The 71277-nt window shown below is 44.1% G+C and overlaps 5 protein-coding genes, 1 long non-coding RNA gene and 1 pseudogene across 7 annotated transcripts in view; 3 read left to right on the forward strand and 4 right to left on the reverse strand.

The window, feature by feature from the left end:
• Window positions 1-4816: 4816 nt before the first annotated feature.
• LOC117866859 (wall-associated receptor kinase 4) lies at window positions 4817-18847 on the reverse strand. Its single transcript, XM_034751150.2, has 5 exons — window positions 17358-18847; window positions 17012-17164; window positions 6750-7661; window positions 6401-6544; window positions 4817-6289 (listed from the first exon to the last, which is right to left on the reverse strand). The coding sequence occupies exons 1-5, from the start codon at window positions 18331-18333 to the stop codon at window positions 5079-5081; spliced, it is 3396 nt and encodes a 1131-aa protein (XP_034607041.1). The 5' UTR covers window positions 18334-18847; the 3' UTR covers window positions 4817-5078.
• Window positions 18848-22717: 3870 nt separating this feature from the next.
• Window positions 22718-29270, reverse strand: LOC117866950 (wall-associated receptor kinase 3). 2 transcript variants are annotated; one of them, XM_034751255.2, is made up of 4 exons: window positions 28100-29270; window positions 25320-25469; window positions 24339-25238; window positions 22718-24207 (listed from the first exon to the last, which is right to left on the reverse strand). In XM_034751255.2, exons 1-4 carry the CDS (start codon window positions 29223-29225, stop codon window positions 22871-22873), a joined length of 3513 nt encoding a protein of 1170 aa, XP_034607146.2. In that variant the 5' UTR covers window positions 29226-29270; the 3' UTR covers window positions 22718-22870. The 2 variants fall into 2 exon arrangements, with proteins under 2 accessions (XP_034607146.2, XP_034607147.2); XM_034751256.2 differs by having other exon boundaries at window positions 24339-25235; window positions 28100-29268.
• Window positions 29271-43107: 13837 nt separating this feature from the next.
• On the forward strand, window positions 43108-47840 carry LOC140220189 (uncharacterized; annotated as a pseudogene).
• Window positions 47841-55511: 7671 nt separating this feature from the next.
• On the reverse strand, window positions 55512-58089 carry LOC117833778 (putative wall-associated receptor kinase-like 16). Its single transcript, XM_034713380.2, has 3 exons — window positions 57355-58089; window positions 57045-57185; window positions 55512-56935 (listed from the first exon to the last, which is right to left on the reverse strand). Exons 1-3 carry the CDS (start codon window positions 57959-57961, stop codon window positions 55755-55757), a joined length of 1929 nt encoding a protein of 642 aa, XP_034569271.2. The 5' UTR covers window positions 57962-58089; the 3' UTR covers window positions 55512-55754.
• A 156-nt stretch (window positions 58090-58245) lies between these two features.
• Window positions 58246-60145, reverse strand: LOC140220190 (wall-associated receptor kinase 2-like). The gene is made up of 3 exons (XM_072290219.1): window positions 59071-60145; window positions 58392-58541; window positions 58246-58313 (listed from the first exon to the last, which is right to left on the reverse strand). Exons 1-3 carry the CDS (start codon window positions 60038-60040, stop codon window positions 58246-58248), a joined length of 1188 nt encoding a protein of 395 aa, XP_072146320.1. The 5' UTR covers window positions 60041-60145.
• Window positions 60146-63885: 3740 nt separating this feature from the next.
• LOC117833922 (uncharacterized) lies at window positions 63886-67358 on the forward strand. The gene is made up of 3 exons (XR_011898991.1): window positions 63886-65603; window positions 66303-66743; window positions 67124-67358. It is a non-coding gene; the product is annotated as an uncharacterized lncRNA (long non-coding RNA).
• Window positions 67359-69741: 2383 nt separating this feature from the next.
• LOC117833409 (DNA-directed RNA polymerases I, II, and III subunit RPABC5) overlaps window positions 69742-71277 on the forward strand; it is a 2941-nt gene continuing 1405 nt past the window's right edge. Inside the window, exons 1-2 of the mRNA XM_034712880.2 lie at window positions 69742-69899; window positions 70050-70108. Of these exons, the coding sequence (XP_034568771.1) occupies window positions 69864-69899; window positions 70050-70108 (95 nt within the window). The 5' untranslated portion in view covers window positions 69742-69863. The remainder of the gene's footprint in view (window positions 69900-70049; window positions 70109-71277) is intronic.

Raw genomic sequence — 71277 nt, forward strand, 5'->3', positions numbered from 1 at the left:
AGAAATCATGATCAATGGATATGCCAAACCTAATCCCTCGCATGTGTAATCACTCCTCTTGTCCTCCAATACCGATGAGCTCGTTCCTCTATTTTGTCCGGTACTCCGGTGAATCCTCCCATCCTCCCTTGTCCTTATCTCCACCTTGCCTCTCATACATGGTTACAAATTATGGCTTGTGGAAGCCAGATAGGAGCCATGGCTTAGAGCTTATTAAAACACATCGCACAACCCACCACGGCCTATCAAACAGGTCATTGCCCAATTGCATGCGCACAGTACATATCCTGGCCTCCTGCATGCACGGCAGCAGCAGCAAGCGAGAGGCAGCAACCGTGACCTACAGCCTGCAGGACGGTGGACTCCAGTAGCACGCAGGAGGGTACGGGGTAGGTAACGTGCGCTGCTATATCTTTTATTATTTTTGCAAAAAAAATTGTGACTTTATATATTCAAAATATCAAACTAATATACTCAACATTTCAAATATGAGATTCAACATTCTTTTAAACTAAGTTCAACATTTCAAATAAACTAGTTCAACATTTGATATGAAAAAGTTGAAGTAGCATGCTTAAAATGTTGGCATAGATCACTCAAATGTTGATTTTTTAAAAATAGAAAAATAAATTCATATTGGATCTCATTATGTTAACACAGTGGTCCAAACGGATTCAAAAATGAATATCCACCTTCGGCTGCTGTATGGTTGATATAGAGTTGCACGAATCTCCAACATTGGAAGTGAAGTAACAAAATAGCTATCGGAAGCTATACAGGATTGCCGGCTAAATTCACCTTGGGGTCACCGTCGCTTTCCTCCCACCAAGCCAGAAACGATGTTTGCTGGCAGGTGAAAGCGCACTGTGCTGGCGGGCCTAGCACCCACCAGCAACTTTGAGCCAGCATAGATATTTTCGAATAATAAATAAAGGGCCTGGCTGCCCGTCGCCGCCTGCCGCCCGCTGCTCCTGTCGCTCCCGTCGCCGCCCGCCGCTCCCGTCACCACCCGCTGCTCCCGGCTGACGCGCGCCACCGGGGCTGTGGGGGCCGTGCCGGCCACTGTGGCCCTGCGAGAGGCCGTGCGGTGCTGCGCCCCTAGGGAGGATGCCCGCCATCGGCTGAGGCACAGGTTTGTGGGGGCCCTGCACCGTGCCGTGCCGGTGAGGTGTTCGAGGAAGGAGGCCCGCCTCGTGGCTCATCGGCCGGCCGGCTGAGTCATGGGCCCCAGCCCGCGATGCGCCGGGGAGCTGGCCTTGCCACTCGCCGCGTTGTGCCGCACCGCTCGCCGGCCGACCGAAGCACGAGCCCACACCCGCCGTCCGCAGGTTCGGTGCACGGGTCTCCGTGGAGGAGAGGGAGAAGTGGAAGGAGAGAGAGGAGAGGAGTGGAAGGAGATAGAGGAGAAGAGATAGAGGTGAATGGGAGGAGATAAGATTTGAGAAGAGTGGGGCCCACCATAGGAGTCTCTTCCAAATTTTTGTGCGAGGCGAGCGGGGGTGGTGGCTGCACAGAGCCTCAGTGCTGGAGCGCCCACCAACGCAGTGCTTTCAAAAAATTTCAAAAGATTTAAATACTTGCCAAATGATTTTGAAATTATTTCAAACTTTTACACATGGGTATAAATGTTATTTAGTCAATTTAAAAATATTATTTTATAGATAACACCAAGGTAATAAATAGTGAATAGCGGGTTGGTAGTGGATTGACATCGAGGTAGCGGATTGCAGATAGCAGGCGATATTGCGGACGATAAGTTCCAATAGCGGCACCTAATAATCTCACATAATTTTAATTATATATATATCATGAATAATAAGTATAAATAGATATTTAATTGCATACAAACAACTGATGTCTCACATGCTTAAATTAAGAGTGTAAGACAGCAAAGGTCTATAAGGATTAGGAGGAGCTCGAGTCGAGTATGTGAATCGGCGGCACTGGTGAAGGGTGGCGGCACCAGCAAAGGGTGGTGGCGGTGTGTTCTGGATGGCGAGGCTGAATGGCCGATGGGGGTCCACTGGTGGGCTGGGCTATTAGGGTTTTTTTCCACGCTATTGCGGCCTGCTACCACCGCTATTGCGGCCCGCTATAGCGCAATTACGGTCTGCTATAGCGCAATTGCGGCCGCAAAGTTCCAAACTGCAACAGCCCGACTGCTACCTAGTAGCGATAGCGGCAATAGGCCGCTACCGCTATTGCGGCCGCTACCGCCGCTATTTAGTACTTTGGATAACACAAATGAGAATGAGTAGCTAGTTCACTTGTTACTATAGGTTGAAACACCTCATGAGTTATAGGGTGTTTCAACCCATACTGACAAGTAAACTAACTACTCATTATAATTTGTGTTATCTATAAAATAATATTTTTTAAATTCACTAAATAATATTTATGTGCATGTGTAAAAGTTTGAAACAATTTCGAAATCATTTGCCAAGTATTTAAAAATTTTGAATTTTCTTGAAAGCACTGCACTGGCAGGCTCTAATGCAACCCGCCAGCACAGTGGCTACTGTGCTGGTGGGCGCTCCCCGCCGGCTCGACGAAGCTTTGTGCTGGCGGGTGTCAAACACGTCCGCCAGCATGCTAATTTGTTTATACCAGCATAAATCGTTTCTAGCGTAGTGTCCCCCATCACTAACCTACTGCCTGTAGCTCTCCACACGTGGCTGCTGGCACCTCATTACCTCACCGCTTTTTCATCCACCCATAGCCATCGCCAGACCTCTCTATCTCTATAACCTCTAGAACCACATAGCGCTGAACCCAAAACCTTACTGACCTCTCAGGAGGCGTAGTGAAGGTGGCCATAGACAAATATGTCGTTAGTAGTCGTTAGACACATCAGGACACCTTCATATATGCACTCATCTCTAGATTTGACAACTGAACTTCAAATAGTTCAATTAACACCCTCAAACCAACATTGCTTTTATTTTGGCTGACTTGGTTTTCTCAAGTTGATCGCACAATTCGATTCCATCACCGCATATTTGACTGTAACTACCAGATGACAAAGTGAGATTGTCAATCTAAATAAAGAGAGAGGGGATGTAATTTTTTTTGGTTTCATGTTTTTCACAATTAGCAAATAATTTTATATTTGGGGTGACACCTCAGTAGGGACCTTTGATGTAAGAGTCACATAGAAATAATGATAGTTTTTGAATAAGGGGTGATTACTCCGACATTTCTGGTCGGATGTCTAAAGTAAACGCAAATATGTTATTCAAATTTTGAGGCTTAAGTTCCATTTCGTGTTTACTTAAATTATAGTTGATTTTACAATGCATTTCTTTCTTTTTCTCTCATTAACCAATACCTCTATTCTGGGGAAGTGGCTTTAAATGTGTAGATAGACTAGTTTCTTTCTTTTTTTCATTGTCCTTGCAATTGGTTAAAGAAAATTTAACTAGGTGTAAAAAAGTTAGTCAGCTTTGTTTTGTCAAAAAGGGCGACTGTCTTTTCCTATCATTAAAGAAATCGACTGAAACCCATGAGATATTTATCTACAATGCCAAGCAAACAGTTGGTTACAGAATTCAATTGAGATAAAAAAATTCCAATCAATTTTTGCTTAGCTGAATAAGAATGCTTGATTGAAAGGTTTTATATTAACATAAAGAACGAAAGTACCTAGGGTCCGCGCATTTTCTCCCTATTTGTCAAAAGAGTGAATGAGATGCCCCGGCATACTTTTCTACAAGAAAACAACATTCGCAACATTGGATGCCGTAAAAGAAATATCACGGGCCGTCGTTCAATCAATAAAACCAATAATTAAAAGCAAAGCGTTGTTATAACTAGAACATCCGTATCGAAATATTTATCGTCGTTGTTGACTTTTCCTTGTGATATTTGACTATTCGTCTTATTCAAAAAATTATGTAAGTTCCATTCGATTTTGTTCATGTCTTACTTCACCATAAAGGTATTATAAGCTTGACTTATCTTATCATGTATTTGTAATAAATTTTTGAATAAGATCAACGGTGAAACATATGAGGAAAAGTCAACAACGATAAATATTTTAATATGGAGGGATTACATGGTTGATTAAAAAAGAGAATACATTACAACGCACGTACAATGCGTATCTTGTACGTCTACGGTATGGACGTTGGTTTGGTTTGTAGGGCGGCAGCGTTAATGGAACAGCAACGAATGTATCGCCTGTAGGATCAAGTACAGAAGCCCGCAGAAGAGCACAATGCCGAAGATCGCCGCGACCACGAGCACCGCTCCTGTGATCACCCCGCACATGCACCACGCGGCGCGGTCGAAGCGTTGGAGCGCCACGGCGGCGGCGGCGGACGGTGGATCAGGCTGCGGCTGCCGCTCCCGTCCGAGCTCGACGTCCACGAACTCGCCCTCCTCGTGCAACCCCGGCGGCAGCGGCAGCACAGACCGCGGCGGCGCCCGGGCGTGGCCTGCCGGCTGGGGCATCTTGCCGAGGAGGGAAGATGAGACACAGACACAGGCACACAGCACCAACAAACTGATGATGGGTTGGTTACCCCTCCGTGCGAGTAAATGTGAGCGTGGTTGAGCTGCCTGCTGATGATTGAGGCGCGTGCTATAAAGGCGCCGGAGAGGGCTCCGATCCGCGAGTCCGACTAGGTCCACCAAATCGGAGTCGGAGACGACAGAATTGTCGCCAGCGCGGAGTCGATTACGAGACGGGATGCTCTGCATGCCTGGATGCTGTGAGGAGCTGTGCCTGGGACAGCGCGCGGCAGACATTCGTGTGTGCCCCTGTTTGTGCTCAGCCATGGGAGTGAGCAGGTGAAGGGAAGCAGGGAGAACCAGATTTCATAACGCAAACCTCACAAAGCAACACATGCCGCATGACGATCTGTTATTCTTGGCCCACATAGACAAAAGCAGATCTACAAACTCTGATCTGGTATGCATTTTTCTTTTGAGAGGGGTACAGCTGAATCATGCTAAACAAACAAAAGCAACAGTAGTAAGATACAGAGGATCCCGTTCGTATTATCATCACACATCAAGTTAATGCTCCAATCTCTTACGCTAATGTGTAGTAAGACTAAGACACAGACCACGCAGCGCTACCGAGGGTACCTTTCAGACATAATCATCTCCTGCTCCAAACTGTATCTTCTGCTTGATTCCTCAAATAATCTTTGGCCTTCTATAGTTGATGACGGACTGCTAATCATAACTCCATCATCCATGAAATCTGATGCTACCATATCATTGTTCTTATACATCTTGGAACCCCGAAGTCCCTCCAGCGTATGTTCCACCTGTCGCATTGTTGGCCTTTCCTCACCTCTTAGATTTATACACGATGCTGCAAGTGCGGCAACTTGTTCAACTTCCTCACCTCCCTCTTCTATGACCTGTGGATCTATTACTTGGACAAGGTTTCCCTTGGCAAATAGGTTGATAAAATGGGAAACAAGGCCGTCACCTTCACTGGTTAAATATGATGGTTTCTTCCTGGTGAGCAGCTCCACGAGAATCACACCAAAGCCAAAGACATCACTTTTCTCGGTGAGCCGGCCGGTGTAAAAGTACATAGGATCCAAGTATCCTATTGTTCCTTGAACCCTTGTTGTCAACCCTGTTTGCTCAACCGGAATATACCTTGAAGATCCAAAGTCCGACACCTTTGACGTTAATGTGTCGTCAAGAAGTATGTTATTGGACTTGATGTCTCTATGAATTATTGGGATTGAAACTGATGAGTGAAGATAGGCAAGAGAAGATGCTATTTCAGCTGCGATCCTCAACCTGTTCCCCCAAGACAATGACCTTGGTCCTTCAACATGGAGATGATGATGAAGGGTTCCATTGGAAATAAACTCGTAAACCAATAATGGGACCTCTGTCTCAAGGCAACATCCAAATAGTTTGACCACATTCTTATGGTTGATCTGAGAGAGGATTGCTACTTCATTTATGAACTCATCTATTTCTTTTTGGACTGTAATCTTTGATTTCTTGATGGCTACGACATGTAGGTCCGACAAGATTCCTTTGTAAACTATACCATGTCCTCCTCCACCAAGTTCACGAGCTTTGTCAAAGTTGTTTGTCGCCTTTGCAAGCTCGTCCACCGGTATGATCATCCTTTCTGCAATATCTGCATTTTGGGACACCAACTGTTGCAATAGCTGTCCACGATTTTGCTTGAAATACTTTTGTTTCAATTCTTTAATCCTGCGCTGTTTAATCTTACGGGTTGCTAATAATATACCCAGAACCAAAAGTAGGAGGGCTGGTCCACTAGCCACTGACAAACCAATGATTAAACCTGAAAATGTACATGCATATATACTATTATCATTTTCTAAAACTTCAGAATATATATAACAGTGGAAAAGCATAATCCAAACATATATAATGACGATCTAGTGGCTGTCACCTGTGGGGGACCTGACGCAGCCGCCACTTTTGAAGGGGTTGCCATGGGTTCCTCGTTCGCAGCGGCACTCAAAGCCCCCATGCAAGTTGTTGCAATCGCCAAAGCATGAATTGCGTATCGCCGTGATGTTGCACTCGTCTATATCTGTAACCAACCAGAATGAACAATAGCTAACAATTTAATCCCCCAAAATGATGAACAAATGTTGAGAAACGTGTTCTTCCATCCCATGACGAATAATGTGAAATGGAAGTAGTACATACTACATACTATATATATGTCCATATGTCATTACTCCAGTAGTAGCATGCATGCATGAGAGGAGTAGTTGACGAAATTCAGTAGTTACCTTGGCATCCGTCGGCGATGTAAGGGTTGCCGTGGTAGCCGGTGGAGCAGTAGCATGTAAAACCTCCATTCTCATGCCGGCAGATGCTGTGCTCGCTCTTGCAAAGGAGGCTGGCTACGCCCACGGGGCACTGCCCCGAGCTGTCAGCAGAAGGCGCTGAGATGCCTTGCTTAACCGCCCACCGTAGAACAAGTGGAGGTACCACCATATTCAGCTCCGGACTAGTGCTGTTTAAGATCCTGTACCAATGATCGGACGACAACCCCTCTTCTGAGATGAATGCGAATGCATAGTGAGGATCAAGAATATTCCCGGAGACATTTTCCTTGCTGGTGCTCAGGTCAAGACATTTGAACTCCAATTTCTTGGGCGTGCTGCCCGTGGAGATGGGCACACGGCAGAAGCCATCGTGGTTGTAGCAGTGGTCGCCGGCATGGATCCCAGCACCATGATCTCCGACTCGGACAGAGCTGCAGTTGGAGGTGCAGTCGGCGATGATACTGTCAGAAGTGTTGCTGCTGCTGCCGCCACCATTTCTGTACTCCCCGTGCATGGTGGCCCTCACGTCCACTCCGCTCTGGTAGAGGATGAACTCGTTTCTTGCCGACAGCATATAGGGCTCGCTGATAATGTCCTCCAGCTGCTTGCTAACCGACTCATTGTCACAGCTGTAGTAAGCGAAGAAGGTTTGCTGGGTGACGCGCACCGTAGAGTCACGTAACAAGATGTCGATGACCCGGAAGGCGTTGTTGCTATCGAGAAACAGCATCGGGGGGTTGTAGCTGGTGTTGCAGGTGAGGTTAAACCCCGGCCAGGAGCACTCAGGGCCGATGCCGAAGGGGTACGGCACGTGCACGCTGCCACAGGTGGTGCTGCAGTTGGGCCACCCTATCATCTGCTCCGCCATAGGTTCTGCAAATACAAACATAAAGTACAGCAGAAGAACAAGGTTAGCCTGCTAATATACTACTCCGTCAACTCGTACTTTTGTACAGACCAGTAATTTTAAACCAGTAATTTTAAGAAATATAAGCGGATTAGTAGATAAGTTTATGATTCACTACAAATAAAAATTATTTGTCTTTGTTCTTTTTTTATTTGTTCATATTCTAACACAACACTCCTATAGATACCTTCTAATAATTTCTCAATTGTGATAGACTTTTGTTACAATTTATACTGTATGATTTTCCATGGGTATCGTTAACTAGGGTTACCTTCGGGCCGGCATATGGCGCAGCAGAGGAGGGCCATTAAGCACCTCAACTTAAAAAGATGTGGCTCCGATCTCTATCTTGCTGGTCAAATTGGTTGAAGAAATCCTACACTACTTAGGATGGACCAAGGCTGGAATAAATACATACCGTGCAAGCCCTTCTAGATTTTACTTTGCTCGCATTGCTTTGTAGTCCGATTCAGATTACTTTTTATGTAACAACCGATTATGATTAGATCCTATCTAATTGTAACTCTAGGTCGTCAGCCTATATAAGGTGGCCAGGGGTGCCCCCCGAGGGTAACTCACCCCACCGCACGTTAACTCTCCGTATACCACACCAGCAATACAATCCACAAGAACACATGACGTAGGGTATTACTCTCTAGAGGTCCAAACCTGTGTAAACCTTGTGCCCCTATGTTACCATTCGAGTTCTTGGTCTTACGATCTCTCTCGCCTACAAATCTACTACCTAGGTAACCCCCTGGTGGACTGCCGGTCACTAAAACCGACAGTTGGCGTGCCAAGTAGGGGTGATCATGAGATCCTCCCTAGCGAGCTCAATGGCATCCCGTCCCAGTATCATCTTCCCCAAGAGCATGAAGGACTTCCTCGCCAATTCGAACCAGTTCTGCTTTGGGAGCATGCTAGTGGACTCCGACTCCTCCACCTCCATCGCTGACTCGGTGTCCGCCACCAGCTCGGCATCCGTCGGACCTGTATCGACGGAGCAAGGTCTTCACCCGAGGATCATCATGCCACTTGCTCAGCAGGTCGGCGATCTCTCTCTCAGAGTGGATCCCACGCATCAGCAACACCATTGCTGAGTGCATCAACCTCTCCGAGGTGGCACTACATCCTAGAAGGTCAGCGCAGGGCTCTCCCCATGCCCCTTTTGGCATCAAGAACTTGGCTGCCATGTTTTCCGCAAAACTCATGCAGTCTTTCTAGATCCAATCTAAAGACCCACCCGAACCCACCAAGTTTTCGAACTGTGGTGAACATCCAACACTTGCAGTGCTTCTACCGTTAGGACCTAAAATCTATGTACTCTCTTTACATTTTACATTGAATAAATAAAACCTCAAAGGTTTTTTGCGTACCTACTACCTTCTTGCTTTCTTAGCTGAGCTCTTAATCGTGCTGGGGGGCTGTCCGACCTGTTCGACAGACCACACCCTTACCTTTACGCTCGGGGGCTTCCCCCGCTACGTGCCGACCTTCAGGTCCCAACTTTTCTCCTACCCCTCTCAAGGTTGTGCGACTAACTTATGTGGATGGCGTCCTATAATGCAAAAGCTAGACAACCTTGCATTCACCCCTCTACAAGATCGAGATCCGCTCTTAGCAGAGTACTGGCTAGGCAAGGCTAGGCGCTTAGCAACCACATGCCTAGGCCATACAGTGTCCTATCAAACATACCAAGGGAGGGAAGGCATTTTGCCTTACAGAAGTTAATCAACAAGTCTTTTTGCCCCACAGCATAGATTGATACATTTTACAGTTTTTCATTATAGGTCTAATTCCTTAACTACGTCCTCCGCAGCTTGTTGATATTGCTCGGCTAGCTTCAGGAGGTTACTAGCATCAAAGTCCTTGGCAACGCCTGTTCCGACGCACTTCACAGCTAGCCGGGGAAGTGCATCTTCAGAAGCACCATGACATTCTTGGCACACTCCACGGCGGAATCCTTCATCAAGGCCTTCAGCCGACTTGGCACATTCTTTGACTCGGCCACAAACCAAGATAAGTCATATATTCATTTAAATATTTTATAGCTTTTGTATATCTCCACACGCCTCAATTCTCCTATGCCTTCATGACTTTCGCCGACCACCCTTGTCACACCTCCGACTGCTTATACAGCTTGGTCCATCTACTACACGGTCTGTCGGGGGTTGCGCCCTCTGAGTGCCCAGCGCACGCTCCTTGTTTTTCTGCACAGTTCCGACTGCTTTGCGGCTTGTCCATCTCTCTTAACAGTTGCTAAAGTACTTGGGTAGCACACGCTTCAATCCGTGAAACCTCAACTCATCTTGTGATACCCCATCTACAATCTCGAGATCCGCTCTCAGCAGACTGTTAGCTAAGCAAGGCTAGGTGCTTAAATGTAATAGGCTAACTACTCGAGGAAATTATATAGCCCATAAGAGTAGGACGCGCAAGGATATACTTTTATGCTCATAAAACTCTAAGTTATTCAATTATTAAATGCCCTACATTATGCTACATAATCTTTGTATTATCATTTTAAAGCTCCAAAACTACTCGGCGTGCCTCCCATTGTCTGGCTGACCTCTCTGGCTCGGGGCGGGAGGCAACTCGGCATGCTTCCTGTTGCCCGGCCGACCTCCCAGGCTCAGGGGCTAGGTGCTATAGAGCAGGACGCGCAAGGATATACTTTTACGCTGATAAAACTCTGTGTTATTCAATTATTAAATGCTCTACATTATGCTACATAATTTTTGTATTGTCCTTTTACTGCTCTGAAACTACTTATCGCGCCTCCCGTTGCCCGGCCGACCTCTTTGGCTCGGGACAGGAGGCGATTCGGCATGCCTCTTGTTGCCCGACCGACCTCTCTAGCTCGAGGCAGTAGGTGAGTTGGAGTGCTTCCACAGCTCGTCCGGCTCCCAGGCTCGGGGGCTGGGCACCACAAATGACTCAGCGTGCTTCCTGCCACCCGATCGATCTCCTAGGCTCGGGGGCTGGCAGCGGGAGGCGACTTAGAGTGCTTCCAAGGTTGGGGGCTGGGCGCCACAGACGACTCGGCGTGCCTCCGTGGCTCCGCCAGTCCTCGTGCTCGCGGGCTGGGCACCTCTTTCAGGTCGGCATGCCTCCTTGGCTCTGCCAGTCCTCGCACTCGGGGGATGGGCATCTACATCAAGTCGGCATGCCTCCACAGCTTCGTCGGTCCTCGCGCTCGGGGGCTGGGCGCCTATTGCAGGTCGGCCGGTCCTCATGCTCGAGGGCTGGGTGCTATATTTTGATCCCTTTTTATGACAGAAACAATATATCAAGTTCTTAACCACTTAATTGATTACTTTAATCGCTTAAATGCTCGGGGGCTACTCCATATGAAGTGCGTCTTGCGACACCCTGCATGTGCTTCCCTTCGATCTACAGGATGCCAGACATCCCAGAGCTCAGCAGTCGCATAACCATGCGTAATTTGGTCATACGCCTGTGGAAGCTTCAATTTTTGTTTCTTTTTCTGAGCAGCACGCAGCCTCTCCATTGCTATGACAACTCCACAACTTCAGTCAAGTACATTACAAGCTTCGTTGCGCATCCATTAGGCTTCTGTTCGACTCCACATTGCTCGGGGGCTTGAGGGATAAGAGTACCAACGGGTCCCCACCCATTAGGATACTGGCCAGCCTGACAAGTGGGCCCCACCTAATCATGGTGTGCGGGGCAAGGCATGAAGACACGTGGAGCACAAGCTCGGAGGCTGGGCGAGCAGATTCTGCCTGGATATCGCGAGATACTTGTTGTAGTTCAATTCAGATTGCTTTCTATGTAACAACCGACTAGAATTAGATCCTATCCAATTGTAACCCTAGGTCGTCAGTGTTGGAGGTATGCCCTAGAGGCAATCATAGAGATGATGATATTCCATTTGTATCCATGATTTCTATATTGTGTTCATTGAATATCCATTAAAGGCTACTTGAATTGATTTGCAATTATGTGAATTGTATGTGAAACTCTTTACTTGTATGGTTATTCTAAAGTTGTCCCTAGTCGGAGTTCATGTGAGGACACACATGAATATTAGACTAGCACATGTATTAGTTGATGACTATGTTTCACAAGTCATGGACATGGAGATGTTGAACTAATAATGTGGACACATGTGGAGACATGTGCTAGGACTGACCCAACACGAGAAGTAGTTCTCTCTTTAAACAACATATACGCTTTGTCCTTAGACCTGAGATTTTCGCATGTATTCTAGATGTGGATCGACCTACTTAGGGGCTATCAAACGCTACGCCGTAACTGGGTAGTTATAAAGGTAGCTTTCGGGTTTGTCAAGAAGCATGCTATGAGACATGGTCAATCAAGATGGGATTTTCCCCTCTCTGATTGAGAGTGATATCTCTGGGCCCCTCGAGTGATCGGATCCGAAAATGCATGGCCATGCTACGTACGGTTAAGAGTTAACCTACAAAGGGATTCCGAATCACAGGATCGAGAAAGAGCGGTCGGCTTGAAGCTAGACCAAATATCGTGAGGCAAAGGGAATAACATGTATATTATGTTGTGATAGTTCGTCTGATATGATCTTCGTGTGCGTATAGGAGTTGGCACGTCTTGCTAGAGGCCGCTACCGACTATTGGGCCGAGTAGGAGTACTCGGGCCATGTCTATACGTATCCGAACCCATAGGGTCACACACTTCAGGGGCTGCAAGCCCAATTCGGATCTGATCCGAGTTGGATTAGGTTTAGAAGTACTAATGGGCCTCGGACCCAGAGGCCCGTCAGGAACCTCTATAAATAGAGGGGTGGGGGCGCCCTAGGGACACACCTTTTTGGCGAAACACACCTGCCGCGCCTCCCACGCCCTCGCCTGTTGCAACTCGCGGATCTAGCAGTCCAGCTTGTGACGCTTCCTCCCTGCACATGTGGATACCTTGGAGGTGTTGCGCCTGCAGCACTTGGACGAGCCGCCGACGAGCTGCGGACGAGCCACGACGAGCTGCCGACGAGCCACGACGAGCCACCGACGAGCCACGGCACGAGGGCGATCTTGCTGCACGTGGACGAGTTGCTGAGGAGCTGCTGGACGTTGAAGTGATCGACTACGTACGACTACGTTGATCATCTTCACTGCATCGACGCAAATCTACATCTTCCGCACCAGTAGTGCGTCGAGTGGTAATCCCGTGATCCTTATACGGCAGTTCTTCCTGGTTTTACGCGGTAGAAATTTTGATTTGAGCTAGTGTAGCCTACCTCGTATCCCTGCAATGGTATCAGAGCTGTAGCTGCTTTGTTTTGGATTCGGGATGTGTGCATATGGAGATATACGAGTTTTCAGTTTGATCTATGTCCTGGTTTCGTGCTCTTGCTGCAATGGTAGTGTAACGACATACTCCTACCGGTCGGTTTCCGCCATCGGAGTTAAGTGATACACGTAATTCTTGTTGCAGTGAGCGAAGATCAATATGATTGGTTGAATCGAAATCCAGGGTCATACGCCAGGCGCATTAGATGTGCAATAGTAGATGGGATCTACTACCGGGGTCAAGATTTTTGCCGTATGCGTATGCTTCGGTAAATCAGCCGTAACTTTTCGGTACGATCTCGGATCGGGGCGAATTTTATATGAAAATTGATCTACAAAAAAAGTTACACATAAAATTCAACCACTTCGCCATTTTCAGCAAAATTAGATTTCCCAAATTCGGCTTGGAAGATGGAGTTTCGGGCATCCGAAGTTTGGAACGTTAGGACGCTTAACTTTGTTTTGCAGGATGTATGTACCTTGTGATCAGTATGGCCCTTTATGTATATGATGCATGTGTGTAACTCATTCGTACCTGCGTGTCGCGCGTACGGCAACACGGCCAGAGCCATATGTGGTGTCACTTTATTGTATTTAATGGTCTGCGTACCAATCTGTGATGATCCAAGCAACTATGTAATCTTCATTACTAGCTTCTTTACTAGCTATTAGGCGTAATAGCATGTTGTAGTTCTTGGAGGACTCATCACCAGGAGGATGACGCACATGGAACATGGAGATGGAGATCACCATGGTGAACAGGTTCTATGGAGATGGAGATCACCATATGAAAATGAGCCATACTGTGTCACAACTGTATGAATGCTATTCTGTTTATGTTTTACTTTCTGCATGCTGTGATGTTAGAAGTAGAACGATCCCTCACAAAAGTTTAAGTTAGTATGCCCTCCCAACTAAAACTTGCACTGTCCCATGTCTTGTACAATTAGTGGTGGGTCTATGAAATTGGGTACCACTAGTTTTCCTTGACTAGACAGGTTTGTGTCGGACACTTACGCGCATAAGGGTTGGTTTGCTTAACAAGGTTATCTTAACGGTTAAGGACCTTGGGGCATAAAGGTTGGGCGACGAGACATAGAGATGTCACCCAACAACAGGAGTCATATGTGATATGATTAGCAAAAGTTGCTTACCGATCTACCTTGTTTGCTAGCGGTGATGCTAAAGCTCACTAGTAGACTTGTTAGTTTTGGATCCTGAATCACTAAGTTTCAATAGAGGGATATTGATTTTAGTGGGAGTAGATTCTGTTAAAATAGTTTAATGTGATTTTCTCTATCATGGATACGTTTGTCTTAGTATATTTTGCATTACTTTTGTTGTAGATTAAATGTCACCTAGCAACACCACCACATCGTTTGCTTTGCGTTCGGTCCTTGAGAAGGACAAGTTGAATGGAACAAATTACTCGGATTGGATCCGTAACCTGAGAATTGTTCTCAGGGCTGAGAAAAAGAAAGATGTTCTAGACAACCCACTACCAGAAGAACCTGCTGAACATGCACCCGCTGCTGCTAAGAATGCTTACAAGAAAGCATGTGATGCTAACCTCAAAGTAAGCTGCCTTATGCTTGCTTGCATGGAACCCGAGCTACAGATGCAGGAACCTCTATAAATAGAGGGGTGGGGGCGCCCTAGGGACACACCTTTTTGGCGAAACACACCTGCCGCGCCTCCCACGCCCTCGCCTGTTGCAACTTGCGGATCTAGCAGTCCAGCTTGCGACGCTTCCTCCCTGCACATGTGGATACCTTGGAGGTGTTGCGCCTGCAGCACTTGGACGAGCCGCCGACGAGCTGCGGACGAGCCACGACGAGCTGCCGACGAGCCACGACGAGCCGACGACGAGCCGCAGCACGAGGGCGATCTTGCTGCACGTGGACGAGTTGCTGAGGAGCTGCTGGACGTTGAAGTGATCGACTACGTACGACTACGTTGATCATCTTCACTGCATCAACGCAAATCTACATCTTCCGCACCAGTAGTGCGTCGAGTGGTAATCCCGTGATCCTTATACGGCAGTTCTTCCCAGTTTTACACGGTAGAAATTTTGATTTGCGCTAGTGTAGCCTACCTCGTATCCCAACAGTCATCCTATATCAGGTGGCCAGGGGCACCCCCCTCCCCCGAGGGTAACTCACCCCACCGTACATTAACTCTTCGCATATCATACCAGCAATACAATCTACCAGAACACAGGATATAGGGTATTACTCTCCGACGACCCAAACCTGTCTAAACCTTGCGCCCCTGTGTTACCATTTGAGTTCTTAGTCTTACGATCTCCCTCGCCTACAAATCTACCACATGGTAACCCCCTGGTAAACTGTCGGTCACTAAATCTGACAATGAGTTATTGGAAATCATAAAGAACATGCTTCCCGAGGGGAATGAATTGCCGAGCTCAATGTAAGAAGCTAAAAAAGTTGTTTGCCCTCTGGGATTGGAGGTACAAAAGATACGTGCATGCTGTCGTAATGACTGTATCCTCTATTGCGATGTGGAATACGAGAAATTAAAGGCTTGCCCTGTGTGCGATGCGCTGTGTTAAAAGATCAAACGAGATGACCCCGATGATGTTGAGGGGCAGCCCAGCAAGAAGAAAGTTTTTGTGAAGGTAATGTGGTATTTTTCTGTAGTACCACACTTGAAGCGTTTGTTCAAAAATAAGGCGCATGCAAAGTTGATGTGTTGACACAAAGAAGAACGTAAGCAAGATGAAATAATGAGACCACACTGATGGGTCCTAGTGGAGAACAATTGGTAGAGAATTTTCAAAGTTTGAAAAGGATGTAAGGAACATAAGATTTGGTTTAAGTACGGATGGATTCAATCCATTCAGCGAGTTTAGTAGTGGTCATAGCACTTGTCCTGTGACTTTATATATGTTCAACCTTTTGTCCTGTCTGTGTATGAAGCGGAAGTTCATTATGATGCCGGTAATTATTCAAGCCCCCCTGACCCCAACCGGTACTAAAGGCTCCCCTTTAGTACCGGTTATTTAGTAAGTACTAAAAATCCCCATTTAGTATCAACATAGCAGTACCGGCTGAACAACCAATACTAAAGGGGTTTGGGACCCATAGTAAACGTGGATTCCCCTGTAGTGCCTGTGTAACCCCTTGTGCGCTTATTGTCATTGGCAGATCCTGCTGTCGATTCAATCCCCTAGTCCGGGATCGAGCACCCTTGCTAGACGAGGTTACCAATCGCCGACACATAGCTTTCACATTTGCTGTCGGCTCCATGTATATTTGACATGTTTTGGCTAAAAGCTTTTCTTAAGCTATGTCTTTAAAATGGAAGTCAATATGCATGCCTAGTGATAAACGACATGTAAATATAAATACCTTTTATTAATAATTGTAAAGGGGTGTTTTAGATTTGGGATTACTTTACGACATTCTTAATAGTGTCCTAGGCAAGTAATTTAGGTGAAGAATTTGGGATTACCTTATAATATTTGTGGTAATTTATATATAGATTTATGGTAATTTATATATAGATTTAGGGTTTTCTTTATATTGTTTTCATAATAGCACACACATGGGTAATATAAATACAGATTTAGGAGCACCTTTAGACCATTTTTGTGATATTGAAGGTGGGCAATTATTTAAAAAACAAAATAGATCCATTGCTTCTCATTGTTAATATTGATTAGAGTGATGTTCCGCGTGTCTTATTTAAAAAATTCTAGAATTTCCACGTGGAGGCTTATTACTCCCTTCATTCAAAACTTGTCTAATTTTGATCATGTTTATACGAGAAATATAATAACATCTACAATACCAAGTAAATGCACTATAAATTTAGATATTTCTTGGTGGATTTGATCAGACCTAAAATTGATCAAAGTCAGAGAATTTTGAGTTACGATGAATAAATTGAACTATAATTTGGAATTGTAAGGAATACTTAATTACTACTACTCTTCAGCAAGAATTGATCAGAGAGCTGCGCGTCCAAGAAGTGCGACCGCAGAAAGTTAGAGAAGTGTACTGACCTGTAGTGAAGTTATAATGGACACAGCCACCTTTGATGAGAGGGTTGCCAATAGTTCCTGGCGGGCACAAACACTGGTATGATCCGATCGTGTTGAAGCACTCGCCGAAGCACTCAGCAATCATTTCACTTGGGAGCTTGCACTCATTGATGTCTAGAGCCAATACATGCATGGTGGAAGTAAATATGATAAGCACATTGAGAAATTAGTATAGCACTCACTCTGTCCATGCCAAATTAAATGATGACTTAATATTGAGAGCTTGACTTCCCTAGCTAAAAACAGGCACGCCTAGTGCTTTTCTACTTCCAATCTGTATCAATCTAGTTAAGGGTTAGTAACTAACCTTGGCACCCTCCCTCGAGGTAAGGGTTACCGTCGTAACCAGGGTCGCAGTGGCACACGTAGCCTGCTATCTTGGCCGAACAAGAGGTGTGTTCGCTCTTGCAGAGCATGCGGCGCACGTCCTCGGAGCAGTTGTCGTGCTTCGGCGCGTCCCCCACGGTCATCTCCCACTCGAGGAGAAGAGGAGCCTCCACGAACTCGTGCACATAGGGGAGCCCATTGTCGTCGACCCACCCCTCCTCGGCGACGAGCACGCTCACCACACCCTCCAGCTCCATGTTGTGGTCCATCCCACTGTTGAACCACTTAGCCTCCACTACTCCATCGGGCCGGCTTCTACGAAACAGGGGCTTCTTGCAGCAGGTGAAGTCGCCCGAGGCACTGCTGCAGCGCTTCACCTCCTTGCCCGTAGACAGTCCCGTGAACATGCTGACGCCGCCAATGTCGTCGACCTTGGGGCAGAAGGTGGCGCAGCCGCTGATGGTTTTAGGGTTCTCTGCCCCGGCGATATGCGCGAAGAGCGTCGCCATGACGTTGCACCCGGAGACGACGAGCTCGTTCCTATCCGAGAGCAGGTAGCCGTGCTCCCTGAAGGCGCGGCCGAACGAGGCGTTGAAGCCGCCGGGGGGGAAGTCGTCGGTTGTGTTGATAATGAGGTCTTTGCTGATGACTCGCACGGTGCCGTTCCGCAGGGAGATATCGGTGACCCGCAGGGTGCCGTCGCCAAGGAGCAGCCGCGCGGGGCCGTGGCGCGTGTCGCAGGTGAGGTTGAAGCCCGGCCTGTAGCAGCCGGAGGGCCCGATGCCGAAGGGGTACGGCACGCGCACGCTGCCGCAGGTTGTGTCGCAGCCGGGCAGCCCTATCGGTGCCCCTTGCGGCCAGGTGGTTGCTGCTGCAGCCGGGAGCTGCAACGCCATCACCAACAGCGCCGTAGCCGCTGCTGGTAATAGCACAGCTGCAGAGGTTGGCGACATCATGGGCGTGTGTACTTAGGCACTTAGCTACTCCTACTGCAGCAAGGCACACACTCCTGATGAGCTGCGACTCTCCGGCTAACTAGCTGCTCCCATTGTGCTACAGTTAGTCAAGTGTGCGATCGAGCACACGAAGGACATGGATATGTATATGGATGGATTCGCTAGGTACCTGCGCATTCCGGCCGGGACATTGGCAAACTCGTGTTCCGATGACAGATCTCACCTACCACGCGCATGCCCGCACTTTGGCATGTAATAACTTGAGATTAGTTGATCTGCTGGTCACGAGAAGCGCACTTTGGCTAAACAAATCGGGTGTCCAACTCAGCGATCTGCGCATCCTCTACCTTTACATGCCTGCTTGACAGTATGGTTTATTGGCTGGGCGTGGCGCGTGCAGTGATTCCTTCACCATTCACCGCCTCCTCGGCCATTGTCCGTCTAAGCCCAGATGTTACTAGAGAGTAGGGGCCACCAAAACCCTTCTCCACTAACTTCCCCTGTCTAATCTTTGCATTCACTACTAGGGTAAAATTCCTTGTTGACCTCTCTGTTCAGATATGTCCACAACGCCTGCAATCTCTTCAATTTCAGGCATGTAACCTACAGGAGGCACCAAAAACAATACAATGAGAAATAGGACCGTAGGAGCATGCATGTGAAGGATGTGATCAAAGAGGAGGACATTGCCGGATGCTTCGTGGCAACTGCAACCAACACAATTCACCAAACACGCGCAAAAATTAAGTATGTACATACATGTATGTGCAGGTAAGCAGGTTAGAGCCGTATCCTTAACTTAATGGAAAGATACCGTGTGTGCTTTTTATATGTTTGATGGTTAGATTGATTAGCAAGCATCCTTTGTATATTTTCCTTTATTTAAGGATTAGCATCCTGGCTTTCCAAAAAGTAGGGAGTGCAGTGTAGGCAGACTGTCGCAGCGAGTGCTTCCCTTTGTTAAGTCAATCAATCAACCATATGTAATCAATCAACGGATGACTATTGGAGCTTTGTGTTAATAGGCACGTCCTGTATAAACAGAGTGGCCGATTAGGTCATGTCTTTTGTTGTCTCCGTTCTTTTTGATAGGGTTATTTTTAAATCTGAAAAATTCTTTTTTGATGGTCTTATTTCAATCCAACTATCCATCCATTTAATAGGTATTTCGAGCTTGACGCATGACCCTTCATTCTTCCACCCGAGACTGGTTGTGTGGGTAAGCCTGAGCCTTTATGAATTGCTTGTTTACGAGGAATAGCTAATGACATAATTACATAGATGATAAGCAGAATTATCTTTCCTTGGTTATTGTGCCAATATGAAATAGGACTATCAAAAGAGAATGGAGGGAGTAGTCAAGAAATTAATGATCCATATCCCAACAAAAAAGAGCCAGCATATATACATGCTTCACTCCATGGAGCACACCACCGGCATATTATTTGAAAGAAAAGAAAAATGTCAACATCAATATAAGTCACCCACCTAGACTAATTTACCAAAACTATAAGTAGTGCAAGCAGCTTGTTCCGCGTAGTTCACTGTTCACAATCACACCCTCGTTTTGTTTGCTCAATTAGTTTACATATGTTACGCAGGCCCTGTTTGGATACACCCTCCTAAATATTAGCAGTTCACTTTTAGGACACCTTTAGGACTTGTGCATCCAAACATGGGTCCTAAAAGTGCACTCCTAAACTTTAGGAGGGCCATTTTCATTAGGAGGGCGAGGGATCCTAATGGATCCTATTTCTCCTAAAAGTGGTCCCCAAGTCCCCCTTTACCCCTATTGCCCTCGCATGCATTAATGACGTGAACAGTGCAGGGTAGTTTAGAGGAGTACTTGAGGGGTAAAAATGATATTTTCCCTCTAGGGTCCTAAAGATTAATAGTCCATCCAAACAACCCTGTACTAAACTTTAGGACTAGCAATTTGAGGGTCCTAAACTTTAGTACACTATTAAACTTTAGGAGTTTGTATCCTGTTTGAATCTACCAAACATCATAAGCATGCCGAAAAGTAGCGAAAGCACACTAGAGCCCCATTTGGATACACAATGCTAAACTTTAGCACTCCATTTGAGGGTGCTAAAGTTTAGCACTTGGGATTGTTTGGATACAATGCTAAAGTTTAGCATCTTGGTGAGAAATGACTACATTGCCTTCATTTATGACTGGCTTGGGGAAAAATGGAGAGGAGAGAGAGGGGGCAACTAGGAAAAAAGTGGGCTTGGGGACCACTTTTAACACCAGTAAAGAAAACAAGGGTGCTAAACTTTAGCACTCACCTTTTAGCACCCCTGTTTGGGAGTTCAAATGCTAAAAGTGTGCTAAAAGTGAGGTGCTAAAGTTTAGCACCCCTTTCCAAACACCCCCTAAGAGGAACTAGATTTAAAAAGCTTAACCATGATAAGAATTTACTTTATCTTGTACAAATAATAATCTTGTACTGGCCGAGGACATCAGAATAAAACTGAAGTAAATAAAACAAATCGGGATCTACATTATTCCAACATCACCAATTCACCAAAGCAAATAAGAAAACGAATGAAAACTGATTCGTCAAATTGGCAATTGTGCGAATTTCAGATCGTATCTCTCACTCCATCCGATCCATACTCAGTCCTACTAGTTCACACGCTCTTCCCTGGCGCAAATCGCCGGCCATGGCACTTGCACCTCCGTGGCTCCGTCGCTCCATGCGACCGTGCGCGGTGCACCCGGCCGCTCGCCACCGGTTGTATCGGCGACGGCGCAACGCGCGCCGGCACCCCATGCGCTAGGTGCTAGGGTATTACTTCGCCTTAGCCTCTATCAGCGTGGGCTGTTTAGAATTGATGATGGAGGTAGGAGTAAAAATTAAACATTTGGAAAGTAGGAACAACCCTACTAAAAAATGTAAATAGCTTTGTTTAGAGCGCATTGCTAGAGCTGCTCTACAAGCGTTAACGTGAAGAACGTGACCAAAGAGGAACAAATTGCGGGTACTTCGTGGCTACTGAAACCAACGCAACTCACCAAAAAAACGTGCAAAAAAACTAGTATATATGTGCTGTGGACAACACCTGGAGGTTATACGATCCACGCATATGTTGGAGCCGCGCAACATTAACTTTTTGGAAAGATACCGTGTGCGCTTACTATATGTTTGCCCATTAGCCTGCCTTTTTTTTGAAAAATTATTCTATAGTATTTAAGTGCTCAAATGACAGTGAAAATCCAAATTCTATCTCTAGAATTATTCTAAGTTGAATACTGCCATTTGAGCACCATGAATACCATCAATTGGATCATCTATTATTTGGATACTTAAATACTATAGAATAATCCTAGATATTATGGCTTGGTCATATCAATACCATAATTTGGATCTTACTATGGTTTGGTTTGTATTCTTGGGACCTATAAAATCTACAAGGCAAATACTTGACAAACCAGTCCCAATGACTACATTGCATTGTCACTCAATCACCAAAATCACAAACTATAGCCTTCTCTCCATGTTTCTCTCACTCTCTCTACCATGGCCCATTCTTTACTCCTGCCATCATAAACTGTGTTAGGAATCGACGGACTTGGCTGCAAAGCCGGAGCTCATACTTGGCTGTACGACCGGCGACGGATCCATCGACGAGTTACACTCACTCTCCTCCTTTCTCCACATCAACAATAGTTGACGTGCGAGGCATATCGAGAAGTTATTGGACCTGCTCTAACATGTTCTAACAAATTCTACAAATTTTTATATTTGTGGAAGAAGGGAGTGCATACTTGCATTCTACGGTTGACAGATTCTTGCTCCACATTATGACAATTATTCCCCCCAGGCCTCTTCACCCACAGGTTTAACTGGGATGGTTTAGGCGACCTGGCGGTTTTAGACTGTCCAATTTAATTCAATCCATAGCAGCTTCGGCCGCCTCGACGACGATGACAACAATATGTGATGGCTCGACTCAGGTGCTGCTCAGCATGCATGTTGCTGGATTGCTCGAATGGGACTGACATTGTTGACACTCCAATTAGGCATGATATGCGAGATTAAGGCCAAAACAACCAATTCAAATGCTAACGTGTATTATTTTGCAAGATTGCCATGTTTATGTGTTTTGGAAGCCCTGAGCATCATATTAAAAAAAAGGACGATTCAATTAAAATTTAAAACAGCATCAAGAGGAGGTCAAATCATAAGTTTAAGTGCACCATGATGAAGCGCTCTCTCACTAAGATGATCCGAATGGACATATGGATTGTCTAATTTGAAGTTCAGATGTGAAAGTTATGGTGATCACGAGGTGCTCATATAAGCCTAAACCGATTTTGCATGTCGGAACTCCAAATAAGTGGGGGAGAGGGGTGTTCGGTTTTTACTGGACAAGTCTGAAATATGATTTCTACATCGGTTGTAGATCATTTTTGCCAAGGATTTGATTATTATTCATGGGGCTAGACGTCCCCACGCTACAAATATGAAGATTACATCCAGGAGACGTTAAATAATCCCTTATGCTAATGTACAAGGCATAATGCTGTGCTAACGAGGGTACCTTGCAGACATCACCATTTCCTGCTCCAAACTGTATCTTCTGCTTGATTCATCCTCAAATATTTTCCCGCCATCATTCTTGAATTCAGCTATTACCATATCATCTTTCATATACTTCTTAGAACCCGAAATCCCCTCTAGTGTATGTTCTACCAGTCGCATAGTTGGCCTTTCATCACCTCTAAAATTTACACAAGATGCTGCAAGTGTAGCAACTTCATGGACTTCCTTGCCTGCTTCCTCTATAACTTGTGGGTCTATTATCTGGACAAGATCTCCCACAGCAAGTAGGTTGACAAAATGGCTAACAAGGCCATCACCTTCAGAGGACAAATATGAAAATGGTTTCTTCCTAGTGAGTAGCTCCATGAGAATTACACCAAAGCTATAGACATCACTTTTGTCTGTGACACGGCCGGTGTAACAGCACATAGGGTCCATGTATCCTCTTGTCCCTTGAATTCTTGTTGTTAACCCTGTTTTATCCATTGGAATGTACCTTGAAGTTCCAAAGTCTGATATCTTCGATGTCAATGTATCGTCAAGAAGTATATTAGTGGACTTGATGTCTCTATGTATTATTGGGATAGAAACTGACGAGTGAAGGTAGGCAAGGGAAGTGGCTATTTCAGTTGCGATCCTTAACCTGTTGCGCCATGATAGCGACCTTGGTCCTTCAACATGGAGATGGTGATAAAGGGTTCCATTAGAAATAAACTCATAAACCAACAATGGAACCTCGGTCTCCAAGCAACATCCAAAGAGTTTGACAATATTCTTGTGGTTGATTTGTGACAGGATTGCTACCTCATTTATGAACTCATCTATTTCTTTCTGGACCGTAATCTTTGATTTCTTGATGGCTACGACATGCAGGTCTGATAAGATTCCTTTGTACACAGTACCATGCCCTCCACCACCAAGCTCACGAGCTTTGTCAAAGTTGTTTGTCGCCTTTGCAAGCTCATCTATTGGTATGATCATCCTTTCTGCGATGTCTGCCTTTTGCGACATCAACTGCTGCAACAATTGTCCACGGTTTTGCTTGAAAAACTTTTGTTTTAATACTTTCATCCTGTGCTGTTCAATCTTGCGGGGTACTAGCATTGTTCCCAGCACCAAAAGCAGGAGCACCGGGCCACTGGCAGCTGACAAACCAATTTTATTTTTCTTGATGAACTTGGACAAAATAACGGATGAACTGACGCAGCCGTGGGGCTTGTTGGCGTTGCCAAATGTTCCTAGCTTGCACCTGCACTTGAATTTCCCTGGCAAGTTCTTGCAGTCGCCGAAGCACCTCTTTGGTATTTTGCACTCGTCGACATCTGTGGTCATTAGGCGACCAGAAAATCAATAAACAACAATATAATTGACCGCTGCATATGTATCGGAGTGAATATATATGTATATGTATATGTATATGAGTATACTCGAGTAAACTAGAATCAGTAGTGACCTTTGCATCCGTCGGTAATGTAAGGGTTGCCCTGGTAGCCCTTGTGGCAGTAACACGTATAGCCTCCATTCTCTTGCCGGCAGCTGCTGTGCTCGCTCCTGCAAAGGCGGCTGGCCACGTCCCCGGGGCACTGCCCCGATGAGTTGCCGGCAGGCGCTGGGAAACCTTGCTTAACCGCCCACTGTAAAACAAGGGGAGATGAGAAGTAACGGGGTATCCAAGTGTTCAGACTAACCGTCCTGTTTAAGATCGTGTCCCACCACTGGGCGGTCAACCCCTCCTCTGAGACGACCGCCAATGGCATGTCGATGTGTAGGCCTGTATTCACGAGCCCTCTGAACTCCATTTTCTTGGGCGTGCTGCCCGCCAAGATTGACGCATGGCAGCAGCCGTCGCCGCCGGAGCAGTTCCGATATTCTTCGAACGGGCCAGAGCTGAAGCTGGAGACGCAGCCGGTGATGTTGCTGTTGGCGCCGCTGCCATTTCTGTACGTGTTCCCGTACAGGGTGGCCTGCACGCCATTCCCAAAGACGACGTACTCGTTCCTGGCGGACAGCATATAGGACTCGCCGATCTCCGGGAGCTGAAAGCTAACAGCACTCGTAATTTCTCGTCCGTAGCTCCGGGTGACGACGTCGAAGGCGTCGATGCGGGTGTGATGGATGACGCGCACCGTGGAGTCAGACAAGGAGATGCCAGCAACCTGGAGGGTGCCGTTGCCATCGAGGAGCAGCCGTGGAGGGCTGTGGCTTGTGTCGCAGGTGAGGTTGAATCCCGGCTTGTAGCAGTGGGAGGGCCCGAAGCCGAAGGGGTACGGCACGCGAACGTCGCCACAGGTGGCGTTGCAGTTGTTGGGCAGCGCTATGGGCGCTGGAGCCACCGTAGGCAATGGTGTATCTGCTGAAAATGTATACATCAAATTACTGCTCCTATGGCAGCAACAAGGGCCACAACCCACAAGCCAGGTGTGTATGTACTGACCTGTAGTGGAGTTGATCTTGAAACAGCCACCTTTGACGCCGGGGTTGCCATGAGTTCCATGCGGGCATCGGCAGTACATTTTGCCAATCGTGTTGATACATTCACCGAAGCACCCATTCTCTTCACTTGACAACTTGCACTCGTTGATATCTGCAGCCATGAAACGCACAAATGCCAACACTTTTTATAGTCCATTTAATAGAACGACCCTTTATTATCCTTGAATGAATAGCCCCTCAACCTCATATAGTTTCTATGTAATTTAACAGGGTAACATGTCAGAATATTATAAAGTGACAATATATACAGAGAGGAGAAAGATACTCCATCCCTCCGTTCTTAGATATATGACGCCGTTGATTTTTTATTTGAACTTTGACCATCAATATCTATTGAACGAATTAATTAACTAAAGTAAAATGTGTATCATTATATCTATTGTTAAATGTACTTTAGATTTAATTTGTAGGTTTATCTATTTGCAAAAATATTTGTAGAAAAGATGAATAGTCAAAAAAAGTCAACGGCATCATATATTTAAGAACGGAGAGAGTAGAAGGACACCATTTCTTTATTGATTAATTGGGTCAAGGTCAATGGACCTTTGTTCCCTACTTTCTTTCGCGGGAACCAACATCAGGCAGCCCAAATACCTTATTCGCCACCACGCCCTGAACCTTTTGTCGCGCCACCAGGACCTCGCCCCAACCTCCCTGCACCGCCCGCGTGTGGTCCCCTCCGCACCGCCGTCCATACATGCACCCCTGGCACCGCCCCTATGCATGCTCCAGAAACTCGATGAGGCGATATCGAGCTTGGAGGCATAGACGCCCTCAACCACAGCGTGAGCCGCCGTCCGAGTGCGCTCCAGAACTGCCCACCGTGCAAGCTCCAAAGCCTCAATGTCGAGCTTGGAGGTCCGAAGGTCTGGCCGCAGAGCCCCTCGTCCGCAAACTCGGCACCACAGAGCTTGCCGGTGAGGAAGCAGCTACTACGACGGTGAGCACAGAGAATCCAAACCGCACCGTACCGTGGGACGCCCCACCGACTGCAGCCTCCCCTCTCGCCGTTCCTCCAAAGCTATCCTCCTACGCCTTAGCCGCCAGGCGCCAGCAGCACTTCCTCCTTGGTTCTGAGCGCCTCGACCTCGCCACCGCCATGTCTTCGTCGCAGCATGCTCCCTACTGCTGCTGACCATGCGTGGTCCAGCCACTGTGCCCTTTCTGCTAGAACTTCCCTTTAGTAGTTTCAGAAGGCGGAGTGAATCCGGAAATATTGCTTCAGTTCGCATTGTTCTCTACAACTCGATTAGTATTAAGCAATTGAAAGTTCGGAGTCTAGGACTAGCGGAAGCGTTGCCCTTCTTGTTGCGACATATCCGGTTTCTTCTAAGGTTTCATGAATTGCCAGCTTCAAGACAACGTTATAGAACAATCTTCACAAAATTTATATAAATAGTATAAGCTAGCCCTTGGGTCCATTCGCACGCTCTCCCCGTTGCTGTCATTCGTTGCTACTGCCCCGCCAGCCGGCTTGCCGTGTCCTATGCGGATCCCCTTGGCCGTCGGCTCACCATTGCCATGGCCGTGCTGAGCGCTCCAGCGCAAGAGAGGATACGGGAGAGCGCGAGAGAGAAAATGAGTGGACAGAGAATAGAGAGAGGATGTTGACAATTTATATTATGGATCAATCTAAATAAACTAGGCGTTGGAAGATACATTTTCTAATTAAAATGTTTTACTGATGTGGCAGTATAGACAGTGCTCATGGTCACCATAGGTTTGGAACCGCCTTAAGACGTCCTAGCCTCCTAGGTAAACTCTAGCCTATCTTACTATGAATAGATTGAAAGCCTTGCCGTTGCTGCTTGATATCTAGGTACCGAAAATGGTACCTCATGTACAAAAATATGGTAAAAAGCCTCCAATAAGATAATGTAAGGAAAACTAGTAGTGTGCTAACCGAGCTTGAAGCTTGTGTTTATATCTTGGCTTGTTTTCAAAAATAGAATTGATTAATTGTTTTCGCGTACCACTACTAGAAAAAGCACCTTCCATCCACCACATATGTATCTATGAGTTAGAACTGGTGAGATCTTCTATGTAGGTGAGATGCAAGGTGAGTAGTCATGGGTTCGAACCCTATCACGTGGGTGCGAATAATTGTGTGACTTCTGACTAGCAATGTGTGTAGCCCCCCTAGATTTTAAATATTCTTTTTATAATTTTTTAGACAAACTACGTGCCATTTAGTACCGATGAAGATACCAAGCGGTGTTAAAAGTAGTAGAGCCATGCAACCAGTATGGGAGAACAAGGCCTTCGGTTTCACGGTTCCGGTTACATATTCAGTACTGATGGGGATTCTCAACTGGTATTAAAGGCACTTTCCTAGTAGTGTATATAGGGATGTTAATAGACCCTCCTCTTCGCAATCTAATTAGGTCCTCAATCATTTGTAGGCCAAAAATAATATATAGAATTTTAGCCCAGCCCGATCCTTAAAATTGTCGGGATAAAATTTTACACCCTTTACCACCCCTAGAGTGTACAACACTTTATTCATTGCTACAGGCATATGGAGAACCAGTATATGTATATATTTTGGCGTATATTTTTTCTACATTAAACATATACTACTCGCATTAATAAGTGGTAGCCAAAGTCTAGCAAGAACGACGTAGTTCTAGTCCAGCTATGTATAGTTTGATAAAGTTCATGCACAAGTACAACACAACCAAACTATAGTTGATTACGATGGGGTCGGAGTAGTAAACTAACCTTGGCAGCCGCCGGCGCCGGCGAGGTAAGGGTTGCCGTCGTAACCATTCTCGCACTGGCAGGTATAGCCTGGACCCGGCATGGCGTTCCAGCAACTGCTGTGTCTGCTCTTGCACAGTATGCGGCGCACCTCGTCGACGCACTCGCCCCTGTCGTCGAGTTCCGGGCCCGGCGGCAGGCCGCGCGTGACGCTCCACTTCAGGACGAAGGGAACCTCGCTGACCTCGTCGGTGCGCAGCGACTTGTTCCTCAGCTGCCCGACCCACCCCTCCTCCGCGACGAACACGTTAACGGGCAGCTGCTTCTCCTCCACGGTGTCGCTCCTGCTGTTCAGTCGCATGGCCTGCACTTGTCTGGGCGGCGCGGGCATGGTGACCGGCGACCGGCAGCAGCCCGCGGTGCCGGCGGAGCAGTCGCCGATCGGGCCGTACTTCGCGTCCGCCGTGTCGATGATGAACTCGCCGCCGCTGATCACCTTGGCGCACAGGCTGGCGCAGCCGCCGATCCTCCCCGGGGTGTTCGTCGTCTCTACCCCGATGCCGTCGGCGAGGAGCGTCGCCACGACGTTGCACCCGAAGACGACGAGCTCGTTCCCCCAGGACAGCAGGTACCCGTGCTCTGTGAAGCCGCGGCCGAACGGGGCGCTCCAGAAGCCGGCGCCGGTGGCGTTTATGACAGAGCCGAAGCGCACGACGCGCACGGTCGAGTCGTGGAGGCCGAAGAGGGAGATGTCCGTGACCCGGAGGGTGCCGTCGCCGAGGAGCAGCCGCGGGGGGTGGCTGCTGGTGTCGCAGGTGAGGTTGAGCCCCGGCCAGTAGCAGCGCGAGGGCCCGAAGCCGAAGGGGTACGGCACCCTCACGTTGCCGCAAGTGGTTTTGCAGCCGGGCTGCCCTATTGGTGCCCGTGGCGGCGGGGCGGCTGCCGAGAGCTGCAGCGCCATCGCCATCAGCGCCGCCACCGCCGCTGGGAATAACACGGCTGCAGAGGTTGGTGCCATGGACAACGAGGCAACGCGTACGTCTATTACTGGTGCGGCCATTGTGCTACAGTGGGTAGTGTACTGTAGACGCGAGCACATAGAGGACGTAAACGTGTCCCTACGACAGATCTCACCAACCACGCGCATGCGACCACGCAGCTACCTGCTACGCGGTTGCGCTTAATAACTTGGTTTAATCTGCTGGTCACGAGAAGCACATTTTGACGAAACAAATCTAGTGTGGTTCTGCTCAGCTGTCTGCTTGACACTGTGGTTTATTGGCTGGGCACCAGGTGCGTGCAGTGATTCCTCCGGGGGTAAAAAACAACAATGGCAAATGCTATGCATAAGACGCCTGGGATTTCATTTATTTATCAGCTGGCCAGGCACCCAAATGTCCATCTCGGGATCTGTTCATGACCAAAATAGGAAGGATCTGGGCAGATCGGTTGTTAAACCGGTCATACCGGTTTGACCGAAGTTCTCATAATGCAAATTGGGCTTCATCATTGTGTAGCACTTGTCGAGTAGATCAAAATGCATCTGTAGAATGTTTGATTTGGAGTTCGGATGAGAGAGTTATGACCTCAGGACGATCTGCACCCAAGAAACCGGTCAGACTGGTTTGCCAAGGCGGTCAGACCGGTTTGGTCTGTATAGTCCGAGTTAGGAGTTGTATTTTGACACGAGATTTGTAAGGATTTCTACTCCTAATGGGGCAAGACCTCCTCTCCCTATAAATATAAAGGGCCATGGCCGATTGAGAGGTATCCAATCGATCAAAAACAAATCAATCTACTATTTTTGCCTTTTTACCGTACCTTTTTTCTCTTTTTCCTAGCTTTTCCAACCCCATCTTATTGTTCTTCCTTCGTCTCTATGACGTCTGAGGACGTTCTAGGTGACCTGCAAACCCTAGAACAACCCAAGGTGCACCTATCCTAACGGGATCCCTCCCAGGCAAGCGTTCGTTGGTTTCTTCGCCGGGTTCGCCGGCGAAACCGGTCTGACCAGTCTATGTAGAGGAGCAGCAAGGAGCCCTCCTCACGCTGCACGTTCGAGTGCTTTCGTGTGTTGGTCCACTAGGGACATAAGGGATAGATCGGCTACCATGACTGGTTCTAATTCTAAATGGACCGAGGTTGATGAGTCCAAAATCGTCAGACTAGATCTGAAAAAGATTGCAGCTGACGAACACATTAGCTCTTGCAGAAAATGCAACACAAGAATTGGAGCGACGCAAGGAAGAAGCAACCAAGAAGTTCTTGTCGCACTTCTTGGAGGATCATCAAGGCAATGTCACAAAGATTAAGGATGTCACCTTCAACACTCCACCACTCGAGGTGAAAACCAATGTGAGCACATCATTATCACCATCTCCTTTTGTTACTATAGATGATCTTACTACTGTAATAGATAATTTATGCTTATTGATAGTTAAAAGTATGCAAGATATGGTAGATAAGAGCAATGGTAAATGAGTTGAGGGGGGTAATGATGTTGCATCTGTTTCTGATATTGTACTACCTCAAATCCCATCTTGTAGTACATCGGCAGCACCCGTAGTGGAGGCTCAGTATGGCATGCCATTGAACTTTTCGTGGGACAAACACCTCCACCACAATCTGGTCAGGATGGACCGTCAGACCGAATGGTTGAACCGGTCAGACCGGATGGTCGAACCGGTCTAGGTGCCATGGTTCCATACTCAGCATCACCTGAGCCCTTAGCTATTATACCTCAAATCCCATCTTGTAGTACATTAGTAGCACCCGAAGTGGAGCCTCAGTATGGCATACCATCGGTCAGACCGGTCCAGGTGCCATGGTTCTGTACTCATCATCACCTGAGCCCTTAGCTATTATATCTCCTATTCAGGCTGGCTCTAGCCGATCCGGTGAGGTTACTAGCTTTGTAACTCCATATACTACAGTAGCTCATAGCACTCCACTTGTAGCACCTTTTGGGGTGGGTGTTCCATATGGTTCCACGGCTAATGCACAATTTAATAGCCGTTTGCAACATAATGTTCCTAAACCACTAATACAATAGAATATGTTGCAATCGAATGCTTCTACATCACAATCATTCAGGCCAACTAGTATTCAACAAATTATTGATAGATTTAATACCAATCTAGCTAAACAAATGAAGGAGAATATTGGATTAGATGTGAAACATAAGACCCGTTCATATGAAAAACCATCCCTTTAACTTTTATTCGATTTCTTGTCCTTCTGGTTGGCGTTGTCCAGATTTTGTGAAATTTGGTGGGGATGATAGAAAAACTACTTGGGAGCGCATTAGTCAATATCTTGCTCAATTGGGAGAGGCTAGTTCCATAGATGAAATAAAAGTGCATTTGTTTTGTTTATCTTTGACCGGAACTGCTTTTTCATGGTTTGCTTCATTACCTGTTAATTCTATTCATACTTGGGAGTAATTAGAGCAAAAATTTCATGATCACTTTTATAGTGTAGATAATGAGTTAAGATTGAGTCATTTAACATTGGTTAGGTAAAACCATGATGAACCTATTGCTGATTATATTGGAAGATTTAGAGATATAAAAAATCATTGTTATAGTCTTGTTATCTCCTAAAGGGATCTTGCTAAATTAGCTTTAAATGGATTGCAATCCCATACTAAAGAAAGATTGGAAGGTCATGAATTTGCTCATAATATCCAAGTATTACAAAGATCTTTGGCTCAAGAAAGCTGAAGTAAAGATACTTGGCTCAAATATGATCATCCTAATATGCATATGCTAAATTATGATTCCTAGGACGTGAGAATAAAGATGTTTATTGTTGGCAGCACTTAGCGCGCCAGTTTGTGAACCGCAAGTGCATGGATCATCATAGCTTTTCCCTTAGAGTATTCCATCCAAGGTTTATCAATTCGTGGATCTCCAGTGAACTGACTAGGGTTTTCCATCTAATCTAACAGATCTATCCTAACATGAAGTATAGATTGCATATCAGGGTAAATCTGATGTAAAGATGGATGATAAGAACACAAGTCGATCACATCCACAGATATATATATGATATAGCATAACCATGGGTAACAAGATCCTGTCACCTTATAGTTGTAGTTGTAGCCAACAAACAAGCACATCATGCATCTCATCCAAAGGAATCTTTAAACTACAACCTCCGGTCAACCTCTCGAAATCCCCCATCTTACACAAGCCAGATCCTGTCACGATCCTCTCGATCAGCGCAGATAGACTAAGGGCACATCCACAAATGAACGTATCTAGCTATCTTGAAGGGTCAACATACTAGATCTAATCACCATGATTACATAAAGCATGCTATGTGGTCTAAACTATAGCATTAGACTAAAGAACCAACATATTCATGAAAGATAGAAAGTATAAAAGGAGGCATTGAGTCGCTAATATATCGGATGACATTAAGAACATTGCTCACATAATAGATGTATTAGATCATCATCTCCGAGTACATACCATTGACGATCTACTACTGGCTCTCCTGAACTCCACCATGGCGCAACCACGCAGGGGGCCCACGACGGCTAAGGTTTGGTCTAAGCCATCTTCTAGACAACTCCGAAGACTTGCAGTGGCTGTCATCTCCCTTTGGCAAATGCCCTAGGTTTCGTTAAGTTCTCGTGGATGGATGCGCATGCCGATGGAGAATCATGATATTTATAGTCTAGAGGTGCTTTGGGGCAAAGCGGAGGTCGAATCGACCTAGAAAAGGACCACGCCGATCGGCTTGCCCCCTACAGGCACATATACAGAACACAACACATATTCAAAAATGGGATTATTTCAGGTACCAAGTGGTGGGTTAGTATAAGAATAGGTCCAATTAGGCATGAAAATGGTCGGAAACGGTCAATAACGATATCATCTATATGAAAATGATTGTCAATCGATTGGGAATTTTGCCGATTTCACTATTAAACTATTTAGTGGCGACTACAATATGATAATAACAGAAAATGAAAAATCCAAATTTAAATACGGTAATGATCGGAAATGATATCACTTATACAAAAAAGATTCGAAAATGTGCCTCGGTAAACGAGATTTTCGGTTACAGTTTTCATCCCTAGGTCCAATAATACCACTTAAATGGCACTCAAAGCATGTCAATAATGAGCCCCACTATTCCCCCATGCATAAACCTTGCTCGTCCTTGAGTAAGTCCAAGATACTTGCTTAATCAAGAAGTCAGCATTACCCTTCGATGTCATCCCTGCACTCAGTTATACATAACAAGACACATTGCTCTTTTAAGAGTTTAGCATTTAAAGTTCAAGTTGTGACCGGCTACTTTTCATCATGGAATATAGACTAGCAATAAAGAATGTGTCAATATAAAATAAATACAATGCTCTTGAACTTAAGTGAACTTGAGACCTTTACCTTGTTCCATCGTGAAGAGTTTTTCAAAAAGATGCAAACACATCATAAGTGAGATTCTCTTGCAAAAGTTCATGGGAACACTCATCTCATCAAGTCACTCAAGCCTATACTAGATTATTTTCAATCTATTCTACTCATATATGAAAGTGGAAGGCTTATGTGGAGCTTGGTAGGTAAAAACAAACCTAGCAAAATATTATATCTAAAATATTGTCAAACTAAGAGAGAGATCTATTGGATTTACTGAGATTTGTCAAAAAAGCTATGGAAAATAAATGTTGGAGAGGGAGAGGGATGAAACACACACATTAAGATAAGTGGACATGTGCAAGTGGCAAAGGGATGATCCCGAGACACAGATAAAGTTCTCATTATCGGATTGCACATGGTTGGAAGAATGAGTATGATATCAATGGGCACTGATAATCATGAAGTTTCACGTACTGAGGAGTATTTTATTTCTTTTATTTTCTTTTTCTTTATTCTTTTTTTCTATCTTTCTTCTCCACTGGAGCAAGTACAAAGTCTTTTGGAAATCTTCACAAAATGTCTTGAATGTACTTAGAGATGCTTCTCGCTAAAAATCAGAGCGAACAGGGGTAGCAACCCCCTAGGCCGATCGGCCTACCCCCTCTTGTCATCTATTTCTTCTTAATTTTCTTCCACAAGCTCTTAATTGCCTTCTCTGATGATTTGTACTGGTTTGTCATAGAGAAATCAACAGGATCTTCATCAAATAAATGTTCATACTCATATAATGGGTTGTGGTAAAGGTGGTGTCACAAAAAGATAGTTTTGGATCAGGGTGGATGCCCAACAAAGTTTGTGAAATTTCCAATATAGAAACTCACAATGCATGGACAAAAAGACTAGCAAGAAAAATATTTACATAAAGGAGATGACCAGCTTCTAAGTCTCAAACCACAGAAATCAATCTTAATCAGACTCACCAAAAGATAAGTTTAAAATCTAAAGGTTTCATCATGAAATATCATGCATGTATATAGGCTCTGGTAGGTAGAACTTTGCAAGAGATTCACAAATGTAGATAGCATCTTAATTAATTTTAAATAAAAACAATTCAAGTTATTAGGTCATCTGTAAACTTAAATTAAAGAGCAACATAGAGTTTGTAGGTCTAGAATTTAGTCATTTAACCTCCACAATTAAAAGAGCCGATATTTAATCAATTGAAGTTCATTAAATATAGAGCAATTAGTCAAGTCATATACAACATTGTGTAGGTAAAACAAAGCGGCAACCTTCATCATTTTTCCATAAGCAAGAGTACACAAAAATTATTAACATCGTGGTGAGCACAAGGTGATGGTGATCATGATTTATTGAAGACAAAAACTAGGTTGTACTCCTAATAGCCATGTTATTATCGAGAGATATACAAATGTTGCATCAAGTATATACATAGGCATTATAAAGAGATAAAAAAAGAGAAGCTGTAGGAAAACATTTACCATCCTTTTGATGCTTGTCATGAAGTGTAGGGCAGCCTCCCCATGCTTTAGGCATTGTGCTTAACATGGAAGAAGAACCATAAGCATCTTGTGGCGGTTGTGATTATTGTACTCTATGCGGCCTTTTCATTTTTGTCCAACAAGTCCTCCCCCGTGCTTAGCATTTGTGCTAGGCATGGATGAAGAAGATGTACATCTTTTGATCCTTTAAATCTTGGTGCTCCGCATCTAGAGTTTTTCTTCATGCTTTTCACACTTGTCACCTTAATTGTCCATCACTTTCTTCTCTTTTTTCCTTCATGAGAGTATTTCGTCAAGCCTGCAAAATAGTTCAAGCACACATAGACCCTCGGGGTGACTGTTGAGAGTAGAAACAGTTGCCAACAAATTGAAAACATCCCTAGGATCTTAACTTGTGGCATAGCTAACTTAGTAAAAGAAAAATAAAGGCCTAATGAGTGCAAGTGAGTGCACGTGTGAATGCTAATGATAGGAAGGAACATAGACAAAGAAAATGATTACACCAAGTTCTAAGCACCATGCTTACACTTAGGTTGCTAAATTTCTCCATAGCCATAAAAAAATGTTAATTAAGGTCAAACACCATGCTTATCCCAAGATTAATTAGGGTTAGTTCAAAAAATTAGATAGATCGCCCTAAGGTTCGAGTTACCGATCTCCGGCAACGGCGCCAAAAAAGCTTGTTGGCAGCGGTTAGCGCGCCAGTTTGTGAACTGCAAGCGCACGGATCATCGTAGCTTTTCCCTTAGAGTATTCCATCCAAGGTTCATCAATCCGTGGATTAGCAGCGAACTGACTAGGGTTTTCCAGCTAATCTAACAGATCTATCCTAACATAAAGCATCGATTGCATATTGAGGGGTAAACCTGATATAAATATGGATGATAAGAACACAGGTCGATCACATCCACAGATAAAGCATAACCAAGGGTAACAAGAGCATATCGCCTTCTAGTTGTAGTACTAGCCAATGAACAAGCACATCATGCATCTCATCCAAAGCAATCTTTAAACTACTACCTTATTGACGCTCGTTATTGATACACTTTTACCCCAGTTAATCTTCAATATTGGCATACAAATGACACCTAAACTATTGATCATACCCAATAAACTGGTCATTTTCACTTGTGAAAGATAATTTGGAGGACATTCCATTTTTGTAGGAAATTGGGCTAAATGAGCATAAATTGGATAAAGCCTTGAATGAGCAATGGACCAAAGGAAGACAAAGATCAGCAGGCACAAAAAAAAGCCCAGGCTAATCAGCCTGTTCCTCCTAAGGCCAATAGGCCCAGGGTCCTCAGGGTCCATTCATGCTCATTCTTGATGAGCAATCCTCCAACAGGACTTAGGGGCTAAGTTTCACAAGATATGGCAAGATGAGTTCGGGACAAAGAAGATCCAGTGAAGATTTGGAAAGTTATCAAGGATCAATCTCATCCTGAAGCTATCGATTGTGAAATACGAAGCATATGATTTGGAGATGAAGCTGGACGTGAGGGGCCAAAGGAAAAGCCCAGGCCGATCGGCCTGGGGGTTTTCTTTGTCCCCTCGCCTTCCAATTTCTGCTAAGGCCTCCCTGGACTATAAATACCCCCTTTTTCTATCGACCACGCAGATTGGATTGGAGTTTCGAAGCAGAAGGAGCTAAGGAACTTGAGGGACAACCATCTACAGAGAGTTGAGGACCGTGCAATTGTCTGGAGGCTAGCTTAGGCTAGGCTCTAGCCGACGGATCACCCTGTGAGGAAGATCCACGCTAGAGTTGTGGAGTTAGGATTCACAAGTCGAGGGTATAACCTCGGTGGAGATGTTTTGATAAACAATCATTCATGGTGAAGTAATAGATTGGTTCTGATTCGATAGCGATCCATATGCCTCCTTTTATGATTTCTCCTGTTATGAGTTTGTTTATTCCAATCTATGAATGCTATAGATTGCATAGGGTGTGCTTGTAGTCATGGTGACTAGAATTGCATGCCGGATCTATCATAACAGGTAGACATGTGCTTTATGTTCATGCCCTTAGACTTCCTGCGCTGATAGGTAGGATCATGACAGATTATGATACTGTGTAAGGCGGGGGGTTTTCGGGTGTCAGGCGGAGGTTGTGGTTTAAAGATGCTTTGTATGAGAACTATTTGTTTTCTTGCCATCAAGCTAGAGCTACAACATATGCATAGTCTAGGCTTTGCTCTAGATGAGTTACCCCTTGTTCACATCTTGTTTATATCTGCTCATGCTTCTTACCTATTCATGTCTATATTCATCCATATTCACAATCATCTTGCCACTCGAATCATATTTCTTGATGCTTAGTTAGTCTAGGTCATGTGACCTTGTTTCCACGCATTGATAATCTTGGGGGAATACTCTTAGGGAAAAGCTACAACTGATCTGTGCGCTTACGGTTCAAACTTGGTGCGCTAATAGCCGTCAACATACCTCTGGTCAACCTTCTAAAATTCCCCACCTTATACAAGCCGGATCTTGTCACGATCCTCTCTATCAGCGCAGGTAGACTAAGGGCACGACCACAAGTGAACGTGTCTAGCTATTATGAAGAATCAGCATACTAGATCTAATCACCAAGATTACATAAAGCATGCTATGTAGTCTAAACTATAGCATTAGACTAAGGAGAAAGCATATTCATGAAAGATACAAAGCATAAAAGGAGGCATTGAGTCGCTAACAAATCGGATGACATGAAGAACATTGCTCACATAATAGATGTATTAGATCATCACCTCTAAGTACATACCATCGATGGTCTACTACTAGCTCTCCTGAACTCCACCATGGTGCAATCACGCGCGGAGGCTATGGTGGCTAGGGCTTGGTCTAAGCCATCTCCTAGACAACTCCGAAGACTTGTAGTGGCCGTCAGCTCCCTTTGGTAAATGCCTTAGGTTTCGTCAAGTTCTGGTGGATGGATGCCCATGCTGATGGAAAATCGGGATATTTATAGTCTAGAGGTGCCGTGGGCGAAGCGGAGGTCGAACCGACCTAGAAAAGGGCCTGGGCCTCTCTAGGCCGATCGGCCTGCCCCCTACAGGCCTCAAACGCCCAAGAGCTTCATAAAAAAGTTGTAGATTTTTTCGAGCCATGCAATTTTCTCACCAAATTCACCCCAATTGGAGTTCAGATGAGGAAGATATAGCCATGCAAATTTCAGCTCCTCCTACAAGACTACAGATCAATGTTCATGTTTGGCCTTCCAATATCCAAAATCCGAGCCAAATCCAACTTGCAGAGAAACCCTTCATTTATATCGTATTTCCTGTGATTTTCCAATATGGTCCAAAACACAACACATATACGAAAATGGGGTTATTTCAAGCGCCAAGTGGCGGGTTAGTATAAGAATAGGTCCAATAATACCACTTAAATGGCACTAAAAGCGTGTTAATAACGAGCGCCAATATTTATGCGGCTAAATTTGTATGGTCACAAAAAGATACACCAAACAGTTGTGTTTCTCTCAAGTCGGTCCATAAAAATCGGCAAGATGAGTTAAAATTCACTTTTGATGTGTCTAAATGTGATAGAATCTTTGATTAACTAGTGAAGGTTGGAAAGATTAAGTGTTATCATACTATACCTTCAATTGATGATTTAAAGAGGCATGCTTATTGCAAGTGGCATAATTCTTTTTCTCATGCAACTAATGACTGCAATATTTTTCGTAGACAGATACAATCGGTGATCAATGAAGGATGATCGTCTTTTCACAGAATGCAGACTGATTAAAATCCCTTTCCTATAAACACTTGAGTTAACATATCCCAAAGTGCTCATTTGGCCGGATCAAGCTGAAAAAGCTAAAGGGAAGAATGTAATCATTGGTCAGGAGAAGCCTGAGAAGAAGGTGCCACTGAAGAAGACCCCCTCAAGTTGCAACAAAGGATTCGATGCTCGGGGGTCAAGACAAAAACAAGAAGGCTGGGTGCATACAAACCGGTCTAACCGGTGCCTCCAGTAAGCTTGGAGATGCCTCCAAGTCTAAGAATAAAGTAAGGACGAGCTTCGAAGAACTCGTGGCCAAGTATAAAAGGAAGGGAGCTGCTCATAAGCAAAGGAGTCAGCCAAATGGTGCTAAAGATGCAAAATCACCACCAAGACATGAAAGACAACAAGGTATGCACCAACAACAAGATAATTTTGCTACTGCACCATATTGTTTTGTTGGATTAGTTATACCATGGTCTTGATCTTATCCTTGATATTACTCACCTGCTGATTATAATAGTATGTACATGCAACCATATATTATTCAATACCCTATTTCATGTCCAAACTATGGTGCATCACAACGACAGGTTGCTTGCAATAGCAATCTGGTCAAAAATAATGTACGCGCTGTTGTTAGACAATGTGAGAGTAGCAACAAGCAAAATTCTAAGTGTATAAAGCCGAGGTGGTGTCCCTCGGGCTTATCCTACACTCGAAAAAGGAGATTACAAAGAATGCGCAAGCGAGGAGCAATGGATCAACAAACTGAAGAGAAGCTAGCTAAGCCAACACGGATCAAGAAGGACTGGAGGCTAAAGCAAGTAAATGCAGCATCAACTTGAGCAAATCAAGTATTATATCGATAGCATGTTATCGCCCATAGAAAAAATATATATGGCTGATGTTTTGTTCATCATCAACCTTAGGTAATTTTGGTCCAGGAGAGTATTTCTTGGCACGTAACCTTAGCCAAAAAAACAGGGGGCATGTGTTGACAACCAAAATTGGTAGGATCTAGGCAGACCGGTTAGAACAAATTCTTAAAAATGCAAATTGGTCTTCACCATTGTATAGTTCTCGTCGAGTAGATCAAAATGCATATGTAGAACGTCCGATTTGGAGTTTGGATGAGAGAGTTATGACCTCGGAAAGATTTGCACGCAGGAAACCAGTCAGACCGGTTACCGGTTTGGTCTGTGTAGTCCGAGCTAGGAGCTGTATTTTGACATAAGATTTGTAAGGGTTTCGATTCCTAATAGGGCAAGATCTCCCTTCTGTAAATATAAAGGGTCACGGCCGATTGAGAGGTATCCAATCGATCAAAAACAAATCAATCTATTATTTTTGCCTTTTTACCATACATTTTTCTCTTTACCCTAGCTTTTTCAACCCCATCTTGCTATTCTTCCTTCGTCTCTATGGTGTCTAAGGACATTCTAGGTGGCTTGCTGACCCTAGAATGACCAAAAGTGTGCCAGCCCTGTCGGGGTCCCTCCTGGGCAAGCGCACGTTGGTTTTTTCGCCGGGCTCACTGGTGAAACCGGTATGACTGGCCATCACACTGGTCTGACTGGTTTGTGCAGAGGAGCATTAAGGAACTCCTCCGCACGCTGCACGTTCGAATGCTTTCGTGTGTTGGTCCTAAATTTGCGTTGACAGGATCCAAACACTCCATTTTGCTGCTCCTTGCCTGTGCAACTGTGTCCACTGCCTGCTCGGACGTCCCTCTGAGCCCGGTGTTAACGACTAAAATTTGCAAAACCCCCGTTGACTAAAGCCCTTGACTGGTGGAGTTCGCCGTCGACCTCTCTATTCACATATGTCCCATGAAATCTCTTCTATTTCCAGCATCTAAACTAGTACTGCATGTGACTGACGTGATCTGAGGACGGCATCGCATGGTACTTCGTGGCTACAACAACCAACACAACTTACCAAACGCGCGCAAAAAGAAGTGTGTGTGCTGTGTGCCTGTGTGGAACTACATGTGCAGGTTATATACAAATCCATGCAAGCTGGAGCCGGCGCATCTTTAACTTTGTGGAAAGATACCGTGTGTGCTTTCTTATATGTTTGGCCATTTGCCTGAAGACCAAGATGCCTTTTTTATATTTTGCTTAAGGATTAGCATGATTGCTTCTCGATAGCTTTCCGAAAAGTAGGGAGTCTAGTGGTACACCCGGTACTTCCCTCGATTATGTCAATTAATGAACTATACGCAAGCATATTGCACTACGTGAAACCACCCATATTAGTAATAGACAAAGAAAGTGCATAAAGTCCGTTAGTGTTCTATGCCCCCTAGTTAGCAACAACCTTGCCTTTTCTCACGTACTAAAATATCCCGCGATGAAGCAAAGTTAGTGTCTAATGGACATACGAGACTTGGATGATAATCCAATCTTTGCCTTTCTTGGGCTTAAACATTGGTGTGAATGCAGCACTAAGCCTATCTCATATCCACGAGATTAAAGGACCGAGTCCGCTGTTTGCTCTAGAACCCCTAGTTCAACCTTCGAAGACGACTGGCATAACCCGTCAAGATGTTCCTATCTTGTTCTTCATCGTCCCACAACCTTTCCTTACAAAATTCCTTTATTGCGGTATCGACGTATCTTCCCTGGCTTCTTATGACACTGTGGTATACTATCATTAGATCATACCCGACAGATAAATAGTGGATTAGTCATGTGAAATACGGGACATGAGGGTGTACATGTGAAACCCCTAGCTTCTTATCTGAGATTTCATTTTCCAGTTGGTCACACTCTCAGCCGTCACTCTCAGATCCAACGTCGCCATCTGTGCACTGCTTCTCGCCAAAACAATCACAGTTCTGCGGCGCTGTTGCCCAGTTGCCCCTGGCTCACACCCTCCTCTCCAAGCTTGGAGGTCACCTTAGACCATGAAAAACCCTCCCACTAACTTACCGTTGACTCAAAAAGTTTGCCACTGACCTCTTGGTTCACATATGTTCACAACCCTTGAAATCTCCCTATGATATTTTAGACAGCTAAACCGTAGGAGGTGTGATATAAAGAATAAGGCATAAGAGCATGAATGTGAAGAACGCGACCAGAGAGGAACATATTGCGGGTACTTCGTGGCTACTGCAACTAACACAACTCACCAAACACGTGCAAAAAGAAGTATGTACTGCGGCTACTTGTATGTTTGCCCATTAGCCTGATTAGCAAGCTGTCTTTATATACCTTTTCTTGTGAAGGATTAGCATGCTGCTTTTGGTTAGCTTTCCGAAAAGTAGGGAATGTAGTTTACACGCTGAGTGCTCCCCTTAGTTAAGTCAATTAATGAACAAAATGCAAGCACATTGTCAAAGGTTTATTTTGACACTTCTCTATATACTTGCATCATATCCAATTGGATATTGTCGGAGGCATTCATTCAGGCCGATTATGTACTTCAATACAAAAATATACTTGCCTCAATTTATGGATCACACTGGCATATTAGTATTTGAAAGAAGAAAGGATATGATATGGTCGAGACTAAAGATCAACTAACTTAAACAATTAAAATCTAACTAGCTGACCAAACTATAAGCAGTGCGCAAGCAGCTGGTTTTGCATAGTTCACTATTGACAATATTGCTTCGAGCATGATCGATTGGCTTGATTTGTTTACGTATGGCACTCAGTTCTACCCAACATACCAAGCGTGCCGAAAGTATCCAGGTACCTAAAGGAACGTCATTACGGTACACATACCTGCCCTGGCGACATAGATTACTGAACGCTATTAGCTCCGTGTGCGACCGACGTCCATGTGTTCGTTTTCATCTTTATTTTCTATCTTATTATTTTTTCTGTTTCCACACTTTCATTTGTTATGATTACTAAGAAAAGATTAATTCATGTTGATCATATCAACTTTTGCTTCCTTATTTCTGACGAAATTTTGTCGGCAGAACTTTATTGAAGTTGCTTCCTTGTCGATCGACTTTTGATTAGTTTTGAACTTTATTGATGTCGTCGGCAGAAATTTCCGTCAAGGTTCGGGGAGCTCCGCCCACGACATCTGCGTCTCAGGCATGTGCCCTCTTGTGTTGTGCATGCTCCAAGGGAAGCCAAAGGAAGGAACACAGGTGAACTGGAAGCAGGGAGGACAAGATCTCATCTTTTAAAGCTCACAAACAATACATGCCGCGTTCTGCAACGTATATAAACCAGTCGAGTCAATATGTGTAACAAAACTAGGGTGTGAACGATGTAACCCGGTCATAAAAGAATCGATTGAGCTCGAGGGGCAACCAGCTGCTTGCGCACTAGTTATGTTTTGACTGTCTTTCAAAAAAACTAATGTTTTGGCTAATTATATATAAAGCATTGTTTATATAATACAAAAATACAAATTGTTGATACAAAAATACACAAACATGAAGAAAGGTAATACTGCTAATTGCATATATGACTCTCGCAATCAAATTATACATGCATCAATTTTTACAATGATAACAATCTTTCATGCACAGATATCCCCTATCCAATGTGTCCAGCCACCAAGGATGGAGAAGAACCAAATGAATCAATCATTGATGATGAACCATATGGTAAGGATATATACTAAATTTATATTCTCATGCAATAGAAAACAACATATAATTCACATATTTCTATGCAGATGACGATGGAGTTGTATATGAAGAAGACACCGATGAGGAGGATAACATAATTTCTGGTCAAGGTATGATAAACACATTAAAATATTTTCACATCACAATGTGAGTACTTCTCTAATTTCTTTAATCCTACGAATCATAGCAGAATGGGAAGATACGGAGGAACAAATAAATGAAAATGAGTCAACCATTCCAGAGCATTCAAACATCAATGATCCATATGATCTCGTCTATAGTAACATACCAGACAACACACACAAGCTCAAACCTGTTGAAAATTGCAAATATTGTGATGCAAAGAAATTTCACCACGAACCTGAAGGCCTATGCTGTCGAAAAGGACAGATAAAACTTGCAAATCTTGAGACACCACATCAGCTCACGAGACTATGGACAAGCAATGACTCTGATGCAATACATTTTCGAAAGAATATAAGGTTTTTCAATGGCCACTTCTCATTTACTTCTCTATATTGTCGCCTCGATAGAGATACAACAACAATGAAAAACAGCGGTATTTACACCTTCCGAGCACATGGTCAGATCTATCACAACATACGCTCATTTGGAAAAGATGGTTCAGATCCTAAGCATCTAGAACTCTACTTCTATGATGATGATCCAACCCTAGAGCATCGTTACCGCTATTGCCGCAAGGAAATGTATGAGCAAGACAAACATGTATTACTCATTATAACCAATATTCTACGCAACAATCCATACTCTGAACAATTTAGGAGTTTGGGATAGGAAGAAAACCTTGAGGATTACCGAGTGATGTTGAACCTTGACCAAAGATTGGACCAGAGGACATACAACGCACCAATCACATCGGAGGTAGCTGCAGTTTGGGTTGAAGGAAATGAACGGAGGAATACTTTTGACAGAAATGTAATACTACATGGGAACAACAACGAAATACAAGGAATCCGATCATACGCTGGATGCTACGATCCATTGTCTTATCCTCTGTTCTTTCCAAGAGGTGAATTGGGATGGCATGCCGATATCCCAAAGGTTGGAATTACTGCGGAAGATGTGATGAAAGCTCGTGCTAATCAAAATAACAAAAACAATGATCCAGGTAACTATTTCAAATATTAGTCTTCATAGTTACATATAATAATGAAATAATTGACTATGCAACTAACAATCAATTCTATATGACCAATGCAGATTCAAGTGGTAGAATGTGGGTAACCATGAGAGAATACTACTGCTATAAATTTCATGTGCGACCAAACATATTTAACCCAATACTATACGGCGGACGACTTTTCCAACAATTCGCCGTGGATACATACATCAAGATTGAGAGCTCACGACTGGACTTTATATGGAATCATCAGAAAGAAATAAGGGCAGATCTATACCAAGGCCTTCTAGATAGCATTCATGCGGGACAAGACAGGGGAGATGCGGTCGGCAAACGGACAGTGCTTTCATCATCATTTATTGGGGGTCCTCGAGACAAAATGCGTCGGTACCTAGACGCCATGGCTTTAGTTAGAAAATATGGGAAACCGGACATATTCCTCACAATGACATGCAATCCCAACTGGGAAGAGATCACAAATGAACTTGAGTTTGGTCAAACACCACAAGATCGCCCTGATCTTGTTGTTCGTGTTTTCAGAGCAAAACTAGAAGAAATGAAAAAGGAGTTGTTAGAAGAGCACATCCTAGGCAAGGTGAAGGCCTATACCTATGTTGTAGAGTTCCAAAAGAGAGGTCTACCACACGCTCATTTCTTGCTTATAATGACCGGAAAATATAAGCTTACTTGTCCAGAGCAATATGATAGACTAATCTCGGCGGAGCTCCCAAACAAACAAAAGTACCCAGAGTTGTACAAGATGGTTATCAAACATATGATGCATGGACCTTGCGGTACATTGAATAAGAACTGTGCATGCACGAAGAATCGAAAATCGTGCAAGAACTATTATCCAAGGCCATTTAACGCTACTACCATTCAAGGCAAGGATTCTTACCCATTATACAGGCGACGCGATGATGGCCACAATGAAATAGTCCGAGGGCACAAACTAGATAACAGGTGGGTAGTCCCATACAACCCTTACCTCCTACAAATGTTCAATTGCCATATAAATGTCGAGGTATGCTCAAGCATAAAAGCTGTCAAATACCTATACAAATACATCTACAAGGGGCATGACCGTGCATCTGTATGTGTAAATGGGACAAGCGAAAAAGAAGACATCGATGAGATTAGACAATACAGAGACGCGAGATGGGTGACACCACCAGAGGCACTATGGAGGATATATGGCTTCGAACTAAGCAAGACAAATCCTCCAGTCATGCAATTGCAGCTTCATCTTCCAAACATGCACATGGTTTCATACCATGGAAAAAAAGAAATAACGGAAGTTATCAACCGTGAAGGTGTTGAGAAGTCAATGCTAACGGCATACTTCGAAGCAAACAAAATACACGAAAAAGCACGAGGCATTCTATACCGTGATTTTCCAGAACATTATACTTGGCAAACCCAAGGGAAGTTTTGGCAACAGAGGAAAAGGAAAACATTGTACCAGGTTGGGAGAATCGTCTCAGCACATCCAGCCGAAGGAGAAAGATACTATCTTCGAGTTCTCCTGAACCATGTGAAAGGCGCAACCTGCTACGAAGACCTACGAACAGTTGATGCAAAAATATTGCCATCATTTTGTGAAGCTGCAGAGAGAAGGGGCCTCATTGAGGCAGACAACACGTTAGATGATTGCCTGACGGAAGCAGAGTTATTTCGGATGCCATCCTCACTGCGAAGGCTATTTGCGACGATTCTTGTGTTTTGTGAGCCCCACGATATCCGTGCACTATGGAACAATCACATCGAGGCAATGTCGGAAGACTATCGACGAAACTGCAAAAATGCAAGAACGGTCGAACAGATGGTACTAATCAATATTAGAGAAATGTTGCAATCGATGGGAAAAGACATACGATCATTTCCTCTTCCAGAGATCGACGAGCAAAATGACACAAAAGACAATACACCTAGGGAGATCACCGAGGAAGCCAACATCGAGGTGGACCCTGAGGACATGGAATTGCCTAAACACCTAAATGACGAGCAAAAGGCCGCCTACAATGAAATTCTAACAGCAACTGATAGAGATGAAGGAGGGCTATTCTTCGTAGATGGACCGGGAGGAACGGGGAAAACTTTTCTATACAGGGCATTGCTTGCAACAGTCCGTGGACAAGGAAAAATAGCTTTAGCAACAGCAACCTCTGGTGTCGCTGCTTCCATAATGCCCGGAGGAAGGACAGCGCACTCAAGGTTCAAAATACCACTAAGGATAGATGATGGGGCTATTTGTTCATTCACAAAACAAAGTGGGACAGCCAAGCTACTTCAAGCAGCATCGCTAATCATTTGGGATGAAGCATCAATGACTAAGAGGCAGGCAATAGAGGCACTGGACAAAAGCATGCGTGACATAATGGATGTACCAAATCTTCCATTCGGTGGCAAAACAGTGGTATTTGGGGGAGATTTTAGACAAGTTCTGCCGGTTGTACGAAAGGGTACAAGATCACAAATAGTAGATGCCTCACTACGTAGATCTGAACTCTGGAATTGCATGCGTCACATGAAGCTTGTGCGCAACATGAGGGCTCAAAATGACCCATGGTTTGCAGAATACCTATTGCGCATCGGTAATGGCACTGAGGAGACAAACGATAAAGGCGAGATACGTCTGCCCAAAAATATATGTATTCCACGCACAATGGATGATTCTGGACTTGATAAACTCATCGACAGCGTCTACCAAATGAACAACGCTTGCCTGGAGGATCCAAATTACATCACATCAAGAGCCATTTTATCCACGCGTAATGACTGTGTAGACCGCATAAATCTGAAAATGATTGAACGATTCCAAGGAGAAGAGATGGTCTATCACAGCTTCGATAGTGTAGAAGATGACCCACATAACTACTATCCCCCGGAATTCCTAAACACACTAACCCCAAATGGACTACCACCACATATGCTGAAGCTCAAGATTAACTGTCCAATAATACTACTCAGAAATATCGACCCAGCTAATGGACTATGCAATGGCACAAGATTGGTGGTACGAGGATTCCAGAAAAATGCAATCGATGCAGAGATTGTACTAGGACAACATTATGGGACACGAGTTTTCTTGCCACGAATCCCGCTGTGCCCCTCTGATGATGAGATGTTCCCATTCCGTTTCAAGAGGAAACAATTTCCTGTAAGACTAAGTTTCGCAATGACAATAAACAAAGCACAAGGACAAACAATACCAAATGTAGGCATCTACCTGCCTGAACCGGTTTTCTCTCACGGTCAATTATATGTCGCGCTTTCTAGAGCAACAACAGCCAAGAACATAAAGATACTAACAGCTGAAAATGATGATGAAGATGAGGACAACAAGCAGGAGAAAAGGAAAAAAAAGGAAGACAAAAAGGGACATGTCAGATAAGAAAGAGGTCAATCAAAAAGACACAACAGATAGATACACGAAGAATATAGTGTATTCAGAGGTCCTCACCAAATAGGTACTAAGCTTTTTGTAAGTTCTATGAGAAATTACTCATGACGGTTTTATGCATGTGTGGACCAACTAAAGTTGATATTTATTATTTATGTTACAAATAGGTGATTCTCCTGCAAGCTACAACAAAACAACAAACTTTCTGAAAGGTAAGCCATGATTGCTGTACTCGGATTCCTATGGATTTCCTAGCTGAGACAAAAAAAACTAAAATTGCTATGAATTTGCTTGCTGTCCAGGAAAAAGACAATTGGTGCGAACTATGTAAAGATGCAGAAAAACATAGGAATATACTTTCCCTGTCCAATTAACATGTTCATTTTCTGAATTCAATAAAGCTGACAAAGGGTAGGCAAGCAAAAGAGATACTGTCGTTGGATGGTGTATGAAAAAGAGACTTTTGCAAAGGTATGTAATCTACAGTTATTTTCATATAATCTAACTGTGACAGTGATGGTAGTGAGCTTAGAAATGTTTTGTTTTATTTTATGACTAGCAGAGAACAGATTATTCTATATACTGAATTCATTCATGTTCTAAAGACTTCAAAAATCCCTGATTATGTAATTACAATAAACTGTACTAATTTCAGGGATATAAGCTTCAACAAGTTGACAGGCCAAGTTCCAGCAAATTGTGGAGAAATGATGACACTGCAATATTTGTGAGTTAATAATTCTATGAGATTATTATTTTAACTTCCAACTTTTATCTTGATGTTTTTAACAAATGGCTTTCTATCCTGTGTTAAGTGTCACCTTTAATTTTCCAATGGAACCTCATTTCATCTGATGACAGAAACAAAGAAATTCCTGTAACTAACTTCCTGCCCCAGGTACTGCACTGCCAACTTCAATCAAAAATGTTTTCAGTCTGTTCCTGTTTGTTATATTAACATTTACCAGGGAGCAAAATATCCTAACGCCTAGGATAATATCTTATCAGCTGTTGTGCAGGAAATGTTACTTCATGACAGGATGCTTGCCAAGACATTTGGTCCTGGAAATACTACCCCGCTTATATCAGCAGCTATGAGGGGCCATATCAAAGTTGTTGAACTGTTGTTGGAACAAGATTACTTTGGATTGGTGAAATGGCCAGAGACAATGGAAAAAATGCCTTACATTTCGCTGCTCGACAGGGACATGTTGGAATTGTCAAAGCATTACTTGAGAAAGAGCCTCAGCTAGCAAGAAGAAATGACAAGAAAGGTCAAACTGCTCTTCATATGGCCGTAAAGGAAACAAGCTGTGATGTTCTTAGAGCCTTAGTGGATGCTGATCCAGCAATTGTAATGCTGACAGATAAAAATGGGAACACGGCTTTGCATGTCGCAACAAGAAAAAAGCGAGCAGAGGTATTACAAACTTTTTAAATTGATGTTACATCTGCAATGTGCATGTATCTGTTGAGAGCTGCTCATAATCCCCCTCGGTGATCATTGCTCTGTCCTTTCATGTTAAGACTACAAAGGTTGTTGTTACCCTTTGCAAAGCTTCTAAAGGCAACTGGTTACACCTGTATTTCAAGGAAGACAAGGTACTGACTGTGTTGTGCTAATTTAATCTTCTTTGTGATATTCCAGTTCCATATTTAATCTGTCTGATATTGAATTTCCCTGAATGACTGAAAAATGGTACGTAGGACAATACTTTTTTTACTGATTTTGTCTATAGGAAACTGAAATTTCGTAGTTAGACATTAGCAAATGCTAACAACATGTGCAAATCATAAAACATACACAAATTAGTTTGTTATAGCACCTGTCTGAATAGTGCTAGGCTGGTCACATGACACTTGAGTTAGTTTACTGACTAAACTTCTGTTTTTGTTGACAGTTCAAGCCAAGCATGGACAAGGAGAAGAACCCAATGTCTGGAATTATGGACTTAAAGAATACTTTAGGTTCCCCCATTTGGTTTTGAGAGCTGTTACTCGTGTGGCATGCATTCGCATAAACATGCTTGCTGAGATCCATAATCGGCCTGCAGGAACAAGTGGTTATACATGAACTGCTGTTCAACATCCGTTGGCCGGACCTAAAAGCTATCACAGAGAAGTACGAGCACCCCAAGGTACAACCATTACCTCAATTTGGTTGCTATTTTCGGCATGTTGTACTCTGTTAAAATTTGTCTGCTTAAACATGTTTACAATTTCGATGTCTGTAGACAATGGTATCTCCACAAGATATTCCTTCATCTTTCTTTGAAGACTGCAATGCTTAAACATGTTTACAATTTGGGTGTCTGTACACAATGGTATCTCCACAACATATTCCTTCATCTTTCTTTGAAGACTGCAATAAGTGAAGCCTGAAGACTAGAGAATATTTTTGGAGAAATTCTGCAGGAGATGCTGAAAATATTTTGATTGTAGGATAATTTAAATCGGTCAAGAAATGTGTCATTCCCAACTTTGAAAAAAGTTGCTACTGATCTTACCGTTCCCGTCACATTAGTAGCAATTGAAGCACTTTTGTACAGACCCGTAGCAACGCACGGGCATTCCTGCTAGTTATATATAAAGCATTGTTTATATAATACAAAACTACACATTGTTTATACTTGCATCATGTATCCAACTGGATATTGTTGGAGGCATTCATTCAGGCAAATTATGTACTTCAATACAAAAATACACATGCCTTGCTTTATGGAGCACACTGGCATATTATTACTTGAAAGAACAAAGGATATTATATGGTCAGGACTAAAGATCAACTAACTTAAACAATAAAATTCTAACTAGCCGACCAAACTATATAAGCAGTGCGCAACCACAGCTGCTTTTGCATATTTCACTATTGACACTATTGCCTCGAGCACGATCGATTGGCTTGCTTAGTTTACATATGGCACTCAATTCTACCCAACATACCAAGCGTGGCGCCGAAAGTATCTAGGTACCTAAAGGAACGTCATTACTCTGACCTGGCGACATAGATTACTGAACGCTAGCTCCGTGCGACCGATATGATGTCCATGTGTTCTTTTTTCATCTGCATTTTCTATCTTATTATAATTATTTTTTTATCTGTCACCAAACTTTCATTTGTTATATGATTACTAAGAAAAGATTAATTCATGATTATCATATCGACTTTTGCTTCCTTGTTTCTGACGAAATTTTGTCAGGAGAACTTTATTAATTGGAGTTTCTTCCTTATCGACTTTTGATTAGTTTTGAACTTTATTGAAGTTGTCGGGAGAAATTTCCGTCAAGGTGCGGCGAGCTCCGCCCACGACATCGCGTCTCAGGCATGTGCCCTCTTGTGCTGTGCGTCCTCCAAGGGAAGCCATAGCACAGGTGAACTGGAAGCAGGGAGAACCAGATCTCATCTTCTAAAGCTCACAAACAATAAATGCCGCATTCTGTAACGTATATAAACCAATGGAGTCAATATGTGAACCAAAACTAGGGCGTGAACTATGTACCCGGTCATAAAAGAATTGATTGAGCTCGAGGCAACCAGCTGCTTGCGCACTAGTTACGTTTGACTGTCTTTCAAAAAAAAACTCATGCTTTGGCTAATTATATATAGAGCATTGTTATATAATAAGCCCGTGACAATAGGCTTGCACAATTGGTTCACTAATTAGTTTATAACCAAGGGAAGCACTCAGCGTGTACACTGCACTCCCTACTAGGACTGCTAACCAAAAGCATCATACTAATCCTTAATGAAAATATAGAAAGGCATCTTGCTAATCAAGATAACGGCCAGACATATAAAAAGCACACATGGTATCTTTCGTGAAAAGCATATTTGGGCTTATCCTTTACATGAAGCAAGGATGAAATGTAAGTGATGCTGTGTGCATGCAGGCCCGCCACTCCGAGGGGCTGGGCAGTATTTGGAGGACGGATGCCTAAGGGTTGGGGAGATTTTAGGAAACATATGTGAATAGAGAGGTCAACGATGAAAACCAGCCGTCAACAGAAAGATTAGATTGAGGAAAGCTGGAGAAGGAGTAGGGCTTGATTGGATAAGATCCGGCATAAGAAATTTTCCAGGATCAGAACCAAACAAGCACTCGGTGCTGTACGTGATTCTACGAAACGAGATGCTCCGATTTGTTTTATCCGCAGGCTAGCTACAACGTCCTCAATTACCGTCGATTGGGGTGTGAATAGAAAATTAGCATGAGTTATATAGAAAGGAAGAAGGAATAGGCATGGAGGATGGAAAGACGGACGCTCTGCTTTGAGGTGGCGCTTCCGAACCAGCAATTGCCTGGATGCCGCCGCCCGCAATAACCCACAGTGTATGCCAAAGTGTGGGGACATGACGCGTTAGGCATGTGCCGTCATGTGTTGTGCGTGTTCCAAGGGAACCCATTGGAATGGACACAGGTCGGTGGACGGAAGGGATGGGGAACCACATCTCATTTTTCAAATCACACAAAACAATACATGCACCATGCCGATCTATTATGCTTGACCCACAATGTATAATTTCCACATTCTGATTCTGTATGCATTTTTTTTATAGGGTACAGCTGAATCATGCTAACAAAACTAAAGCAATGGTAAGAAATAGAGGATCCCATTGATAATTATCGTCACGCATCAAATTACTGCTAGGAGAAACTAACAAACCTCTTACGATAATGCATAAGGCACACAACCATGCAGTACTACCGGTACCTTGCAGACATCATCATCTCCTGCTCCGAACTGTATCTTCTTCTTGATTCCTCGGATCTTTGGCATTCTTTAGTTGATGATGGATATTTAAGCACAATGCTAACATTCCCTTGGTAAGTAGGTTGATAAAATGGGCAACAAGGCCATCACCTTCAGTGGATAAATACTAGAATGGTTTCTTTCTAGTGAGAAACTCCACAAGAGTTACATCGAAGCTGTAGACATGTCTTTGTTGTAACAGCACAGCAGATGAATCAGTTCAAGACCTCTTTCTTCTGTGTCCCTTTGCCCAACAATGCTGGTCTTCCATCAATTTGCAAGTTCCCGATTTCCTCAGAGCCTTTGAAGTTCTACAGGCAATGAAATGTGGCAGCTCTCAAAACGTTTCTTTACGGAAATTCTAATCCTTATGGCTCGGAGCATTTGGATAACAAGAAATGGATTAGTCTTTAATGATCAACCAGTAACTCTTCAGCGATGTAAAGACACCTTCAAGCGTGAATTTACCAGGGTTATTCATAAGAAGAAGGAAAATACTTCCCTGGAATTATAGATTGGCTAGAATCTGTAGTATAGTTTTTTTGTCCCCATTTTTTGTACTTTGTAAACTATTTCCCTTTTTAATATATAACCGTTGGGGCTTGCCCCTCCTGTTCCATAAAGAAAATGTCGTCTTTGCATTGAAGAGTGCACAAGCAGCTGGTTTTGCATGTTAACTGTTGACATCATTGCCATGATCATATCGGTTCTTTTATGATGGATTACACTGTTCACACTCCAGTTTTGGTAATACTGGCTCAATTAATTTACATATGCTACTCATTCTACAGAACATTCGAGATGTGCCGAAAGTAGCTAGGTACCTAAAGGAACTGTATTGTACCGTGTACACATCGTGTCCAATGTACCCAACATTTGAAGCATTATGCTTATGTAATGTATTGTGTGTACATTGGATACAGTAGTGGATTATGTAATGCGCTCTAATCTATTTATTCATAAGCATATCCTTACCCAACACATCGTTTCACCTTTATTTTCTATCTTGTTCTTTTTTCATTTGTCATCACACTTTCTTTGACTATGCTTCTGAACAAGATTTATTCATATTGATCATATCAACCATTCCTTCCTCGTTTCTAGCAATGTTTTTTTGTTGGAGGAATTTTTTAAGAAGTTTTGCTAGAGAACTTGTTAGAACATAGAAGAAGTCTTTGACATAACATGTTTATAAAGAAAGTTTCATAGAAATTTGTTTGAACTTCTAGAAACTTAATTGAAGAAACTTTTCCAGAAAACTTATTTGAATAGGTTTCTCAGGGAACTTGTTTCAAAATTTCCTTGAGAATTTGTTTAAAGGAGTGTTGCATACAACTTGTTTCAACAAGTTTTTGCAGAGAACTTGTTCGAATAGATCTCCATAAAAGGTTATCCTAGAAAGTTTTATCATATAGAAAAGTTTTCTAGAGAAGTTGTAGGCCTCTAGGAAAGTTGTCCCAACAATTTATCTCTAAGTGATGTTTGGAGAAGATGTAGATACACTATAATCGTTCAAATTAAAAAAAAAAACAATATCAAGCACGATGGTTCATCCCAATTCCCACATGTTGGAGCATTGGAGCTGCCCCTGTCCCTACGTTCGTCGCTCTGCACGGTCGGGGCGAATCGGCCGGCATACAACTTGTAGCGGGAAGATGTCAACATAAGGGCTCCTTTGGGAACCTAAATTCCCACAGGGATCCCCTTATCTTCCCCGAAAAGGCCCACCACGTGGATTTCGACCTCGGGCCAAATCTTCCCATCGTTTGGCAGCCCGCGACTACGGGTCCGTCACCCCTATCCCTTGATTTTTCCTAGGCCAGCGCTCCCCACCTCTCGGGTCCGGACGCCGCAACCCTGTCCCCGTCTGCGACTGGCCACCCGCGAATCACTCGCCATCCCCGTCCACTCCGCCACGCCGGCCCCTCCGACCAAGCGCCGTCGATGGGGAGCCCTTCCTCTCTCCGCTCCACTACGCCGCCTCCCCATCCGCCCAGATCGAGCTCCTGCTACTTGGATCTCCTCCCCCCTTCGATGGGGAGGATGCTCACCAAGCACGAAGTGAATGAAGGCGACATCAAGCTGCTAGCTCGTGCAGCATGGAAGAGGGTAGCAGCTGCTTGGTGGAGGAAATCAGAGAAGGGGATGGAGCTTGTGAGAGGGGCGCTGGTCTGCTTGCTCTGCTCGAGGAAGGGAGGACAGAGGACCTGAGATGGCTTGGCCTCCATGGATTTGTGCTGCTGGTGCTTGAGTTGTGAGAGATAGAGATTAGGAGGAAGGGGAGACCGATTGGAGCAGCCGGTGTGCTGGTTGTTGGATTCGATGGAAGAGTAGGAAGATTAAGGCTGCTGGCGATTTGAGGAGCCACAGCTGCTTGCTCGCTCATGCGAGAAAGAACAGCGGGAGAGAGAGGCTTGCGGCAGCGGCTTGGGAAGATAAGGCTGAGGCAAGGCGGCGGTGCGCTGTCGAGCAGAGACGGCACAGGCGAGTAGGAGCCGGCCAGACCGTGCGCTTGCGCGGCGGCAGCGCCATGACCAGCACGCGCGGTTGCGGCATGGGCCACGGTATCGCCAGGTGGAGCTTGGTTCAGCAACAGCAGCCGGCCAGCGGTGGCACCGGGTTGGGCTAGCAGCAGCCAAACAGTAGTGACAGGGGAGAGGGGCTAAAAAAATCCTATGGTGGAAGGGATTTGAAAATCAAGAAAAATCCCTGTAGGAGCATTTTTTTTCCCTAGGCCAATGAACCCTATGCTTCCAAAGGAGCCCTAAAAGGGCTCGTGGAGTCGTGGTGTACTGGTGTACGCCAACACGCCAAAGCACCTAGACTAGGACTCGGAGCTGCGCTTGGGACATGCCAGCGTCAATCCTCTTTCCAATGGAGGCCATACGAATGAAAAGGTGAAAAGCAAGCTGGGAGAACCATATTTATTTTAAACATCACGAACAACACGTGTCATGTCAAATTACAAATCTTGACAAAAACAATTTACCAATTCTAAATATGGTATGGATTTTTCTTAAGGATACAGTTGAATCATGCTAAACAAAAAAATAGGTAAGAAACGTAGGATGCAGTTCATGATATCATCATGCCTCAAATTACTGCTAGGAGAAGTTAACTAAACTCTTATGCTGCATAAGGCACATAGCAGTGCTACCGAGGGTAGGTGGAAGACATCATCATTTCCTGCTCCAAACTGTATCTTCTGCTTGACTCCTCATTTCGTTGCCCTTCTGCCTGTTTCTGGAATTTCTCTAGGTTCGTATCATCTTTCTTATACTTCTTCGAACCCCAAAGCCCCTCTAGTATATGTTCCACCTGTCGCATGGTTGGCCTTTCCTCACTTCTTACGTTAACACAGGAAGCTGCAAGTGCAGCAACTTCTTGGATTTCCTCGCCTCCCTCCTCTATAACTTGTGGGTCTATTATCTCAGTAACATTTCCCTTGGCAAGTAAGTTGACAAAATGGGCAGCAAGCCTATCACCTTCGGTGGACAAATATGAAAAAGGTTTCTTCCTAGTGAGAAGCTCCACGAGAAGTACACCAAAGCTGTAGACATCACTTTTCTCGGTGAGGCGGCCGGTATGAAAGCACATGGGATCCATATATCCTCTTGTTCCTTGAATTCTTGTAGTTAACCCTTCGTTGTCCATCGGAATATACCTTGAAGCCCCAAAGTCTGATACCTTTGCCATCAATTTATCGTCAAGAAGTATATTACTAGATTTGATGTCTCTGTGGATTATTGGGTTCAAGACTGTTGAGTGAAGGTATGCAAGTGAAGATGCTATTTCAGTTGCAATCCTCAACCTATGTCTCCATGATAGTGACATAGGTCCTTCAACATGGAGATGATGATAAAGTGTTCCATTGGAAATAAACTCATAAACCAATAATGGAACCTCAGTCTCAAGGCAACATCCAAAGAGTTTGACCACATTTTTATGGTTGATCTGTGAGAGGATTGCTACCTCATTTATGAACTCATCTATTTCTTTTTGGACTGTAATCTTTGACTTCTTGATTGCTACGACATGTAGGTCCGATAAAATTCCTTTGTAAACAGTACCATGACCTCCTCCACCAATCTCACGAGCTTTGTCGAAGTTATTTGTCGCCTTTGCAAGCTCATCCACTGGTATGATCATCCTTTCTGCAATGTCTGCCTTCTGGGACAGCAACTGTTGCAACAACTGCCCACGATTTTGCTTGAAATACTTCTGTTTCAATGCTTTTACCCTGCGCTGTTTAATTTTACGGTGTACAAATACTATACCCAGAACCATTGGCAGGAGGGCTGCACCACTAGCAACTGATAAACCAATAATTAAACCTGAAAATGTGTATACAAATCCTATGACCATTTTTTTTTCAAATTATGGAGAATATACATACAAATGGCAAAGCATCTTCAAGACGTTATGAGGATCTAGTTTCTGTACCTGCGGGGTAGCAGCCACTGGGTTTGTATGGGTTGCCATAGGATCCTCGAGGGCACCGGCACTCATGTCCACCAGGAAAATTGATGCACTCGCCGAAGCACAGTTTTCTTGATAGTGCCATGATGCGGCACTCGTCGACAACTGTAGCCAACCAGCATGAACATTGAGAAACATATTCTTCCAAGTCCATGACAAATATAGTGAAACTGGATGAGAATTATATATATGTCCGTGCAAGTAGATAAATTGAAATGTGTGTGAATAGATATAGCATCAGTGGAGCAAGTACTCAAGTAATGTCAGTTGTGACCTTGGCATCCGCCGGGGACGTAAGGGTTGCCCTGGTAGCCGGGGTTGCAGTGGCACGTAAAACCTCCGTACTCTTGCCTGCAGCTGCTGTCCTTGCTCTCGCAAAGGCGATTGGCTACTTCCTTGGGGCACTGCCCCATGTTGCCGGCAGGCGCTGGGAAGCCTTGCTTAACCGCCCACCGTAGAACATAGGGAGATGACATGTAAAGGGACATAGAAATATCAGTTCTGTTTAAGGTCATGTACCACTGATCCGTCAACCGGTCCTCTGAAATGAATGCGACTGCACGAAGAAAATTATATTCTTGCTTAGTGTGCAGGTTGAGCCCTTTAAACTCCATTCTCTTGGGCGTGCTGTCCGCAGCGATAGGTGCATGGCAGCAGCCATCATCTCGGCCGGAGCAGTACCCGCCGTTGGTATGTGTTGGGCCCAGTGGCCGAGCACTATGATCTTTATACAGGATGTACTTGCTGCCGGAGCTGCAGGTGGAGTTGCAACGGCTGATGATGCGGTCGGTGGAGTTGCTGCTGTCGTTTCTATACTCCCCATACAGGGTGGCCTCTACATTGCACCCAAAAAAGATGAACTCGTTCTTGGTCGACAGCATGTAGGGCTCGCCGACATCAGGGATGTAACAGTCAACTATCGTGGGGTACCCGCTGACGAAGGTGGCATTGTTGGAGGTCCTGGCGTGATGGATGACACGCACCGTGGAGTCGTGCAAGGAGATGTTGATGACCTCAAGAGTGCCGTTGCTGTCCAGAAGCAGACGCGGGGGATCGTAGCTTGTGCTGCAGGTGAGGTTGAAACCTGGCCGGTAGCACCCACGGCTGATGCCAAAGGGGTACGGCACGCTCACGTCGCCGCAGGTGGTGTTGCAGTGGGGCAGCCCTAACGGCACCGGAGCCACTGTAGGCAATTGCGGATCTGCTGCAAATGTATATATTGAATTACTACTACTGCAGAAAAATTTGATGGAGAGCCGGGAGTGCAAGAAGAGTGCGCTACAGGGCCGGGTGCATGTACTGAGTACTGACCTGTAGTGGAGCTAATCTTGACACAGCCACCTCTGATCCCTGGGTTTCCAAAAGTTCCATGCGGGCACCGGCATTCCATTGAGCCGATCGTGTTGATACAGTCGCCGAAGCATCCATTCTCTTCACTTGGCAGCTCGCACTCATCAATATCTGCAGCCACCAGTCAATCGAAGCAATTAACACAGGCATGGCTGAAATCTATCTATGGCCTTTGTATTTGGCTAACAGAGAAATCCTAAACGTCTGTCCTCAAAGCCTAAATTACCTGTAAATGCCGATAAATTACCCAGCAGTGATATTACACGAACAATTAACTCAAAAACCTCCAAACCTACTTCTATATATGTTACGAGTCATTGTCATTATTTAAAACAAATACAGGTGATTTAAACCTACCTCTGTCATGGCTTTATAATTTGGCTTGGTCTTTAAAACTAGACTTCACTAATTGTTTTCTCGTATATAATATTTGTCTTGTAGCTACCTAACATAATGCATTTATTTTCTAAGCACTTTGAAGTATTAATAACGAACGAAGTAAATCAGGGGAACATAGTTCCAGGATGGAAGTTCCAGCTTGCAACAGTGTATGGATCGATCGTACAAATTCACTTGCTACTTGACCCAAGCACAAATGAAGCAAACCAGCTAGCTTGAGTCGAAGGAGTAGCAAACTGACCTTGGCACCCGCCGAGGAGGTAAGGGTTGCCGTAGTAACCATCCTCGCATTGGCATGTAAAGCTGCCTGGTAAGCCGGAAGAGCAACGACTTTGCTCGCTCTTGCAAAGCACACGTTGTATCATGCCGTCATCACAATCGTTCCAATGCGACAGGCCCTGTGTGACGCTCCACTCGAGGACAATGGGAACCTCCTCGAGCTCGTCAGCAAGCAGCCCATTCTTGTCGACCCACCCCTCCTCCGCGATGAACACTATCGCCGGCCGCAAATGCTGCTCCGCTGTGTGGTTTCCACTGTAGAGCCACTTGGCCTCTACTGCATTCGGCGTGCCGCTAGCAGAGACAGAGGCCTGGCAGCAGCCCGCGGTGCCGGTGCAGTACTTGTACTTCGACTCCCGCATCGTCTCTAATGTGAGGGGACCGTCGTCGCGGTCGATTATGGTGCAGAAGCTGGCGCACCCGCCGATGATTCTTGGGGTTTTTTCCATAATGTCCGCGAGAATCCTCGCGACCACGTTGCATCCGGAGACGACGACCTCGTTTCTGTATGACAGCTGGTAGCCGTTCTCCGTGAAGCCGGGGCCAAATGAGGCGTTCCAGCTGTCGGAGTTGTCGCCGGTTGCATTCACAATGGAACCGGCGCGCATGACACGCACGGTTTCATTCTGGAGGGAGATGTCGGTGACTCGGAGGGCACTGTCGCCGAGGAGCAGCCGCGGGGGGTTGTGCCTCCTGTCGCAAGTGAGGTTGAGCCCCGGCCAGTAGCAGCGGGAGGAGGGCCCGAAGCCGAAGGGGTACGGCACGCTCACGTTGCCACAGAGGGTGTCGCAGCCGGGCTGCCCTATCACCGGTGGCCGTGGTGGCGCCGTGGCGGCGGCGGCTGCTGCAGCCGAGAGCTGCAGCGTCATCACCATAAGCGGCACCACTGCTGCTGGCAATAGAACAGTGAATGCACAGGTTGGTGCCATCATGGACTACTACGTATGTCTCCTGCTGCAGCGAGCAAGACACACCTGATGAGCCGCCCTGGCTAGGTATAGCGATGCGATCGAGCTGCTGCACTTGTGCTACAGTTTATCAGTGCACTGTGGGAGCACAGGGAGGACATAGATATAGGGATGGATTCGCGTTCCCTCCCGGTTGCGGGAGAACGTGTTCTGATGATGACACATCTCACCAACCACACGGTATGTCTCTCCCTTGCAATGCCAGCAGCGCTCAACTTTGGTTTAACCTGTTTGTTGGTCACGAGAAGCGCACTTTGGCTAAACAAATCTAGTGCCCAACACAGCGGTGTCGGGTGGTTTACTGGCTGTGCATGGTGCATGCAGTGATTCCGATCCTTACGGGTCGTGATAAAACAAAGGGAAATCAGATGCAGAGGTTTCATTTTTCCAGCTCGCCACACTCTAAGCCATCTGTCTCGGATCCAACGTCGCTCTGTCTGTGCGCTACTTCTTCACAAAACATTCCCAGGAGTCATAGCGCTTCCTCCGGACATGTTGGAGGCATCCAGGTCCAGCTGCTCCGGCCGCACTCTACACTGCATTGTCTCGCTGCTCCCCAATCATAGACCAAATCTCGCGCGCGGTTGACTCCCAAAGTTTGCCATTGACCTCTTGGTTCACACATGTTCACAACGCTTCAAATTTCCCAGCAATATCTTACACATCTAAACCGTAGGGGTGTGATAAACAAAACTGTGAAGAATAAGGCGGCATGAGAGAGGATATGTGTGAAGGACGTGACCAAAAGCAACACGTCCCAGGTACTTCGTCGCTACTCCAACCAACACAGCTCACCAAACACACTCGAAAAGAAGTATGTACTATGGACAACGCCTGCAAGTTATCCATCTACAATTCATGCATGTTGGAGCCACCCATCTTTAACTTCGTGAAAAGATACCGTGTTGTGGTTTTTATATGTTTGGCCCTTAATTAGCCAGATTTCAAACTGCCTTTTGCACTTTCTTTATGGACTAGCACGACTGCTTTCGGTTAGCTTTCCGAAAGGTAGGGAGTGCAGTGTACACTCTGAGTGCTTCCCTTAGTTAAGCTAACAAATAATGAACCAAATGCAAGCAAACTGTCCCTGGCTTATCCATATGACAGTGCTTTAAACAAAATAATCAGATCATGTATGCCCAACGCGTCAATGTTGGAGGCATGTGCTAATATATAGGCACGTTCCTGATAAACATACAAAAACAGAGTGGCCGATTAGGTACGTCACTACAAAAAGAGCAAACATATATACAACATACTAGATGCTGCTTCAGTTTATGGAGCACACTAGCATATTATATGAAATTAATACGGTCAGGATCAACTAACTTAAACAAAATTTAAACTGGCATATTATTATTTGAAAGGAAAAAAAAGGTCAAGATGATGAACTACAAGTCACGCGGTAGTCTAATTTACCAAAACTATAAGTAGTGCAAGCAGCTGGTTTTGCATAGTTCACTGTTAAACTGCCTCCCTCGAGCTCGATGGATTCTTTTATGATGGCACCCTCGTTTAGTTGGCTCGATTACTTTACCTATATTACTCATTTTACCCAGCTTTCTAAGCATGCCAAAAGTAGCTAGGATAAGAATTTAGAAAGGGTCCAAAAGGGCACACCTTAAAGGGTACTAAATTTAGAAAGCTTAGTCATGATAAGAATTTTCTGATTACCCTAGAATTTTGGAATAATTTCTTACGTACCATTGGTTAAACTCGAAAACCCTTATATGCCATTTCCAGTGACCATGCGGGATCCCACGTGTCATAGACACAACAATGGCATATGAAAGATTACAAGTTTTCTCGTGGCATATAAGAAAATTCCCCTACAAAATGTGATTAAGGGCATGTGCCCTCCCCCCCTACCCCACCCAAAGGAACATTGCAACTATACGTGTCCGGTCTTATCCCGTTCCTTGGACTCCTGTCGTAGCGACATAATTACCCAACGCGGCATGTATTTTCTCTCTTTCCTTTTATTCTTTTTCTTCCAGTTTTCCCTTATTCTCTATTGTGTTTTTCTTTTCCATTTTCACCACGTTTTCTTTCATCGTGCTTACTTAAACTAGTCCTATTTATATTGATCATAACAACTTTACTTCTTTCTAACAAAGTTTTGTCGGGAAATTTTGTTTGCAGGGGTTTTAAGCTTTCTAGACGGCAAACCTTTCAACATGATGCTTTACCAGAGAGCTCTCACTTATTCTCATAATTCCAATATGAATTATACTCCCTTCCATTTTAAACTATACATTGCTTCTAATATACCTTTAAACTAATTATCTTGTAATGGCGGAGGACAGAATAAAAGCTAAAGCAAAATAAATTGGAATCTACATTCCAACATCACCAGTTCACCAAAGCAAATAAGAAAACGAAAGAAAACTAATTCATCAGATTGGCAATGCTGCAAATTTCAGTTCGTACCTCCGATCCATATTCAGTCGCTCTTCACTGGCGCAAATCCCCGGACACTGCACCGCCGTTACTCCATGCGACCGTGCGCTGGCCCCTGCGATGCTTGTATCGGCGACGTCGCAACGCTAGCTGCTTGGGTCCGATGATGATTCGAGGGAGTGGTAAGGTGGTCGGATGATGGGCCGACCGCAGACAGGATTTTATGGAGACGGCCAGACGGCCCAATAACAAAAAAAGGCCCATGTTGTGCAACAAAAGCAATTCCAAAAGCGTAGCGATTCAGTACTTTACCATGCTCTGGTGTCATGAGAGTGCCATATACTATTCAGTTCTAAACAACTTATATCACAGCAGCTACTAGGACATACTATGCAATCCACATATGGGGTAACCACGCTGAGAATTTCATATTTGCATGCTCACATTCGAGAAGAACTAAAAAGCTGTCGTAGTGCCTAAGGCTGTCATACTTATGTAGTCGTAACCACAAAGATGAGAGAGCAATATAGTTTTCTATAAAATGATGATAGACTACAGAAAATGGTCCAATTTCAAATCTTCTGCCATAACACTATCTTTAGTGCACACCATGATCACTGAAATACATCAAGAAATTCCACATATGGTTCCAGTATGACTGAGCAATCAAGTACCTTTCAAGATTTCAACAGCACCATCTTTCTTTTGTGAGTCAATTCACGCAAACCTCCATTACACTAAATGTAGAAAATTTTAGAACTGATTACAGTTTTAAATATAACCGATGACATGAAAAGCAAACAAAGATATGTCAGATTGGCAAAAAGGTAGCAACATATTTATCAAAAAAAATGTACTGCAATACAAAATATCAACATTGGAAGGCACACAGACATCGCTGTCATACTACCTCCATCCGTTGAACTCCTCTGCAAAAATATGAATGTTGTAAAGTTTGTAATTTTTTTCATGAGGGACGTAGCAGAGCAGAGTGTCTGTGTATTATAGATGAAGAAAAAGCGTGTCATTACATTGATGTACTGCAAAAACAGCCTTGTACAGAAACACTAACCGCTCTCGACTGTATAGTTAGTGAACCCCTCCGACAGCCTTGTACCCGAAAACTAAGCACTGGGGTACCACAGAGAACCTAGCCCCTTCACGCCTGCTCAGCTATGCATCATCACTGATATCCTGGATGACACACATGAACTCGAGGAGATCAATATTGTAAAGTTTGTGATCCTACGGATTTTTTACTCGGTAAGTATTAGAATTTCTTTTTTTGAATCTAGCTTAAACAGCTTCTGGGCCTACTGCTAAAAAGGACCATCAAAGCCCACGGATAAATGGGGGATACTAGCGGATGAAAGCCCATCACTAAATGGTTGAAACAACTAAACAGCCACTCCAACTCTTCTTTTCCTCTCCCCCTTCCATTTTATTTCCTTCTATTTCATTTCCTCTCTTCTTCCTCCTCCCTCGTATCGGTGACGAGAACCTCCCCGCTGCCAGCGACATCAACAACTGCAACAGAGAAGGTAAGACAACCCCTCCCCCTACCCCCCACCCCCATCCCCACCTCCAGCCGTTGGTTACATTGTTATCGTGCAACCAACCTTTCGTCGGCTACAACTCGCCCTCCACTAACCACTTCAGTTGTGCCACCGCCACCAACCTCAACCTGGCCGATAGTACGGTACCGCCGACACCCTCCTCCCTCCACCACTACAGTGCCGATGATCGACTATCGGCAACCATTCCTCTTAGTAGCCCCGCCCTTCATCTGTTTTTGCACCGCCCCCAATCTCATCTCAAACCCTGACCCCTTCTTTCTCCATGTCCGACCAAGGAGCCCCTTCTGGCAGTTTAACGCGCTTTGCTACCATATACAACGGCGCGTCAAATAGTGATTTGGTGGAACATATTCTTTCTTCACCTCACTAACACCCGTCAGCCCACGTTCCCAGTCTGCTTCCAAACATTTCTAGTCCGCCATCTGAATCCTGCTTGCCTGCCAGAAATCTGTGCCATGGCAGCTTGCGAAAATCTATATCGAAACAGCTCCATCCATTCCGATTCCAGGCTCCACACGTGAACAATCTGCAAGCAGAGAAATGTGTTTTCGGTACTAAGGTGTGATGGGGAGAGGCATCCACCTTTCTTTATTCAATTCTTTGTTTTTATCCCTTCCAGGACCAATGCATGCCACCTGTTTGACACAATGCAGCAAGAATAGACAACGGTTAACGGGACAGATCAAGCAGGCTGAGACAGGATCAGTGCACTCCGGAACGAGATCCTGCAGCACGTGATTTCATTCCTGCCGGCACAGAAGGCGGTGCAGACCTGCGTGCTTGCCAAGGGTTGGTGCCATCTCTGGAAGTACATGCCTGTCCTGCGCATCATCGCTGATGAGTGGCAAGACGAGCAGGGTGTCAAGAAGATGAACATGTTCATGAAAAATCTGTTGCTCAAGCGTAACGGTAGTGCACCAGTTGATGTTTGTGAGGTCAGAATAGGTGAGTATGTCGATGCTGAGGGTGATCCACAGGTCGACCTACTGATTCGGAATGCTTTGTTGCGCCAAGCTCGGATCATCAGGGTCACATTGACCTCAGAATACAATTGGGCTGAGCTAGGTGGCCTGCCTTTCATCTCCAGCACTTGACATGGTTGGAGCTTACGCATGTGGAGCTGCGAGGTGATGTTCTTGATTACTCCAGCTGCCCAGCATTGAAGAATCTGTTTATGAGAGGTTGCTATATTTTCCATAGTAGGAAGATATCATCCCAGTCCCTTGAGGAGCTGACTATTATCGATTGTACATTTCATCCATATCACCGTACTCAGATATCTGCCCCCAGTCTTGTTAGGCTAGAACTTGCTGATTTTGATGCATGGTGCTACTCCTATGCTTGAAGGCATGATGCCATCACTGATAAAGGCAACGATCAGACTATATGGCTCTAAGGATGTCTGTGGCAAAGAATTCGGGAGCACTTGTTCTACAGTCGGATGTCATAATTGTGGTACTCTTTCTAATGAGGATTTCAACAGGCATTCTATCCTTATAAAGGGTTTGTCAAAGGCTGAGAGCTTGGAGTTAGAAGCTGAATGTACAGCGGTATGTTACTGCTTACTTCCTTCTTTACTCTAACGGTAGGACCAATATTTCTGTTTGACTATCTGTTTCGTTGTTATTTATCCATAAATAATCTTATTTATGTGCATGAGCACCAAAGTATCTTTTATGCATCATGTTTCACCAGGGAAACTAATGGGTTTGTTTGCTATTAACAGAATACTATGGAATGTTCTTCATACTCTCTAATCTCTATGCATAATTTTGCATTTAATTTGATGGGTTTTGAAACCCTACTTTTGTAATCTGTTCTTAATTAGTAGCCTTAGCTCGTTTCTTGAATATCTGACCAAAATGTTAATAATAAGTATACCATGTTATTTTTGTGTCGTTTGTTATGATGATGCTATTGTAACTATTTATGAAAAAAATAAATACTGTAGCCATCTATGTGGGGCCAAATTAAATACCTTTCTATGCCCATAGTCATAGCTGAAAACCTCCAGGTGCATCGATTCTGAAAAAAAAACAATTAATTTAGGGACGGCAAGGGTAACATCATTTCAGTTATTTCTTTATGTATATAGGTAATTATAAAATACCATATGCACTATAGACATTTCTTTCTAAGAAATAAATGGTTTCTATAATCCTTTGTGTGCTCCTGTTACATTTCGTACTTAAAGAAAAATTAAACCTTTGAGCACTACCTAATATTGTCCTTCTTTGCACATTGCATAGTTTATTTTCAAAAGGGACTTGTTGTGGTGCCCTACATTTAGCAAGTTGAAGACTTTGGTACTCAATGAATGGTGTGTAGCTATCAATTCTCGCCCCCTAATATGCGTTCTCCAGCATACGCCTGTTAACTAGAGACACTCTTTCTAAACCTTGGTCAGGTATATATATGTTCTTCAAATATGGCTGCTGTCCTATTAACAAAAAGTATCATATGCATGATTGATTCTTTTATTGTAAACTATGTCGTTTGATTTAGGTACCTGACAATTGGGATGAAATGGAAGGAAGCTATGATCCATTAGCACAACCAATTGCATCCAAGAAACTGAAAGTAGTCAAAGTTCACTATGATGAGCTTGATGGGCGGGTTCACAATATTGTTAGGATCATGAAATCCCATCTCGGTATTGAGGAAGTGAACGGCGAGGAGTCCTTCCAAATGTAAGTTAGCTGCTTGTCATCACCCTTGCAAGTTTTTATGCTAATTGGGAGTTGATGCACTAAAGCACAGGACTTCCCATATTTGGTCAAGGACACAAAAAAGTTAAACTAAACTACGACTTGCACAGGGTACTTTTATCCTAGCTAATTCCTATACATGAGAGATTGATGCCAATCTAATTCAAATTTTTGTTCGTTTCATGGAAATAAACAACCAGCCATCCTTTAAAATAAAAGCATGGTACTGCTACAATTATACCAAACTGCATGCTGGTCCAGATTATTGTTCTTACAACTCTTTACATGTCTGTGGTCTTACCAAGGATTTTAACTATATTCATAAGAACTAACCTTGCCTTTTAATGTTCCTGTTCCTATAGGTTACAGCTTTCAGCAAACAAATGCTGATCTACTCCTGGTGGTGATGGAATCTGCTTATGCAATCTGTAAAGTGCGCGCGGTTGTGAACATTACCATCTGCAGCCCTGAGCCAGTGACTTCTCTCTCACTCTTCTGTGTACTAGCATCATATGCAGGTTGCGGAAAGGATTGTATTCGTAATGTACTCTATCTAGATGTAATTGAACCAGGTTAATAATCCATCCTACATTTGCACTTTTAGGTGTTGCGAAGTTTTGCACTTTTTCCAGATTTATACATGGTTGATACCCTGCTGAAGCTATATGTTTCTTATATTTTTTGTTGGTTATGTTGCTGAATATGAATTTCTGCTTGGTTTTTACCATGTTGTTTAGTCTCAGGATCTGTGTTCCCATATATCTTTGGAAGCCTTAAGGAGCACAGCGGATGCTTGTGCCGAATTTGAACACATCATCACTTAGTTAAGTTAGTTTTGAACCAGAAGAGGTATCATCACCTCATAATGCATCTAAAGAAACTTAAACCAAGGGAGTATATATGTAAGCTCTCGGGACCAGCCGACCACCCTGATCTCATACCTGGATCCGAAAAGCCATCATACTATGTCCATTCAAATTCCAAACCTGGTAATTCGAAAAAGATATGATTAAGCTCCTTTTTCATTGCAAGAGCTGTGAGTTGAAAAAAAAATCCCAACGAAATGTTTACGAACTGAGCTTAACCGATGTGCCCACCCTTGCACACATGAAAAAAAGATCATTCTGTTATCCAATGGAACCCCCATCAACCAACTCACACGCGCACACATTGGCTCCATTTTGCACACTACTAGATTTGCAACAACTACCGAGAGTTCCTGTAGGATGACGTACGGTTGACCGGACATAGCATTCTAAACTACCATGCAGAATATATTCTCCTTGGTATTCATCGGTGAATGCTTCGTCGGTGATCATAATTAGCAAAGATTCAAGCAAATTTTATCTTACTCTTGGTAATTAGTTCAAAAAAATACAAACATTGAATTCCCATCCTTTACTAGTTGCCTCATTAATCTTCTTCGTTTCAGCTTCCAAAACTTTCTAGACCCGGTAACCTCATAGTCCAAGCCACCACATGCAATCTGCCCAACAGCACGCAGTGAAGCGAGTGAAGCAGGTATGGTTTAGCACTGAGAACTACGGCTTGCTAAACCCTAAGCCCTAACCATCGACCACCCCTTCCCACGATTTGAAGCCCCAAAGTGATCTACCATTGAAATTCTCTTTGTAACTTACGATATAAACTAATTTAGAATTACTTCATCCTAGTATAGGAATGTTAGGTACTATCCATAATTTGGGAAATTATTTTGTGACCTAAAAATTCCTAGAATTCTGAAAAGTAGCCAAATTTGGTGAATTTTAATTTTAAGATTCTAAATGCTATACATATTTGTTTTTATGCAAAATGGGTTCATCTGGTCTGTTGTATCACTACAAAAAATCCTAGTGGTTGACATGGCTGGTACTTGTGTTTTTCCTTTTCCTTTTCTCGGTTATTGTCTTCTAAGTACTACAAGCTACATTGTAAAAAAAAAACATTTGGAACAACTCAAACTCGGAGCATAACCTATCGAAACTAGAAATCCTTTCCTGCTCAAGCATATCACGACTTTGTAGAGCTATACTAAAAACAAAGTTTGAGCAGGTCACATTTGGTGTGACCTCATTGTGCCTAGTAGCATAGAGCCATTGCACAGTTTAATGTTAGCCTAGTATTTCATTGCTATGATTGCCTTTATGAAAATATTGAAAGTGTTTTAAAATACTAGCATACAACCATCGATAAAGGATTTTTTATGGAAATAGGAGAGGTTAAGATCTATATTGGTTATAAATTAATAAAAGCAAAAAATGATTCTTTTTGTGCAAAGAAAAGAGAAAAATAAATTACTACATGTTCTCAAACCACTCTGAAATTCTAGGAAGGTCAGCTAGGGAAATTAATTCATAAGGATGGACTCTAATAAAAAATACCGATGTGTGAACTTATCAAATTCATCTAACCACAAGATACCCAAATGCAAGTTCTCCATCTCTGGAAACATCACGAGAATAATTTTTTTAAATAAATCTAAAAGGACGGGGAACATGCAAATTGTGTAAACATAATTTGGTCCAAAATGTAAACATGGATGTCCTCTAACTAAAAGCATTGTGAAAGAATTTGTCTAGTTAAAATTTATCTTTGGTTAATTTAAATACCAAGCTATCAGGTACTTACAGAGGCCATGTTTAGTTACCCCCAAATTCTCAATTTTGGCACTATGCAAAAAGAAGATTTCCCATCACATCAAACTTGCGGTACATGCATGGAGTACTAAATGTAGACAAAATCAAAAACTAATTGCACAGTTTTGTTGTACTTTGCGAGACGAATCTTTTGAGTCTAATTAGTCAATGTTTCGACAATAATTCACAAATACAAACGAAATGCTACAGTTGCGCATTTATGGCAAAATCCCAACTTTAATACTCCCAATTTGGAAACTAAACAATGCCTAAGTTTACCGTACTCAAGGCTTCACCGAACTTCGCACAAAAAAAGAAAAGAAAAAACTCCATAAATAAAACATCTATATAAAATAAAAAAGGGGGAAACCTCGCAAAAACCCCGCACCCGTCCTGTCCCCCTTCCCCTCCCGCAACCGGCGACCCCATCCTTCCGGCGGCGGCGGCGGCGGCGGCGGCGGCGAAGATGATCATCCCGGTGCGCTGCTTCACCTGCGGCAAGGTTTCCCCGCTTCCCCCTCCCCTTTTCTCACCTACCTGGTCCCCTCCTCCGTGCCTAGGGGCCAGGGATTCCGTGTTCCGTGCGGCTAGGGTTTAGTACTCCCCAATTGTGTCTAATTTTTCGTTTTTCTTCCGATTTGTGGTGGCGCAGGTGATCGGGAACAAGTGGGACCTGTACCTCGACCTCCTCCAGGCGGACTACACCGAGGGGTAGGCCCAATTTTACCCAACCAATGGTTACAGTTCCTAAGAATCGACTTCTGCATGATGGAATCATTCTGCGTTGGGTCACGAATCTCTGGGTGTTTGGGATTGTGAAGTAATGCCATGTGGGGACGATTAGGTTGTCTATGGCGTTTGTGGAATAACAGGCTTAGATACACACTCTCGGTTTTTAGATGTTCAGTCAACCCTCGTGGAATGGATTCAGTTAGTTTGTCCATTGGTCATACAGTAAGGAATACTTACCGAGCATATGAATTAGTTGGGCATGTGCAATGAGTGCCACCTCCAGTTAACTGCTAGGCCTGTTATTCTGAATTCTGACATTCCCAATACATCCGGCATTTATTCTGAATTCTGACATTCCCAATACATTCTGGATCCTTGAGTGCTTTGACTGAGGAATCTGATGCTTGCATATGATAGTAACATGTCTCAAAGAGGCTTCTGTAGATTCTGGATCTACACATGCTGGATTTGTGTCTGTGCCCAACTTTTGCAGTATGTAAGACATGTTCTTCTGATATGAGGCAGTTTGTTGACCACCAAGGGAATCAATTGTAGAAGAATGTTTTAGATAGATGGTTTCAGTACAATTTGTAGCAGAATTGCCATAAGTTATACAACAAATAACTAGCTATGCATGCGTGTTCCTTTCCTGAATTGTTCAGTTGGATATCTCTGTCACTAAATAAAACTGGTTTGCCCATTTGCACCCAGCTGACTCCTTGAGCTTATGTTTTTTTTTTTTGTCCTGGGTTTATTGGTTGTTGATGCTCCTGTTGAATGTTTTCGGTGTTTCGTGTATCTAGATATTCTGAGATGTTTGTGTTGACAGAGGTAGCCAGTGACCAGAAAAAAAAATGCATAGCATAGAAATGATCAAGGAAAGTTTAATGGCCACTGACAGAATCCTTTCGAGAAAGCATAAGCAGTGGAACATTAGTTCTCAAAGATAGATATAGATTGTCATGGTTTGAATAAAACATTTGTTACATAATACTAGTAAATAATGAGCTGTGTTCACCCAAGTCTGCATTATTTGGTTTCATGAAAGTATGCAGTATTTATAATAAAGAAGGTGTCTTATAAGGATTTACAACATATAGTTAATGATGTGAGTTGGAGATTTTGTTGGCTGGAAATCTTTATTAACA

This window comes from Setaria viridis, chromosome 8, assembly GCF_005286985.2.
Source record: "Setaria viridis chromosome 8, Setaria_viridis_v4.0, whole genome shotgun sequence".
In the NCBI taxonomy this organism is placed as follows: Eukaryota; Viridiplantae; Streptophyta; class Magnoliopsida; order Poales; family Poaceae; genus Setaria; species Setaria viridis.

Excerpts from the sequence above, each read along its gene's own strand:
- LOC117866859 (XM_034751150.2), bottom strand. The coding sequence starts at position 18,333 with ATGATGTCGCCAACCTCTGCAGCTGTGCTATTACCAGCAGCGGCTACG. Across the intron at positions 7,662-17,011 it reads CCATTATAACTTCACTACAG|AACCTATGGCGGAGCAGATG; the intron begins GTCAGTACACTT and ends TTGTATTTGCAG. Across the intron at positions 6,290-6,400 it reads CTGCGTCAGGTCCCCCACAG|GTTTAATCATTGGTTTGTCA; the intron begins GTGACAGCCACT and ends GTACATTTTCAG.
- LOC117866950 (XM_034751255.2), bottom strand. The coding sequence starts at position 29,225 with ATGCGCGTGGTTGGTGAGATCTGTCGTAGGGACACGTTTACGTCCTCT. Across the intron at positions 25,470-28,099 it reads CGGCGCCGGCGGCTGCCAAG|ATATCAACGAGTGCAAGTTG; the intron begins GTTAGTTTACTA and ends TCATGGCTGCAG. Across the intron at positions 24,208-24,338 it reads CATTACCGACGGATGCAAAG|ATGTCGACGAGTGCAAAATA; the intron begins GTCACTACTGAT and ends TAATGACCACAG.
- LOC140220190 (XM_072290219.1), bottom strand. The coding sequence starts at position 60,040 with ATGATGGCACCAACCTGTGCATTCACTGTTCTATTGCCAGCAGCAGTG. Across the intron at positions 58,542-59,070 it reads CCTCCTCGGCGGGTGCCAAG|ATATTGATGAGTGCGAGCTG; the intron begins GTCAGTTTGCTA and ends TGGTGGCTGCAG. Across the intron at positions 58,314-58,391 it reads CAAGATTAGCTCCACTACAG|TAGTAGTAATTCAATATATA; the intron begins GTCAGTACTCAG and ends ATTTTTCTGCAG.
- LOC117833778 (XM_034713380.2), bottom strand. The coding sequence starts at position 57,961 with ATGCTGTCGACCAAGAACGAGTTCATCTTTTTTGGGTGCAATGTAGAG. Across the intron at positions 57,186-57,354 it reads CGTCCCCGGCGGATGCCAAG|TTGTCGACGAGTGCCGCATC; the intron begins GTCACAACTGAC and ends GGTTGGCTACAG. Across the intron at positions 56,936-57,044 it reads CAGTGGCTGCTACCCCGCAG|GTTTAATTATTGGTTTATCA; the intron begins GTACAGAAACTA and ends ACACATTTTCAG.